The sequence below is a fragment of the Scatophagus argus genome, unplaced genomic scaffold (genome assembly GCF_020382885.2).
Source record: "Scatophagus argus isolate fScaArg1 unplaced genomic scaffold, fScaArg1.pri scaffold_41_ctg1, whole genome shotgun sequence".
NCBI classification, from domain to species: domain Eukaryota; kingdom Metazoa; phylum Chordata; class Actinopteri; family Scatophagidae; genus Scatophagus; species Scatophagus argus.
This window is the reverse complement of record NW_025421239.1, coordinates 1-52,876: the sequence shown is the minus strand read 5'-3', so window position 1 is coordinate 52,876 and position 52,876 is coordinate 1. Positions and strand designations below refer to the sequence as shown.

The 52,876-nt window shown below is 44.2% G+C and overlaps 1 protein-coding gene and 1 long non-coding RNA gene across 12 annotated transcripts; both read left to right on the top strand.

The window, feature by feature from the left end:
• The first annotated feature begins 5,465 nt into the window (after positions 1 to 5,465).
• LOC124055978 lies at positions 5,466 to 11,802 on the top strand. 10 transcript variants are annotated; one of them, XR_006842929.1, is made up of 9 exons: positions 5,466 to 5,658; positions 6,196 to 7,149; positions 7,312 to 7,476; positions 8,493 to 8,644; positions 8,956 to 9,021; positions 9,243 to 9,488; positions 9,650 to 10,457; positions 10,686 to 11,579; positions 11,662 to 11,802. XR_006842929.1 is itself a non-coding variant. In XM_046382987.1 (9 exons), exons 2-8 carry the CDS (start codon positions 7,119 to 7,121, stop codon positions 10,453 to 10,455), a joined length of 513 nt encoding a protein of 170 aa, XP_046238943.1. In that variant the 5' UTR covers positions 5,466 to 5,658; positions 6,196 to 7,118; the 3' UTR covers positions 10,456 to 10,457; positions 10,686 to 10,827. The 10 variants fall into 10 exon arrangements, 3 of the variants coding, with proteins under 3 accessions (XP_046238943.1, XP_046238944.1, XP_046238942.1); XR_006842927.1 differs by having other exon boundaries at positions 7,312 to 8,644; positions 9,650 to 10,216; positions 10,390 to 10,457; XR_006842926.1 differs by having other exon boundaries at positions 7,312 to 8,644; positions 10,686 to 11,352; positions 11,466 to 11,579.
• A 17,583-nt stretch (positions 11,803 to 29,385) lies between these two features.
• On the top strand, positions 29,386 to 31,528 carry LOC124055977. Of its 2 annotated transcripts, XR_006842922.1 has the most exons (6): positions 29,386 to 29,577; positions 30,407 to 30,541; positions 30,663 to 30,731; positions 30,953 to 31,002; positions 31,124 to 31,225; positions 31,363 to 31,528. It is a non-coding gene; the product is annotated as an uncharacterized LOC124055977 (long non-coding RNA). The 2 variants fall into 2 exon arrangements; XR_006842921.1 differs by lacking the exon at positions 29,386 to 29,577 and having other exon boundaries at positions 30,092 to 30,541.
• Positions 31,529 to 52,876: the final 21,348 nt, after the last annotated feature.

Here is a 52,876-nt window from a genome sequence, read left to right as displayed (position 1 = left end):
GATGGGTTTTTGGAACGCAGATCATGTTTCTGTAATTGGATCCTTTTGGAATGGAAACCACATTTTTGGACTACAGACAGCCTTTTTGGAATAGAGATGCCTTTTTGGAACATAGACCATGTTTGGAACAGGATCACATTTTTGGAATACAGAGAGCCTTTTTGGAATACAGATAGCCTTTTTGGAATACAGATCGTGTTTTTGGAATAGAGATGCCTTTTTTGGAACATAGACCATGTTCCTGGAACAGGATCGCATTTTTGGAATACAGAGCCTTTTTGGAATACAGATAGCCTTTTTGGAATACAGATCGCGTTTTTGGAATAGAGATGCCTTTTTTGGAACATAGACCATGTTCCTGGAACAGGATCACATTTTTGGAAGACAGAGAGCCTTTTTGGAATACAGATAGCCTTTTTGGAATACAGATCGTGTTTTTGGAATAGAGATGCCTTTTTTGGAACATAGACCATGTTCCTGGAACAGGATCGCATTTTTGGAATACGGAGAGCCTTTTTGGAATACAGATAGCCTTTTTGGAATACAGATCGTGTTTTTGGAATAGAGATGCCTTTTTTGGAACATAGACCATGTTCCTGGAACAGGATCGCATTTTTGGAATACGGAGAGCCTTTTTGGAATACAGATAGCCTTTTTGGAATACAGATCGTGTTTTTGGAATAGAGATGCCTTTTTTGGAACATAGACCATGTTCCTGGAACAGGATTGCATTTTTGGAATACGGAGAGCTTTTTTGGAATACAGATAGCCTTTTTGGAATACAGATCGTGTTTTTGGAATAGAGATGCCTTTTTTGGAACATAGACCATGTTCCTGGAACAGGATCGCATTTTTGGAATACAGAGAGCCTTTTTGGAATACAGATAGCCTTTTTGGAATACAGATCGTGTTTTTGGAATAGAGATGCCTTTTTTGGAACATAGACCATGTTCCTGGAACAGGATCACATTTTTGGAATACAGATAGCCTTTTTGGAATATAGATCATGTTTTTGGAACAGGATCGCATTTTTGGAATATGGATAGCCATTTTGGAATAAAGATTTTTTTAAAGATAGAGATGCCATTTTTGGAATGCAGATCATGTTTCTGGAATTGGATCTTTTTTGGAATAGAAATCACATTTTTTGAATACGGATGGCCATTTTGAAATACAGATCATGTTTCTAGAATGGAGATGTCTTTTTGAAAAATAGACCATGTTTCTGGAACAAGCTCACATTTTTGGAATACAGACTTTTTTGAATACAGATACCCTTTTCGAAATGCAGATCATGTTTCTGAAATTGGATCATTGTTGGAATAGAGATAAGATAAGATGAACTTTATTGATCCTACAGTTGTTATGGTTTGGCATAGTATGTTTTCTGTTGTACTTTTCTTTTTTGTGCTCTCTCTGTTTTCCTTTCTATTTCTGTTTCTTTTGCAGAGCCTGTATGTGGCATGGGGGTGTGGCTGGCTGAGGGACACCTGAGTTCTATCAGTCTTTTCACTCCTCTTTATAAGTCTGGCATTCACTCCTGCTTGCAGGGTTAGGTTTAACCCTAACCCTGCTTGCAGATTATTCCACGCTCTACCTCAGCATGCTGTTCATCAGAGTTACCTGGATTCTCCTGCCGAAGATTTCTTTGTGTCAGCCAGCTCCCTGCCTCCACAGCCTGCTTTTGTGTCTGAATTTAGTTTGTGCAGTTGATTAAAAGAACCTTTTTTCCCCTGTCACCAGTGTGTTTGTCTCTGCTTTAGGGTCCTGGTCTTAAAAGAACTCAGTAGTGGGGAAATTGACTTGTTGTGGCAGCTCACAAGAACAGAAAAGGGGTACAAAAAGCAAAAAGTGTGCAAAAACAGTAAACACAGTACAATATACAGCTATATACAAGTTCTCATAAGGGAGGAAAAGAGAACTAGACCATTGAATTAAATAGTCTAACAGCCGTGGGAATGAAGGACGCGTGGTAGTGCTCCTTCCTACACTGAGAGTGTAGCAGTCTTCCACTGAAGGAGCTGCTCAGAGCCTCCACTGTCTGATGCAGAGGGTGGGAGGTGTTGTCCATGATGGATGTCAGCTTGGCTAACGTCCTCCTCTCACCCACCTCCTCCACAGAGTCCAGTGCGCAGCCCAGGACAGAGCTGGCCCTCCTGACCAGCTTATTTAGTCTCTTTCTGTCCCAGTCCGTGGTGCCTGGTCCCCAACAGACCACAGCGTAGTGAATAGCAGAGGCTACCACAGAGTCATAAAAAGTCTTCAGGCGGGGGCCTGCACACTCCAAAGGACCTCAGTCTCCTCAGAAGGTGGAGGCGATCACATTTTTGGAGTAGAAATAGCTTTTTTGGAATACAGATCATGTTTTGGGAATAGAGATATCTTTTTGGAAAATAGACCATGTTTCTGGAACAAGATCACATTTTTGGAATATAGCCTTTTTTGACTACAGATGCCCTTTTTGGAATCCCATTTTTGGATCTCGATCCAAGATGGCGCCAAGGACGGATGCCCTGGTGTTTTGGTGCGCTCTGTTTTGTCTGTTTTTGTGTAAATATTGTGTGTCCGCATGCTCTTACACCAGAGAAGAGCATCAGATATACCACACCTGTTGACTTACCTCCAGTTTTTTTTAGCATCTTCTTTAGTCAAAGAAGTGAGGCACCGACGTAGAGGAAAGTGAGCTGGTGCACTCGTGTGCCTCCGTAGACGCGGAACGCACACACCGTTAACTGGGATCTTTCTCTCTAATGCATGCTCACTCTGCAACAGAATGGATGAGCTGGCACTGCTGATGAGAAATAACACGGACTTTCCTTCATCTTTGTGTTTTGTGTTTTCACAGAGACGGAGTGTGCAATTTTAATTTTCTGCTGCTATTTATAGGTGTGCTTAATTATGCTTGCATAATGACAATAAAAGACTCTTGTATTTTTGTGGACAGATACTGGACTGCATGCTGCAGCTGGAGGGATTAGGGTGTCTGGAGGTGTCTGTTTTTACATCAACAGTAAAGACAAGAGTCTTTATACAGGTGGGGGTTGTGCTTACAGCCCAACACCGTACAGGACATTTGGCATTTACCAGAGAACACAAAGACTGGCAAATTCGCCACTGGCGCCCTGTTCTCTTCACAGATGAAAGTAGGTTCACACTGAGCACATGTGACAGACGTGACAGAATCTGGAGATGCCATGGAGAAGGTTCTGCTGCCTGCAACAACATCCTCCAGCATGACTGGTTTGGCAGTGGGTCAGAAATGGCATGGGGTGGCATTTCTTTGGGGGCCGCACAGCCCTCCATGCACTCGCCAGAGGTAGCCTGACTGCCATTAGGTACCGAGATGAGATCCCTCAGGAGACCATCCGCCATCTCGCATGCCCAGGCATTGTAGGGAGGTCATACAGGCACGTGGAGGCCACACACTCTACTGAGCCTCATTTTGACTTGTTTTAAGAACATTACATCCAAAGTTGGATCAGTCTGATGTTATGTTAAGCCCTTTGAGACAAACTGCTTGTAAAAATGGGCTATACAAATAAAGTTGACTTGACTTGACTAGTGTGTTTTTCCACTTTAATTTTGAGTGTGACTCCAAATCTAGAACTCAGTGGGTTAATAAATTGATAAATTGATAATTGATAATTTTTGTGTGATTTTGTTGTCAGCACATCCAACTATGTAAAGAACAAAACACTTAGTAAGAATATTTCATTCATACAGATCTAGGATGTGTTATTTAAGTGTTGCCTTTATTTCTTAAGCAGTGTACATCCAATTCACTGTGTATTTTGTTTTTTTTATTTAGCCTTGTGTGTGTGTGGGTGTATGTATGTATGTGAGTTTTGCATGAAGCTGAATAGGAATGTGAATGCCTGATAAATTCACATATACTTATATTTTATACAGCACAAGTTGATGCGCCCCTCAATTTTGTTGTACTTGCACTGTGTAATGGTAATAAAGCTATTCTGTTGGGTTTATGGGAGGTCAAACAGGCCACGTCCAAAAACAGAGAAAGCAATCCAAAACTGGATAACAATTCCAAAGGGCAGAGGCACAGTTGAGAAATACAGAAACACAAACTCCATTCGAAACATGTTAGAATATTTATTCTATAAGGAAAACAAAAAACAACAAAGATGAGGACTGCAGGAAACATTATTATTCTTACTGATAGGGAAAATATTAGAAAAATGGGAACGTCAGCACATGGTGAACATATTGACAGACACATCAGAGTGTAAACAGAGCGTTAGAACATGGTAGGTACACAAAAGGTGAGTGACAAATACATATAAATAAAACCACAGGACAGACAAAGTAGGGAGTCAACCATCAAAACAAACACAAGCTAAATATAAAACATCCACATAAAATAAAATTCTAGAGAAATGTTTTTTTTAGTCCCGCCCATTCCAAACAGTGAATACAGATCTCCATAGATCCTGCTTGCTTTGGCGCCCCCTGATGTCAATCTTGACTCCGACTGGATATTCCCAACAATAGGGACATTTTTCCAAGTTAGCTATTCAGGTCAACTTCAAAGTTTCCCAAACACATGATTTCAGCTGTCTCTGAGAAATTGGCAAACTATTTTTTTTTATTATTCAATTTGGAAAATGTGATGCTGGTCTCTGATTGGCCAGGGCTATTAGATATATAGATAGAGATAGATACTTTTGTGATCCTGAGGGCAATTCAAGCATCCAGTAGCCAATTACAGCAGTGTAGGTTAGACGAAAGTAAGCAAACAAATACCCAAACAAAACCTGTTAGTGGGAAAAATATACTAAACATATTAAATAAACTAACATATGCTACATAAAGTACAATAGAGTGCAGACAAAGCAGGTCAACCAGATTGACTGTATGCATAAAACAAGAGACTAAAGAGCCACGGTGTATAGTGGAAAAAATGTCCAATAAATAAATGTATTATGTAATCTGGAGGAAGTCACCTTCAAAATTTTTGATGGTTGATACCGATGTGGGAGACCAAAACTATCAAAAATGCAAAAGAGCTGAAATAATTGGCAGTTGTCCTATGGTGTTTCCATATTGATTATGTACGAGACAAATTCCAGAAAAAGTAATGATGACACTAAAGTTAATTCCATATTGCACCTCTTGATTGACAGGTTAAGAGTTAGTAATAAATTCGGTAAATCCAAAAAGGGCATCTGTCAAAGTCCAGCACCCCCTATCTTTCTGGAGTATTGCAGAATAAAAGAACAAAAGATGCCAACTTTGAGTAATTTTATTTCAGATAACAATGCTCATTCAAGTGGAAAAAAAATATAATCTTGAAGAGCATGATGTGCTGTATCAAAGAACCCTGTCAATTGTAAAAATTTGTTTTTTTCCAATGATATATGAATTTTTAAAAATGGAAATTTAAATTCCAAGTTTGTCTTGCCATTTCGTGATCCGGGTATAAAAACAACTAAAAAGTCCTAGTTAGGGTTAGGGGGTTAGGTCTTGGGGGTATTGGATTTTAATTTTTTCCAGGTTTCTGGATTTCGGTGCACTGGCGCAGGGGTCCGGGTGATGCTGCCCACACTACATTTCTGTTACTTCTGTTCCTCCTGTGCATGATCCCTTTGACCATGGCTGCTGTCTGTGATGGATTAGATCTACAATAATCTCTACCAGTAGGTAAGTATGGGTAAAGCTGGGTCTCCTGAAAGTGTTACAATTGTAACAAAATATATGGTTCTTGATAAATTCATGATATAATAATAATAACAATAATAAGAAGTAAAAAGGCAGAATAAAAGGACAAATAAGTGCTAATCACACAGTTAACATGCATATTAAAATCAATACTGGAAAAGTCATCTTTCAGCTCCAAACAAGGTAAGTGCTATATAGAAACCCACACAAGAATATTAATGGCACACAGGGCATAGTAAATCATGCAACAATTTCATAGTTATACAATTAAAAGAATAAATAGAATAATAAAATTGATAATTTATAAATACCATAAGATAAATAATTCAGGGACTAAAATTTCATACTGCTTATACCCATCACGTCTTCCTTTATTGTTTTTAGGTGTCTGGTACTGTTAACCAGAGGTAGAGCTATTCAGCCATAAAAATATTTTTCAGATAAACAGAAGGGAGATCTGATAACAGAGTTGTGAAAGTTATTCGTTTATTTATACGTCCGCTGATTCCCCCCCACCAGAGAGAAGTCCCGCCCCCCAGGCCGAATAAAATTAATAAAATTCCCCGATAGATGCTTCAATGGACATTAAAGCCTAAGGGGATCCGAGTCTTCAGCCTGTCAATCCACCATCCCTCTCTCCACCTTCGCTGGCCTCCCGTCCACGTCGCGCAGGCTTCAAGGCACATAACGGCAAGTTGGTGTCCGGGGTGGGAGCGGAAGTGATGGACTAGTGGAGTTTGTAGTTTTTTCCCCTGCCTGATGTTATGGAAGTGTTGTGTTAGTCTAGTCTGTATTGTATTTCCTGTTTCCCCTATATACAGTAGATTACACTCCTGGCACTGTATACAATAAACTGCGTTTTTTTCTTTGAGGGAGAAATTTCCAGTCACTGAGATACCTCTGCCGCTATGCGGGTTATATAAGAATTTAACGTCTTTAAACGAGCACTGATATTGTGATCTATATTTAGTTTTTTTCTTTTCGAAGGACGCTTTAACGAGTGCGTCCTTTAAATTTTTGTTTCTTCTCAGTGCTGAAATTATTCTGCAGTCTTTTAGAGTCGGATGGTCTATCATGATGCGCCGGAAGTTATTCTTCAATATCTGATGTAGCGCCGTATATTGATTGGAGAAAGTGGTGATTAGAGGTATTACTACACCTGTGTCCTTATTAATTATCAGCGTCTGCCGATTGCCATTTTGTAGTGGAATACCCGTTTGGACTGCATTTGTCCTAGGATGGAGGGATGCCAGCGTATTACTTTTAATGCTCCGGAGAAACCGTTTGGAATATCCCCGTCGTCTCAAGCTAGCAAACAACACAGAGATCGCCTTATCCCGGTCTGTCGGATATGAGGATATACGGTGAAATCTAATGATTTGGGATTTAATTATTCCCTTAAAGGTATGCTTAGGGTGAAAGCTAGCTTTATGTAATAACGCATGGGTATCAGTCGGCTTAAAATACACCTTGGTAAGTAGTTTCTTACTCTTTTCATTAATCACCTCAAAATAGACCGTAGTATCCAGGAAATTAATTTCTTTGTGATCCAGACTATGTTTAACTTTAATTGAGGGGTGATGATGATTAAGTATATTTATAAATTGTAAAAACTTATCCTCCCCGTGTTCCCAGGCTCCTATAATATCGTCTAAAAAGCGGAGATAAAAGGAGGGTTTAAAAGGACATTTTTCCAGTGCTTCCCTCTCCCATTCGCTCATATACAGGTTGGCATAGGAGGGGGCATATCTGTGTCCCATTGCCGTTCCCTGGACCTGTATATAGTGCTGCTTCCCAAAGGTAAAGTCATTACAAGTCAGACAGATTTCCAATAATTTTAATATCTCTTCATCTGGTCTGCTTTTATCCGGATACCTGTTAAAAATAGTATGGATTGTCTGTAATCCCGTACGAGTGTCTATATTTGTGTATAAACTATCTATGTCTATAGTAAATAATAGAGCCTCACTCGGTAAAATTAGCGGTTGAATTTTTTCAATGAAATGATATGTATCTTTTAGATAACTAGGATGTCTGATAGAGAGGGGGCCCAAAAATGAATCAATATATTGAGAAATATTATATGTTGCACTATTACAATCAGAGACAATTGGCCTACCCGGAGGAATCACATGTGGGACCGTCCACGTATGTGGTTCTTTGTGGATTTTTGGGAGGAGATAAAAGCGGCGTTCACGGGGATTGTCAGAGCCAAAAAGAAAATCTCGCTGTTTAGCGGTAATGTATTTTTTCCGGTATAAGTTCTGAATTATTGTCCTAATTTCGTTTTGCGTTGTTTGTTGGAGGCTAGCTTGTATAGGTTTGTAATAATTTTCATTTGACAATTGTCTATTGGCCTCCAACGCATATTGCTGTTTGTCCATAATGACGATTTTAGACCCCTTATCTGCCGGTTTTATAATAATATGGGGGTTGTTCTGGAGAGACCTGATGGTTTTCTCTTCTCCTTGGTGAGATGAAATATTATTTGTTTGTTTAATTAATGGAATATAACGGTTGAGACTACGAACGTCTTGTTGAATTAACCTTTTTACCCTATCATCCAAGTAGTCCCACGCGGGTTCCCAGTTGGAGGGGGAGGTAAATGGCGTTTTGTCCGTTTTGGCATTTTGAAAATAGTCCAGTAATTTTATTTTTCTGTGATACTGGTATACGTCTCTGCGCAGTTCCTCCGTGTCAAAAAAACGTGGAGTTGGAATAAAAGTAAGACCCCTCTCTAGCAGATTAATCTGAGCTTGATCGGGCTGAAATAATGTAGATAAATTTAAGATGTTTGATTCTGACTCCCAGATGAGCTCTGTCGCAGCGGCAGCAGTCCGATTGTGCGTAACTGGCCGTCGGCGGGCCGGGTGCGTCACAGCGGTAGGGAGAAATACAGAAGAAACGAGCGATTCCCCGGAAGAGCAGGAAAAGTTGTTCTCTCTTCCGAGTGCCTGCATCGGCTCAGGTAAATCTAAAAATTTATCTGTAGTTCTGTGCACCAGTGTTTAAAAATAGTTTCAGCTGTAATTGTAGTCCAATGGATATTATCCGGGCCCGTAGCAAACCTGTTCTCTGAGATTGGACTGAGAAAAGGGAGATGGAGAGAAATGCAATGATTAATCGCTGCCAGATTATTTTTCTGTTCCTGTGGGAGAAGGGGAGAATAATTAAGGGAATAAAAGTACCAGCATTAGGAAAGACGGTTTGTGCTCTCTTAAACAACATCCTTAATTGTTTGTTTGTGGTTTTGTGTGGGTCCTGCTTTCTATTATTTAGGCCCACAGACAGCACCACCACCTTCGTGTGTGGATGAGGAGGGGTCTTTTCCAACAGTTTCCAAAGGTGATATGTCGACGCTCCTGGATAGCTATCTATCTGGATTTGTTGGTTATCATAGGTTGGAATCCGATTTAGGTTGGAGTCTCCTATGAACCAGATAGGTTTAGTACCTTGGAGGCTCCAGTCTATTGATTTGGCTCCTTGTCTAGCTTTATGATATACAGGTAAGTTTATTTTTGGATTTGAATAATGATTGCCCTGTACTGTGTTTTGTTCCCCCACAGGTGTCGCATGCCGCCGTACCGAGGGATTCTGGAGACCCCGCTCACCAGAGGCAAGTATAGTTTTTGTGGTGGGGGGATCAGAGAGGTTGTTTGTGCTTAGGTCGTCTGCATTATTATGCTTATCAGACCCGCATCTCATCATATGTTTCCTCCCCACCTCTATTTGGGTAGGTAACGTCACCACTGCCTCTGGCTGGGGGTCCAGGTCCAGTCCCGATGTCATTGTGGGTCCTGTGGAGGAAACAGGTGAGTCAGGAGTTAAGGTTACAATGGCCGGGCCCTCCTCTAGAACGGCTACATTAGATAAGGTGATTTTAGCTAGAGAGGATTGGTTCTTAGGTTGACTTTTTTGTTTCTGTTTAGAGTCCATATTAAATTGGACCCTCTTCCTTCTCTTATCCTTCCAGGGTTTCCCTTTTCTGTAGGGGCTGACGAAGTCCTCCTCTGAGGCTGATTGATTTGAGTTAGTGTGTTTTTCTGACAGAACAATCTCTCCCTCCCGATTACTGGTTGGACTAAAGGGAGGGGGGCCATATGGAGGACAGGGGAGAGGGGAAGTGAGCGCAGTGAGAGGAAGGGAAGCAGGAGTCACCCTCAAAAGATGAGGGTGGGTCTGAGATGCTCCCTGGACTGTCTCTGCCGTTCTAAGTTTTTTGAGGAGGACAATAGGAGACAGTGGTATTAAAGGGGGCTTCCTGGTCTCCTGGTCCGGGGGGATTTTTAACATACGCTCTGACACCTTCGGCGTAGATTGTTCCTGGGGGGGAGGGAGGCTCACTAGGTTCTCCTCACAACCATTTAGGACATGATCCACTAGGGCGGGTTTTGGTCCTAGATAGAGGGATTTCTGATAGGTAGTCGGCCTATTAGGTATAGGGAGGGGTGGAAATTCCCGGATGTCCCCCAGATTCAGTCCCCTGGGCTCCGCATCATTTGCCGGTGACTGTATAGATGATGGAGGTAAAGTATTACAGGTAAGTGGTACATTACTGTGGGACTGTAGTAGAGCCTGTGCTTTTTCTACCGTCTGAGGGCTCAATTTAGTTTTGTAGCGTTTTTGGGCCCACTTTACTGCAACCTGGAATGCTACCTCATTAAAAGAGTTGCTGTTGCTCATAAGAATTATTCTGTTGTAATGTTCTTGCAGGATGAGGAGGTTCTTAGTCATCCAGGCCTCAGTATTGTTAGCTATGGCCTGTTTAACTACATCTGAAGGTGAGGAGGGTTTGATAAATGCTGTCAGTTTCTGCACTTGCTTATACATGCCCCGTGGTGGGCTCTGAGTAGCGATTGCAAGGTCTATAATGTCTTTGTGATGTATAGCCTGTATAATCTTGAAAAAGGCTTTAGCCGTCTGCCTGGTTGTAGTGTCTAAGGCTGATTGTGGTGGAGCTAATGTAGCTAAAGATTCTCTATTCTCCCTATGTGCTCTGTGTCTGTTAGTGTTCTCATTCCTATTGGGTCCTCTGCTTACCACTGGATGGCTGGAACGGACCGCCTTGGACCTGTGGGCAAAAGCCATTGTTAGAGTGAGGCCTACCTGAGCCTGGGCCCGATGGCTCCCCAGGCCAAAGTCCTGTGGCAGCAGATCTCAGGAGCAGTTGCTTGTATTCCACACTCTCCAGGATCTGTAAAAGCAGAGTCTGCAAGCCGGTAGGTGGAGAGCAGGTTAAATTCTTAGCAACAGTTCAAGTTGTTTGCTTGTCTTCCTGTAGTCGATGTTAGTGCTGCAATCCAGGAGGTGGTGATAGAAAAAGTTTGTTGTAAGAGGTGGCTCACTCTGAACTGTTAAAAAAGTAATTTTATTTAATTAAGAAGTTAAAAAAATTATTATAAAACCCACTGCAGAATACCTGCCAGTGGAATAATAAAACCCAGTAAAATCTGGTTAAAAAGAGGTCCTTGGTTGGGTCCTATGCAGCCAATTTCCCTAACGTTTCGCAGTGTCAACTGCTTCTTCAGAGGGATCTTCAGTAGTGAGAGGCCCAGCCATTTTGAAGAGTTGTGGGAGGGAAAAGTTCATCCCTCCCACAAGCTTCAATGGCTTTCCTGATTGGTCAGCTTTGGGATGTACCTGACCGGCCTTCTTAAAGGAGCAAAGACCACTAAGGTAAGTAAAACTAATAGAGAATAACACTAAAAAAGCAGCCAGAAGGACCGCCGAAAGAATGCTGTGCTGTGTGATAGTCATCCTCTCTCTATCTTTGTTTGTTGCTATTCTAGTATATATGTAGGGGGAGGAACATTCACCCGGAGTGGGTGAGCTTCATCAACTATTGAGAATAGTAAATACTGAGTCCCATAACCCTGGGATCTAAAGGAGCTGTTTGATAGGGGGTAAGTATCTATGAGAAAGTACAATAATGTCCATCATAATAATTTATTTAAATAGGATGCCTGTTTCTTCTTCTCATCTTAGAAGACAGCTGACTGGTACTCGATGGTGTCCCCTGGTGGTAAGTAGGTGTCTTCATAAGCAAGCCCTCAAATCTGTTAAGATAAAAAGGATAAAATAGGTGGTGATGCTGTCTGCGGGATCCAACGCGGAAGAGAGGCCAGACTCTGTGAGCTGCAGATGGAATAAAAATTTCATAAAACATGTTAAGCTCAAGATGGGTTGAAAATGGGGGTTAAGGTTAGGCTTAGGATTGGAAAAAGGTTAAGGTTAGGTTTGAGGGTTGGGAGGGTTAGGTTAGGGAAACAATAGTCTCATTTTTTTCCGGGATTGTGACTTGTAGTGCACTGGCACAGGGATTCAGGTAAGACCGTTCATTTTTTTTTTTTTCCACAATCGTGTGTATATATATATGTGTGTTTCTTTTTTCAGGGTCTACAGGGAGTCTGCGGCCAGTTTAATGGTTCCAGGATCTACAGGAGCTGTTCAAAAAGGTAAGTGGTTGAATCATAATTTAATGTAAAAAAATGTTCTTTTTGTGTATGTCCTGTCTCCTCTACTCCTCTCAGGGGAACGTTGAGCCGATGTCTGGTGCTGTCTCCCAGTGGACCGGGGATGTCCTCACCAAATGGACTCAACCAATCCCAGGTCCGGCAATGGATACTGTCCGTGGGGCCCGACGCGGAGGAGAGGCCAAAAACCAAACACCGGGGCTGGAGAGGGAATCCCCTAAGAGAGGCAAGGAGATGTGGGACTGGAAAAGGATGGAGGTTAAGGTAAATAAAGGGACAACAAAGGGGTTGGGGTTAGGCATGGGGGTTAAGGTAAGTAAAAGGGGAAAACAAACTGGTTGGGGTTAGGTATGGGGGTTTAAAGTTGGATCAAGACCTGGAGTGGGGACAGAGGTTGGGGTTAGGAGTGGGGGGTAGTAGTGGTTAGGGTTAGGGATTAACACCTGGAAGGGGTCAGGGGTTGGGATTAGGGATAGGGATGGGGGTCTATTAAGAAGTGCGGTTATGGTTAAGGTCAGGGCCGTGGCAGGTTAAGGTCAGAAACAACGGTACTGGTGGTGGGCAGGAAAAAAAACACAGGAGCAGTGATGTATGCTGGAAGTTGTTCAGGCCTACAGGAGAAAAGAATTGGAGAATCATTATTAAAAGAATGGATGAGCGAGGATGGAGGAGTGGCAGGCTAAATCCACAATTGTGGTCCAGCAGGAGGAGAGGAGGAGGAGAAGAAGAGGAAGAGAAGAGCAAGACAACAATCTCCGCCATGGTAGATCCCTTGTGTGGGTAAAAAATAAAAAATATAAAAAAAGAGGAAACTGTATTTTGTGTCCCCTATTAAGGTGTCTATCTGTACAGGTACAGCTTCATCCCATGTAATTTTTTATGGATATTAAAATGTTCTACATGGGGTTCAGGAATGTCCTGTTAAGTGATGTTCTTGCCTGGGTCAGTCTTCCTGATGAGCAAAGCATGTGTCGGGTCCCCCTAGTGGGTAAGTATAAGTAGAGCAGGTCTCTTAGTAAGTGCTAAGATAGGTTAAAAATAAATAGTCAATAAATTAGTAAATAAATACAAGAATTCATGAGTAGACAATAAAAGTTAAAAGGTGGGCAATAAATAGGAATAAAATAAGTGCTGTTCACGGCAAATCATGCGTGTTCAATAAATTATTTCATACTACACAAAGTTATTTCATTCACAATATGTCAGTTCATGCTTAATAGGGTTAATTCATTATATACACACAATAAAATCCAATGTAACAACAAGGTATTCAAGCATTACAAATTCATGCAATAATGCCCAATAATAAGAACTTTAGTAAGAGGGAACAGTTAAAAAAGAAGAGTATAATATGGTAATTTTATTAAGAGACCATAATATTACTACCCATAGAACAACAGAATTCTGTTTTGTTTTTCTACTGTCGAGGTTTTCAGCAAACGACAAGTTGTCATCAATAAAAGCAACGAGATCCAATGTTCAGGTAAGACAATGATTTATTTATTTATTTCTACAGGTCGTACTTATTCCTGTTAAAAAAGCAAAAATGGCATGGATTGTGTCCTCTTCCCTCTCCCCTCCCCCTCTCCCCCCATACAGTAAGATTACTAAGTCACATTAAGACCCAGAGGGATCCGAGTCTTCAGCCTGTCAATCCAGCACCTCTCCCTCCATCTTCTTTGGCCTCCCGTCCACGTCGGGCAAGTCTCCAGACCCATAACAATTAACTGTTGTGTAGTAGAGTGGGAACGGAAGTGGTTGACCAGTGGAGTTTGTCGTCTACCTTCCCTAATGTTATAAAGGTGTTGTTTCAACCTGGCCAGGATTGTGTTTCCTGTCTCTCCTATGTATAATAGATTGCATACTGGACATTGTAAACAATAGACCACATTTTTCTCTCTAATGGAAAAATTTCCATTCACTGAGATTCCTCTGCCACTGTGGGGATTGTATAGGAATTTCCTATGTTTAAAAATCCACTGATCCTGTGGCTTCTCCTTCATATTTTTCCCAAAGGAGGCCTTAACCAATACATCTTTTAAATTTTTATTTTTCCTAAATGCAGAGATTATCCTATAATTTTTTAAGAGTGAGTGGTCCATCATAAAATGCTGAAAATTATTCTTCAATATATTCTGTAGCCCTGTATAGTGATTGGAGAAGGTGGTAATTAGTGGCACTACTGCGTCTGCGCAATTATTAATATTGCGTACTTGGCCGTCGCCATTTTGTGATGAGGTGCTTAAATTAGTAGCACCTGTGGTGGTCCGCAGAGATGCCAATGTATTGCTTTTTACAGAACGGAGGAAGCGTTTGGAGTAGCCCCGTCGTCTCAGACTGGTAAACAGAGTTGAAACAGCGTCTTCCAAATCCATCGGACATGAACAAATACGGTAAAATCTAATAATTTGAGATTTAACTATTCCTCTGAACGTGTGTTTAGGGTGAAAGCTGCTTTTGTGCAGCAGCGCGTGGGTATCTGTTGGTTTAAAATAAACCTTGGTGCATAATTTTTTACTTTGTTTATTAATATGTTGAAAGTAGACCGTAGTGTCCAGGAAATTGACCTCCTTCGAGTCCAGGTGATGTTTCACTTTGATGGAGGGGTGATGGTGATTTAAAATATGGATGAATTGTAAAAAATTCTCCTCTCCATGTTCCCAGGCTCCTATGATGTCATCCAAGAATCGAAAATAAAAAGATGGCTGGAAGGGACATTTTTGAAGTGCGCTCCGCTCCCATTCACTCATATAGAGGTTTGCGTAGGAGGGGGCGTACCTGTGTCCCATAGCTGTTCCCTGGACCTGAACATAATATTGTTTGTCGAAAGTAAAATCATTACAGGTTAGGCAGATTTCTAATAGCTGTAATATTTCTTCATCCGGTCTATTTCTATCTGGGTATCTGTTAAATATAGTGCGAATAGCTTGTAGTCCCACGCGAGTATCTATATTAGTATATAAGCTGTCTATATCGATGGTAAATAGGACAGCTTCACTCGGTAGAGTTAACGAACGGATTTTGTCAATAAAATGGTAAGTATCCTTTAAATAACTCGGATGTCTAGTGGAGAGGGAGCCTAAGAAGAAGTCGATGTATTGAGAAATGTTGTATGTCACACTGCTACAGTCTGAGACGATCGGTCTGCCAGGAGGGATCGTATGCGGAACCGTCCATGTATGTGGTTCCTTATGGATCTTCGGCAGCAGGTAAAAACGCCGTTCACGAGGATTATCAGGGCCAAATAGAAAATCCCGTTGTTTAGCTGATATATATTTCTTCTGATATAAATTTTGGATTATTAAGCGGATTCTATTTTGTGTTATATGTTGGAGGCTCGACTGTACAGGTTTATAATAAGTCGTGTTTGACAGCTGTCTTTTAGCCTCCAGAGCATATTGTTGCTTGTCCATTATAACTATTTTTGATCCCTTATCTGCCGGCTTTATTACTATATGGGGATTATTCTGAAGAGACCTGATAACTTCTTCCGGTGAAGACGTATTATTTTTTTGTATTGTGGGTGGGATATAGTTATTAAGACTACGTACGTCTTGCCGAATTAATTCTTTTACTTTATCGTCCACATATTCCCACGCAGGTTCCCAATTAGAAGGAAAAGTGAACGGCATTTTATTTGATTCTGCATTCCGAAAATAATCCAAAAGCTTTATTTTTCTGTGATATTGATATAGATCCCTGCGCAATTCCTCTGTGTCGAAAGTGCGTGGGGGCGGAATAAAGGTGAGTCCCTTCTCCAACAGATTAATTTGGGCTTGATTGGGTCGGAATAGTGTTGCTAAATTTAGAATATTCGATTCCGAGCCCCAGGTGAATTCCGGAGCGACGGTAACGGTCCGGTCCTGCGTAAACGGTCGTAAATTAATCGAGCGTGCTACAGTTGGGGCGGGGCGAGGCGGTGATTCGGAGGGGAGAAGAAGAGCGTTATTCTCTCCTCCGGGTGCCTGTATCGGCTGAGGTAAATCTACAAATTTAACTGCAATTCCAGACACCAATGTTTAAATATTGTTTCTGCAGTGGTGGGTGTCCAGTGGATGCTATCTGCAGTTGTGACAAACTGATTTTCAGGAATTGGACTGAGAAAGGGGAGATGGAGGGAAATACAGTGATTAATAGCTGCCAGGTTACTTCTCTGCTCCTGTGGGAGACTAGGTGAGTAATTAATCAGGGGCACAAAAATGCCAGCATTAGGGAAGGCAGTTTGTGCTCTCTTGAACAGCATTCTCATTTGCTTATTGGTGGTTTTACGTGGGTCTTGGTTTCTGTTGTTTAGCCCCACGGACAGCACCACCACCTTCACGTGTGGATGGGGAGAAGTTTTTTCCAAGAGTCTCCAAAAATGGTAAGTTGAAGCTCCTGGGTAGCTGTCTATTTGTATTTGTTTGTTATTGTAAGCTGGGATGCGGTTTAAGTTGGAGTCTCCTATAAACCAGATTGGTTTTGTGCCTTGAAAGCTCCAATCTATTAGTTTAGCTCCTGGTCTAGCTTTATGACATACTGGTAAGGTTATTTTAGAGTTTGAATTGCGATTGTTCTGTTCCAAGTTGGTTTGTTGTTTTGCAGGTACCATGCATGGCAGGGCCAGGTGGCTGTGTGGATCCCCCTCGCCAGAGGTAGGTACAGTTTTTGAGGTGGGGGGGTCAGAGAGGTTATTTCTGTTCGGGTCGTCAGCATTGTTATGCTTATCAGACCCACGTCTCATCATGTGTTTCCTCCCCACCTTTGTTTGGGTAGACAAAGTCACCACCCTCTGTGGTTGGGGGTCCAGGTGCAGGCCCGATGTTATTGCCGGTCCTACAGGGGAAGCAGACGGATCAGGAGTTAAAACTGTAATAGGTGAGTCTTCCTCTAGGACAGCTACATTTGACAATATAAGCCCAGTTAGAGGTGGCTGATTACTAGACTGGTTGTTGTGCTTATACTTAAAATGACTTTTGCCACAGGCTCTCTTTTTCCCTCTTTTTTCTTTCCAGGGTTTTCCTGTTCTACGGGGGCTGATAAAGTCTTCTCCAGAAGCTGATCGGTCCGAGCCAGTGAAATTATCCCTCGAAGGAGTCTCACCATCCCGAGCGCTGTTCCGGGAGGGAGCACGGCGTGGAAGGGGAGAGGGATGGGGGACAGGGGGAAGAGGAGCAGGCACCGGAGGAGCAGAGGAGTCAGGAGCTGTTCTGGAGGGGTGGGGGTGAATCTGGGACACTAGTTTTGCTGTTTCCACTGCTGTGAGTTTTTTAATACAGACAATGGGGGAAAGTGGCACTAGAGGAAGTTTCCTTGTATTCTGAGCCAAAAGGGAGCCGGATGTACGTTCCACCACCTTAGGTGTGGACTGCTCCTGAGGAGGAGGGAGGTCTATTAGTCCTTCCTCATGGCTATTTAAGATATGGTCAATTAACCTTGGTTTTGGCCCCAAGTGAAGAGACTTCTGATAGGCTGCCTGTTTTTTAGGTTTGGGAAGGGGCGGAAATTCCTGCCTGTCTCCCAGATTTAGCCCCTTGGGGTCCATACCATCCATCAGTGGTTCTGTAGGTGGTTGAGATGGGGCGCTACAGGTAAGTGGTGAATTTATATGGGGTTGTAATGCAGCCTGTGCGTTCTGCACAGTCTGAGAGCTCAATTTTGCTCTGTAGCGTTTTCTGGCCCAGTTAACTGCAATCTGAAATGCTGTCTCATTAAAGGAAGTACTGCTGATTGTGTTGATTATTGTCTGATAATGCTCTTGTAGAATGGAAAGGTTTCTGCTCATCCAGGCCTCAGTGTTACTGGCTACAGCCTGTCTGACCGTATCTGAAGGTGAGGAGGGCTTAATAAAAGCTGTCAGTTTTTTGATCTGTTTGTACATGCCCTGTGGTGGGCTCTGAGTAGCAATAGCATGATCTATGATTTCTTTATGATGTACAGCCTGCAACAATTTAAAGAAGGCTTTAGCTGACTGCCTAGTAGCTACATCCAGAGCTAATGGTAGCGGGGCTACTATGGCTGCTTGTTCCCTGTCTGCCCTGTGTGTGTCAGTCTTCTGTATGTTTGGGTCTTTGTTCCTGTAGGGTCCTCTATTACTCACTGGAAGGCTGGATCGGGCTGCCTGGGACCTGTGGATAAACACCATCGTTAGAGTGAGACCTACCTGTGCCTGGGCCCGATGGCTCACCAGGCCGGAGTTCTGTAGCAGCAGTCCCCAGGAGCAGTTGCTGGTAATCCACCTCTTTCTGTATCTGTAAAACAGAGTCTGTAGACTTGTTGGTGGAAAACAGGTCAGATGTCCATTAGCAACACAGTTTGTTGTTTAGTCCTCCTGTAGGTGATGTAAAAGCTGCTTTCCAGTTATTGGTGGTGATAAAAAAAATTCCAAGTGGCAGGTGGCTCACTCTAACTGTTAAAAAGTAACTTTATTATTAAGAAAAATAAAAGGTACAATAAAAACCACACACTGCAGAAAAACTGACAGTGGGGTGTTAAAACCATAAAATTATGGTTAAAAAGGTCCTTGGTTTGGCCCGATGCAGTCAGATTCCCTAACGTTTCGCAGATTTTTCCTGCTTCTTCAGAGGGATTTGCAGTGAGAAGAGGCCCAGCCATATTTGAAGAGTTGTAGGAGGGAAAACAGGTTCCCTCCCACAAGCTTCAGTGGCTTCCTCTGATTGGTTAGTAGAGGGGTGTACCTGGCTAAGGTTTAAAGGAACAGGGACCACTAAGGTAAGTAAGATAAGTAAAAGAAAAATGTTTATAAAATAATACAATAAAAATATATATAAAAGGGATTAAAAAAGAAAGAGTGTGGATGGATGGAACCCCCCCTCCCTTTAAAGAGTAAAGTGTGATGGGGGTGTGGGAACACAGCAAATCCAAATCCCTGGCAACTGGCTAGGTTAGGTTAGGGAAACAATAGTCTCATTTTTTTCCGGGATTGTGACTTGTAGTGCACTGGCACAGGGATTCAGGTAAGACCGTTCATTTTTTTTTTTTTCCACAATCGTGTGTATATATATATGTGTGTTTCTTTTTTCAGGGTCTACAGGGAGTCTGCGGCCAGTTTAATGGTTCCAGGATCTACAGGAGCTGTTCAAAAAGGTAAGTGGTTGAATCATAATTTAATGTAAAAAAATGTTCTTTTTGTGTATGTCCTGTCTCCTCTACTCCTCTCAGGGGAACGTTGAGCCGATGTCTGGTGCTGTCTCCCAGTGGACCGGGGATGTCCTCACCAAATGGACTCAACCAATCCCAGGTCCGGCAATGGATACTGTCCGTGGGGCCCGACGCGGAGGAGAGGCCAAAAACCAAACACCGGGGCTGGAGAGGGAATCCCCTAAGAGAGGCAAGGAGATGTGGGACTGGAAAAGGATGGAGGTTAAGGTAAATAAAGGGACAACAAAGGGGTTGGGGTTAGGCATGGGGGTTAAGGTAAATAAAAGGAGAAAACAAACTGGTTGGGGTTAGGTATGGGGGTTTAAAGTTGGATCAAGACCTGGAGTGGGGACAGAGGTTGGGGTTAGGAGTGGGGGGTAGTAGTGGTTAGGGTCAGGGATTAACACCTGGAAGGGGTCAGGGGTTGGGATTAGGGATAGGGATAGGGATGGGGGTCTATTAAAAAGTGCGGTTATGGTTAAGGTCAGGGCCGTGGCAGGTTAAGGTTAGGAACAACGGTACCGGTGGTGGGCGGGAAAAAAAACCACAGGAACAGTGATATATACTGGAAGTTGTTCAGGCCTACAGGAGAAAAGAATTGGAGAATCATTATTGAAAGAATGGATGAGCGAGGATGGAGGAGTGGCAGGCTAAATCCACAATTGTGGTCCAGCAGGAGGAGAGGAGGAGGAGAAGAAGAGGAAGAGAAGAACAAGACAACAATCCCGGCCATGGTAGATCCCTTGTGTGGGTAAAAAATAAAAAAATATATAAAAAAAGAGGAAACTGTATTTTGTATCCCCTATTAAGGTGTCTATCTGTATAGGTACAGCTTCATCCCATGTAATTTTTTATGGATATTAAAATGTTCTACATGGGGTTCAGGAGTGTCCTGTTAAGTGATGTTCTTGCCTGGGTCAGTCTTCCTGATGAACAAAGCATGTGTCGGGTCCCTCTAGTGGGTAAGTATAAGTAGAGCAGGTCTCTTAGTAAGTGCAAAAATAGGTTAAAAATAAATAGTCAATAAATTAGTAAATAAATACAAGAATTCATGGATGGACAATAAAAGTTAAAATGTGGGCAATAAATAGGAATAAAATAAGTGCTGTTCACGGCAAATCATGCGTTTTCAATAAATTATTTCATACTACACAAGGTTATTTCATTCACAAATTGTCAGTCAGTTCATGCTTAATAGGGTTAATTCATTATATACACACAATAAAATCCAATGTAACAACAAGGTATTCAAGCCTTACAAGTTCATGCAGTAATGCCCAATAATAAGAACTTTAGTAAGAGGGAACAGTTAAAAAAGAAGAGTATAATATGGTAATTTTATTAAGAGACCATAATATTACTACCCATAGAACAACAGAATTTTGTTTTGTTTTTCTACTGTCGAGGTTTTCAGCAAACGACAAGTTGTCATCAATAAAAGCAACGAGACCCAATGTCCAGGTAAGACAATGATTTATTTATTTATTTCTACAGGTCGTACTTATTCCTGTTAAAAAAGCAAAAATGGCATGGATTGTGTCCTCTTCCCTCTCCCCTCCCCCTCTCCCCCCATACAGTAAGATTACTAAGTCACATTAAGACCCAGAGGGATCCGAGTCTTCAGCCTGTCAATCCAGCACCTCTCCCTCCATCTTCTTTGGCCTCCCGTCCACGTCGGGCAAGTCTCCAGACCCATAACAATTAACTGTTGTGTAGTAGAGTGGGAACGGAAGTGGTTGACCAGTGGAGTTTGTCGTCTACCTTCCCTAATGTTATAAAGGTGTTGTTTCAACCTGGCCAGGATTGTGTTTCCTGTCTCTCCTATGTATAATAGATTGCATACTGGACATTGTAAACAATAGACCACATTTTTCTCTCTAATGGAAAAATTTCCATTCACTGAGATTCCTCTGCCACTGTGGGGATTGTATAGGAATTTCCTATGTTTAAAAATCCACTGATCCTGTGGCTTCTCCTTCATATTTTTCCCAAAGGAGGCCTTAACCAATACATCTTTTAAATTTTTATTTTTCCTAAATGCAGAGATTATCCTATAATTTTTTAAGAGTGAGTGGTCCATCATAAAATGCTGAAAATTATTCTTCAATATATTCTGTAGCCCTGTATAGTGATTGGAGAAGGTGGTAATTAGTGGCACTACTGCGTCTGCGCAATTATTAATATTGCGTACTTGGCCGTCGCCATTTTGTGATGAGGTGCTTAAATTAGTAGCACCTGTGGTGGTCCGCAGAGATGCCAATGTATTGCTTTTTACAGAACGGAGGAAGCGTTTGGAGTAGCCCCGTCGTCTCAGACTGGTAAACAGAGTTGAAACAGCGTCTTCCAAATCCATCGGACATGAACAAATACGGTAAAATCTAATAATTTGAGATTTAACTATTCCTCTGAACGTGTGTTTAGGGTGAAAGCTGCTTTTGTGCAGCAGCGCGTGGGTATCTGTTGGTTTAAAATAAACCTTGGTGCATAATTTTTTACTTTGTTTATTAATATGTTGAAAGTAGACCGTAGTGTCCAGGAAATTGACCTCCTTCGAGTCCAGGTGATGTTTCACTTTGATGGAGGGGTGATGGTGATTTAAAATATGGATGAATTGTAAAAAATTCTCCTCTCCATGTTCCCAGGCTCCTATGATGTCATCCAAGAATCGAAAATAAAAAGATGGCTGGAAGGGACATTTTTGAAGTGCGCTCCGCTCCCATTCACTCATATAGAGGTTTGCGTAGGAGGGGGCGTACCTGTGTCCCATAGCTGTTCCCTGGACCTGAACATAATATTGTTTGTCGAAAGTAAAATCATTACAGGTTAGGCAGATTTCTAATAGCTGTAATATTTCTTCATCCGGTCTATTTCTATCTGGGTATCTGTTAAATATAGTGCGAATAGCTTGTAGTCCCACGCGAGTATCTATATTAGTATATAAGCTGTCTATATCGATGGTAAATAGGACAGCTTCACTCGGTAGAGTTAACGAACGGATTTTGTCAATAAAATGGTAAGTATCCTTTAAATAACTCGGATGTCTAGTGGAGAGGGGGCCTAAGAAGAAGTCGATGTATTGAGAAATGTTGTATGTCACACTGCTACAGTCTGAGACGATCGGTCTGCCAGGAGGGATCGTATGCGGAACCGTCCATGTATGTGGTTCCTTATGGATCTTCGGCAGCAGGTAAAAACGCCGTTCACGAGGATTATCAGGGCCAAATAGAAAATCCCGTTGTTTAGCTGATATATATTTCTTCTGATATAAGTTTTGAATTATTAAGCGGATTCTATTTTGTGTTATATGTTGGAGGCTCGACTGTACAGGTTTATAATAAGTCGTGTTTGACAGCTGTCTTTTAGCCTCCAGAGCATATTGTTGCTTATCCATTATAACTATTTTTGATCCCTTATCTGCCGGCTTTATTACTATATGGGGATTATTCTGAAGAGACCTGATAACTTCTTCCGGTGAAGACGTATTATTTTTTTGTATTGTGGGTGGGATATAGTTATTAAGACTACGTACGTCTTGCCGAATTAATTCTTTTACTTTATCGTCCACATATTCCCACGCAGGTTCCCAATTAGAAGGAAAAGTGAACGGCATTTTATTTGATTCTGCATTCCGAAAATAATCCAAAAGCTTTATTTTTCTGTGATATTGATATAGATCCCTGCGCAATTCCTCTGTGTCGAAAGTGCGTGGGGGCGGAATAAAGGTGAGTCCCTTCTCCAACAGATTAATTTGGGCTTGATTGGGTCGGAATAGTGTTGCTAAATTTAGAATATTCGATTCCGAGCCCCAGGTGAATTCCGGAGCGACGGTAACGGTCCGGTCCTGCGTAAACGGTCGTAAATTAATCGAGCGTGCTACAGTTGGGGCGGGGCGAGGCGGTGATTCGGAGGGGAGAAGAAGAGCGTTATTCTCTCCTCCGGGTGCCCGTGTCGGCTGAGGTGAGTCTAAAAATTTAACTGCAATTCCAGACACCAATGTTTAAATATTGTTTCTGCAGTGGTGGGTGTCCAGTGGATGCTATCTGCAGTTGTGACAAACTGATTTTCAGGAATTGGGCTGAGGAAAGGAAGGTGAAGGGAGATACAGTGATTAATTGCTGCCAGGTTGTTCTTCTGCTCCTGCGGGAGAGTAGGTGAGTAATTAATCAGAGGAAAAAAAATACCAGCGTTAGGAAATGCTGTCTGTGCTCTCTTGAACAGTATTCTCAGTTGTTTATTGGTTGTTTTATGTGGGTCCTGGTTTCTGTTATTCAGTCCCACGGACAGCACCACCACCTTCACATGTGGATGAGGGAGAGTTTTTTCCAGGAGTCTCCACAGATGGTAAGTGGATGCTCCTGGATAGCTGTCAATTTGTATTTGGCTGTTATTATAGGCTGGAATACGGTTCAGATTGGAGTCCCCTATGAGCCAAATAGGTTTTGTGCCTCGGAGACTCCAGTCTATTAGTTTTGATCCTGGTCTAGCCTTATGACATACAGGTAAGGTTATTTTAGAGTTTGAATTGCGATTGTTCTGTTCCAAGTTGGTTTGTTGTTTTGCAGGTACCATGCATGGCAGGGCCAGGTGGCTGTGTGGATCCCCCTCGCCAGAGGTAGGTACAGTTTTTGAGGTGGGGGGATCAGAGAAGTTGTTTCTATTTTGGTCGTCAGCAGTTTTATGCTTATCAGACCCACATCTCATCATGTTTTTCCTCACCACCTCTGTTGGGATAGACAAAGTCACCACCCTCTCTGGCTGGGGGTCCAAGGACAGGCCCGATGTTATTGCCGGTCCTACAGGGGAAGCAGACGGATCAGGAGTTAAAACTGTAATAGGTGAGTCTTCCTCTAGGACAGCTACATTTGACAATATAAGCCCAGTTAGAGGTGGCTGATTACTAGACTGGTTGTTGTGCTTATACTTAAAGTGACTTTTGCCACAGGCTCTCTTTTTCCCTCTTTTTTCTTTCCAGGGTTTTCCTGTTCTACGGGGGCTGATAAAGTCTTCTCCAGAAGCTGATCGGTCCGAGCCAGTGAAATTATCCCTCGAAGGAGTCTCACCATCCCGAGCGCTGTTCCGGGAGGGAGCACGGCGTGGAAGGGGAGAGGGATGGGGGACAGGGGGAAGAGGAGCAGGCACCGGAGGAGCAGAGGAGTCAGGAGCTGTTCTGGAGGGGTGGGGGTGAATCTGGGACACTAGTTTTGCTGTTTCCACTGCTGTGAGTTTTTTAATACAGACAATGGGGGAAAGTGGCACTAGAGGAAGTTTCCTTGTATTCTGAGCCAAAAGGGAGCCGGATGTACGTTCCACCACCTTAGGTGTGGACTGCTCCTGAGGAGGAGGGAGGTCTATTAGTCCTTCCTCATGGCTATTTAAGATATGGTCAATTAACCTTGGTTTTGGCCCCAAGTGAAGAGACTTCTGATAGGCTGCCTGTTTTTTAGGTTTGGGAAGGGGCGGAAATTCCTGCCTGTCTCCCAGATTTAGCCCCTTGGGGTCCATACCATCCGCCAGTGGTTCTGTAGGTGGTTGAGATGGGGCGCTACAGGTAAGTGGTGAATTTATATGGGGTTGTATTGCAGCCTGTGCGTTCTGCACAGTCTGAGAGCTCAATTTTGCTCTGTAGCGTTTTCTGGCCCAGTTAACTGCAATCTGAAATGCTGTCTCATTAAAGGAAGTACTGCTGATTGTGTTGATTATTGTCTGATAATGCTCTTGTAGAATGGAAAGGTTTCTGTTCATCCAGGCCTCAGTGTTACTGGCTACAGCCTGTCTGACCGTGTCTGAAGGTGAGGAGGGTTTAATAAAAGCTGTCAATTTTTTAATCTGTTTGTACATGCCCTGTGGTGGGCTCTGAGTAGCAATAGCATGATCTATGATTTCTTTATGATGTACAGCCTGCAACAATTTAAAGAAGGCTTTAGCTGACTGCCTAGTAGCTACATCCAGAGCTAATGGTAGCGGGGCTACTATGGCTGCTTGTGCCCTGTCTGCCCTGTGTGTGTCAGTCTTCTGTATGTTTGGGTCTTTGTTCCTGTAGGGTCCTCTATTACTCACTGGAAGGCTGGATCGGGCTGCCTGGGACCTGTGGATAAACACCATCGTTAGAGTGAGACCTACCTGTGCCTGGGCCCGATGGCTCACCAGGCCGGAGTTCTGTAGCAGCAGTCCCCAGGAGCAGTTGCTGGTAATCCACCTCTTTCTGTATCTGTAAAACAGAGTCTGTAGACTTGTTGGTGGAAAACAGGTCAGATGTCCATTAGCAACACAGTTTGTTGTTCAGTCCTCCTGTAGGTGATGTAAAAGCTGCTTTCCAGATATTGGTGGTGATAAAAAAATTCCAAGTGGCAGGTGGCTCACTCTAACTGTTAAAAAGTAACTTTATTATTAAGAAAAATAAAAGGTACAATAAAAACCACACACTGCAGAAAAACTGACAGTGGGGTGTTAAAACCATAAAATTATGGTTAAAAAGGTCCTTGGTTTGGCCCGATGCAGTCAGATTCCCTAACGTTTCGCAGATTTTTCCTGCTTCTTCAGAGGGATTTGCAGTGAGAAGAGGCCCAGCCATATTTGAAGAGTTGTAGGAGGGAAAACAGGTTCCCTCCCACAAGCTTCAGTGGCTTCCTCTGATTGGTTAGTAGAGGGGTGTACCTGGCTAAGTTTTAAAGGAACAGGGACCACTAAGGTAAGTAAGATAAGTAAAAGAAAAAATGTTTATAAGATAATACAATAAAAAAATATATAAAAGGGATTAAAAAAGAAGGAATGTGGATGGATGGAACCCCCCCCCTCCCTTTAAAGAGTAAAGTGTGATGGGGGTGTGGGAACACAGCATATCCAGATCCCTGGCAACTGGCTAGGTTAGGTTAGGGAAACAATAGTCTCATTTTTTTCAGATTGTGACTTGTAATGCACTGGCACAGGGATTCCAGGTAAGGCCGTTCATTTTTCTTCCCACCATCATGTGTATATGTATGTGTGTTTCTTTTCAGGGTCTACAGGGAGTCTGCGGCCAGTTTAATGGTTCCAGGATCTACAGGAGCTGTTCAAAAAGGTAAGTGGTTGAATCATAATTTAATATAAAAAAGTGTTCTTTTTATGTATGTCCTGTTTCCTCTACTCCTCTCAGGGGAACGTTGAGCTGATGTCTGGTGCTGTCTCCCAGTGGACCGGGGATGTCCTCACCAAATGGACTCAACCAGTCCCAGGTCCGGCAATGGATGCTGTCCGTGGGGCCCGACGCGGAGGAGAGGCCAAAAACCAAACACCGGGGCTGGAGAGGGAATCCCCTAAGAGAGGCAAGGAGATGTGGGACTGGAAAAGGATGGAGGTTAAGGTAAATAAAGGGACAACAAAGGGGTTGGGGTTAGGCATGGGGGTTAAGGTAAGTAAAAGGAGAAAACAAACTGGTTGGGGTTAGGTATGGGGGTTTAAAGTTGGATCAAGACCTGGAGTGGGGACAGAGGTTGGGGTTAGGAGTGGGGGGTAGTAGTGGTTAGGGTTAGGGATTAACACCTGGAAGGGGTCAGGGGTTGGGATTAGGGATAGGGATGGGGGTCTATTAAAAAGTGCGGTTATGGTTAAGGTCAGGGCCATGGCAGGTTAAGGTCAGAAACAACGGTACTGGTGGTGGGCAGGAAAAAAAACACAGGAGCAGTGATGTATGCTGGAAGTTGTTCAGGCCTACAGGAGAAAAGAATTGGAGAATCATTATTAAAAGAATGGATGAGCGAGGATGGAGGAGTGGCAGGCTAAATCCACAATTGTGGTCCAGCAGGAGGAGAGGAGGAGGAGAAGAAGAGGAAGAGAAGAACAAGACAACAATCTCCGCCATGGTAGATCCCTTGTGTGGGTAAAAAATAAAAAATATAAAAAAAGAGGAAACTGTATTTTGTGTCCCCTATTAAGGTGTCTATCTGTACAGGTACAGCTTCATCCCATGTAATTTTTTATGGATATTAAAATGTTCTACATGGGGTTCAGGAATGTCCTGTTAAGTGATGTTCTTGCCTGGGTCAGTCTTCCTGATGAGCAAAGCATGTGTCGGGTCCCTCTAGTGGGTAAGTATAAGTAGAGCAGGTCTCTTAGTAAGTGCTAAAATAGGTTAAAAATAAATAGTCAATAAATTAGTAAATAAATACAAGAATTCATGAGTAGACAATAAAAGTTAAAAGGTGGGCAATAAATAGGAATAAAATAAGTGCTGTTCACGGCAAATCATGCGTGTTCAATAAATTATTTCATACTACACAAGGTTATTTCATTCACAAATTGTCAGTCAGTTCATGCTTAATAGGGTTAATTCATTATATACACACAATAAAATCCAATGTAACAACAAGGTATTCAAGCCTTACAAATTCATGCAATAATGCCCAATAATAAGAACTTTAGTAAGAGGGAACAGTTAAAAAAGAAAAGTATAATATGGTAATTTTATTAAGAGACCATAATATTACTACCCATAGAACAACAGAATTCTGTTTTGTTTTTCTACTGTCGAGGTTTTCAGCAAACGACAAGTTGTCATCAATAAAAGCAACGAGATCCAATGTTCAGGTAAGACAATGATTTATTTATTTATTTCTACAGGTCGTACTTATTCCTGTTAAAAAAGCAAAAATGGCATGGATTGTGTCCTCTTCCCTCTCCCCTCCCCCTCTCCCCCCACACAGTAAGATTACTAAGTCACATTAAGACCCAGAGGGATCCGAGTCTTCAGCCTGTCAATCCAGCACCTCTCCCTCCATCTTCGTTGGCCTCCCGTCCACGTCGGGCAAGTCTCCAGACCCATAACAATTAACTGTTGTGTGGTAGAGTGGGAACGGAAGTGGTTGACCAGTGGAGTTTGTCGTCTACCTTCCCTAATGTTATAAAGGTGTTGTTTCAACCTGGCCAGGATTGTGTTTCCTGTCTCTCCTATGTATAATAGATTGCATACTGGACATTGTAAACAATAGACCACATTTTTCTCTCTAATGGAAAAGTTTCCATTCACTGAGATTCCTCTGCCACTGTGGGGATTGTATAGGAATTTCCTATGTTTAAAAATCCACTGATCCTGTGGCTTCTCCTTCATATTTTTCCCAAAGGAGGCCTTAACCAATACATCTTTTAAATTTTTATTTTTCCTAAATGCAGAGATTATCCTATAATTTTTTAAGAGTGAGTGGTCCATCATAAAGTGCTGAAAATTATTCTTCAATATATTCTGTAGCCCTGTATAGTGATTGGAGAAGGTGGTAATTAGTGGCACTACTGCGTCTGCGCAATTATTAATATTGCGTACTTGGCCGTCGCCATTTTGTGATGAGGTGCTTAAATTAGTAGCACCTGTGGTGGTCCGCAGAGATGCCAATGTATTGCTTTTTACAGAACGGAGGAAGCGTTTGGAGTAGCCCCGTCGTCTCAGACTGGTAAACAGAGTTGAAACAGCGTCTTCCAAATCCATCGGACATGAACAAATACGGTAAAATCTAATAATTTGAGATTTAACTATTCCTCTGAACGTGTGTTTAGGGTGAAAGCTGCTTTTGTGCAGCAGCGCGTGGGTATCTGTTGGTTTAAAGTAAACCTTGGTGCATAATTTTTTACTTTGTTTATTAATATGTTGAAAGTAGACCGTAGTGTCCAGGAAATTGACCTCCTTCGAGTCCAGGTGATGTTTCACTTTGATGGAGGGGTGATGGTGATTTAAAATATGGATGAATTGTAAAAAATTCTCCTCTCCATGTTCCCAGGCTCCTATGATGTCATCCAAGAATCGAAAATAAAAAGATGGCTGGAAGGGACATTTTTGAAGTGCGCTCCGCTCCCATTCACTCATATAGAGGTTCGCGTAGGAGAGGGCGTACCTGTGTCCCATAGCTGTTCCCTGGACCTGAACATAATATTGTTTGTCGAAAGTAAAATCATTACAGGTTAGGCAGATTTCTAATAGCTGTAATATTTCTTCATCCGGTCTATTTCTATCTGGGTATCTGTTAAATATAGTGCGAATAGCTTGTAGTCCCACGCGAGTATCTATATTAGTATATAAGCTGTCTATATCGATGGTAAATAGGACAGCTTCACTCGGTAGAATTAGCGAACGGATTTTGTCAATAAAATGGTAAGTATCCTTTAAATAACTCGGATGTCTAGTGGAGAGGGGGCCTAAGAAGAAGTCGATGTATTGAGAAATGTTGTATGTCACACTGCTACAGTCTGAGACGATCGGTCTGCCAGGAGGGATCGTATGCGGAACCGTCCATGTATGTGGTTCCTTATGGATCTTCGGCAGCAGGTAAAAACGCCGTTCACGAGGATTATCAGGGCCAAATAGAAAATCCCGTTGTTTAGCTGATATATATTTCTTCTGATATAAGTTTTGAATTATTAAGCGGATTCTATTTTGTGTTATATGTTGGAGGCTCGACTGTACAGGTTTATAATAAGTCGTGTTTGACAGCTGTCTTTTAGCCTCCAGAGCATATTGTTGCTTGTCCATTATAACTATTTTTGATCCCTTATCTGCCGGCTTTATTACTATATGGGGATTATTCTGAAGAGACCTGATAACTTCTTCCGGTGAAGACGTATTATTTTTTTGTATTGTGGGTGGGATATAGTTATTAAGACTACGTACGTCTTGCCGAATTAATTCTTTTACTTTATCGTCCACATATTCCCACGCAGGTTCCCAATTAGAAGGAAAAGTGAACGGCATTTTATTTGATTCTGCATTCCGAAAATAATCCAAAAGCTTTATTTTTCTGTGATATTGATATAGATCCCTGCGCAATTCCTCTGTATCGAAAGTGCGTGGGGGCGGAATAAAGGTGAGTCCCTTCTCCAACAGATTAATTTGGGCTTGATTGGGTCGGAATAGTGTTGCTAAATTTAGAATATTCGATTCCGAGCCCCAGGTGAATTCCGGAGCGACGGTAACGGTCCGGTCCTGCGTAAACGGTCGTAAATTAATCGAGCGTGCTACAGTTGGGGCGGGGCGAGGCGGTGATTCGGAGGGGAGAAGAAGAGCGTTATTCTCTCCTCCGGGTGCCCGTGTCGGCTGAGGTGAGTCTAAAAATTTAACTGCAATTCCAGACACCAATGTTTAAATATTGTTTCTGCAGTGGTGGGTGTCCAGTGGATGCTATCTGCAGTTGTGACAAACTGATTTTCAGGAATTGGGCTGAGGAAAGGAAGGTGAAGGGAGATACAGTGATTAATTGCTGCCAGGTTGTTCTTCTGCTCCTGCGGGAGAGTAGGTGAGTAATTAATCAGAGGAAAAAAAATACCAGCATTAGGAAATGCTGTCTGTGCTCTCTTGAACAGTATTCTCAGTTGTTTATTGGTTGTTTTATGTGGGTCCTGGTTTCTATTATTCAGTCCCACGGACAGCACCACCACCTTCACATGTGGATGAGGGAGAGTTTTTTCCAGGAGTCTCCACAGATGGTAAGTGGATGCTCCTGGATAGCTGTCAATTTGTATTTGGCTGTTATTATAGGCTGGGATACGGTTCAGATTGGAGTCCCCTATGAGCCAAATAGGTTTTGTGCCTCGGAGACTCCAGTCTATTAGTTTTGATCCTGGTCTAGCCTTATGACATACAGGTAAGGTTATTTTAGAGTTTGAATTGCAATTGTTCTGTTCCAAGTTGGTTTGTTGTTTTGCAGGTACCATGCATGGCAGGGCCAGGTGGCTGTGTGGATCCCCCTCGCCAGAGGTAGGTACAGTTTTTGAGGTGGGGGGATCAGAGAAGTTGTTTCTATTTTGGTCGTCAGCAGTTTTATGCTTATCAGACCCACATCTCATCATGTTTTTCCTCACCACCTCTGTTGGGATAGACAAAGTCACCACCCTCTCTGGCTGGGGGTCCAAGGACAGGCCCGATGTTATTGCCGGTCCTACAGGGGAAGCAGACGGATCAGGAGTTAAAACTGTAATAGGTGAGTCTTCCTCTAGGACAGCTACATTTGACAATATAAGCCCAGTTAGAGGTGGCTGATTACTAGACTGGTTGTTGTGCTTGTACTTAAGATGACTTTTGCCACAGGCTCTCTTTTTCCCTCTTTTTTCTTTCCAGGGTTTTCCTGTTCTACGGGGGCTGATAAAGTCTTCTCCAGAAGCTGATCGGTCCGAGCCAGTGAAATTATCCCTCGAAGGAGTCTCACCATCCCGAGCGCTGTTCCGGGAGGGAGCACGGCGTGGAAGGGGAGAGGGATGGGGGACAGGGGGAAGAGGAGCAGGCACCGGAGGAGCAGAGGAGCCAGGAGCTGTTCTGGAGGGGTGGGGGTGAATCTGGGATACTAGTTTTGCTGTTTCCACTGCTGTGAGTTTTTTAATACAGACAATGGGGGAAAGTGGCACTAGAGGAAGTTTCCTTGTATTCTGAGCCAAAAGGGAGCCGGATGTACGTTCCACCACCTTAGGTGTGGACTGCTCCTGAGGAGGAGGGAGGTCTATTAGTCCTTCCTCATGGCTATTTAAGATATGGTCAATTAGCCTTGGTTTTGGCCCCAAGTGAAGAGACTTCTGATAGGCTGCCTGTTTTTTAGGTTTGGGAAGGGGTGGAAATTCCTGCCTATCTCCCAGATTTAGCCCCTTGGGGTCCATACCATCCGCCAGTGGTTCTGTAGGTGGTTGAGATGGGGCGCTACAGGTAAGTGGTGAATTTATATGGGGTTGTATTGCAGCCTGTGCGTTCTGCACAGTCTGAGAGCTCAATTTTGCTCTGTAGCGTTTTCTGGCCCAGTTAACTGCAATCTGAAATGCTGTCTCATTAAAGGAAGTACTGCTGATTGTGTTGATTATTGTCTGATAATGCTCTTGTAGAATGGAAAGGTTTCTGCTCATCCAGGCCTCAGTGTTACTGGCTACAGCCTGTCTGACCGTGTCTGAAGGTGAGGAGGGTTTAATAAAAGCTGTCAATTTTTTGATCTGTTTGTACATGCCCTGTGGTGGGCTCTGAGTAGCAATAGCATGATCTATGATTTCTTTATGATGTACAGCCTGCAACAATTTAAAGAAGGCTTTAGCTGACTGCCTAGTAGCTACATCCAGAGCTAATGGTAGCGGGGCTACTATGGCTGCTTGTTCCCTGTCTGCCCTGTGTGTGTCAGTCTTCTGTATGTTTGGGTCTTTGTTCCTGTAGGGTCCTCTATTACTCACTGAAAGGCTGGATCGGGCTGCCTGGGACCTGTGGATAAACACCATCGTTAGAGTGAGACCTACCTGTGCCTGGGCCCGATGGCTCACCAGGCCGGAGTTCTGTAGCAGCAGTCCCCAGAAGCAGTTGCTGGTAATCCACCTCTTTCTGTATCTGTAAAACAGAGTCTGTAGACTTGTTGGTGGAAAACAGGTCAGATGTCCATTAGCAACACAGTTTGTTGTTCAGTCCTCCTGTAGGTGATGTAAAAGCTGCTTTCCAGTTATTGGTGGTGATAAAAAAATTCCAAGTGGCAGGTGGCTCACTCTAACTGTTAAAAAGTAACTTTATTATTAAGAAAAATAAAAGGTACAATAAAAACCACACACTGCAGAAAAACTGACAGTGGGGTGTTAAAACCATAAAATTATGGTTAAAAAGGTCCTTGGTTTGGCCCGATGCAGTCAGATTCCCTAACGTTTCGCAGATTTTTCCTGCTTCTTCAGAGGGATTTGCAGTGAGAAGAGGCCCAGCCATATTTGAAGAGTTGTAGGAGGGAAAACAGGTTCCCTCCCACAAGCTTCAGTGGCTTCCTCTGATTGGTTAGTAGAGGGGTGTACCTGGCTAAGGTTTAAAGGAACAGGCACCACTAAGGTAAGTAAGATAAGTAAAAGAAAAATGTTTATAAAATAATGCAATAAAAATATATATAAAAGGGATTAAAAAAGAAGGAGTGTGGATGGATGGAACCCCCCCTCCCTTTAAAGAGTAAAGTGTGATGGGGGTGTGGGAACACAGCAAATCCAGATCCCTGGCAACTGGCTAGGTTAGGTTAGGGAAACAATAGTCTCATTTTTTTCCAGATTGTGACTTGTAATGCACTGGCACAGGGATTCAGGTAAGACCGTTCATTTTTCTTCCCACAATCATGTGTATATATATGTGTGTTTCTTTTTCAGAGTCTACAGGGAGTCTGCGGCCAGTTTAATGGTTCCAGGATCTACAGGAGCTGTTCAAAAAGGTAAGTGGTTGAATCATAATTTAATGTAAAAAATGTTCTTTTTATGTATGTCCTGTCTCCTCTACTCCTCTCAGGGGAACGTTGAGCCGACGTCTGGTGCTGTCCCCCAGTGGACCGGGGATGTCCTCACCAAATGGACTCAACCAGTCCCAGGTCCGGCAATGGATGCTGTCCGTGGGGCCCGACGCGGAGGAGAGGCCAAAAACCAAACACCGGGACTGGAGAGGGAATCCCCTAAGAGAGGCAAGGAGATGTGGAACTGGAAAAGGATGGAGGTTAAGGTAAATAAAGGGACAACAAAGGGGTTGGGGTTAGGCATGGGGGTTAAGGTAAGTAAAAGGAGAAAACAAACTGGTTGGGGTTAGGTATGGGGGTTTAAAGTTGGATCAAGACCTGGAGTGGGGACAGAGGTTGGGGTTAGGAGTGGGGGGTAGTAGTGGTTAGGGTTAGGGATTAACACCTGGAAGGGGTCAGGGGTTGGGATTAGGGATAGGGATGGGGGTCTATTAAAAAGTGCGGTTATGGTTAAGGTCAGGGCCGTGGCAGGTTAAGGTTAGGAACAACGGTACCGGTGGTGGGCGGGAAAAAAAACCACAGGAACAGTGATATATACTGGAAGTTGTTCAGGCCTACAGGAGAAAAGAATTGGAGAATCATTATTGAAAGAATGGATGAGCGAGGATGGAGGAGTGGCAGGCTAAATCCACAATTGTGGTCCAGCAGGAGGAGAGGAGGAGGAGAAGAAGAGGAAGAGAAGAACAAGACAACAATCCCGGCCATGGTAGATCCCTTGTGTGGGTAAAAAATAAAAAAATATATAAAAAAAGAAACTGTATTTTGTATCCCCTATTAAGGTGTCTATCTGTATAGGTACAGCTTCATCCCATGTAATTTTTTATGGATATTAAAATGTTCTACATGGGGTTCAGGAGTGTCCTGTTAAGTGATGTTCTTGCCTGGGTCAGTCTTCCTGATGAACAAAGCATGTGTCGGGTCCCTCTAGTGGGTAAGTATAAGTAGAGCAGGTCTCTTAGTAAGTGCAAAAATAGGTTAAAAATAAATAGTCAATAAATTAGTAAATAAATACAAGAATTCATGAGTAGACAATAAAAGTTAAAAGGTGGGCAATAAATAGGAATAAAATAAGTGCTGTTCACGGCAAATCATGCGTTTTCAATAAATTATTTCATACTACACAAAGTTATTTCATTCACAATATGTCAGTTCATGCTTAATAGGGTTAATTCATTATATACACACAATAAAATCCAATGTAACAACAAGGTATTCAAGCCTTACAAGTTCATGCAGTAATGCCCAATAATAAGAACTTTAGTAAGAGGGAACAGTTAAAAAAGAAGAGTATAATATGGTAATTTTATTAAGAGACCATAATATTACTACCCATAGAACAACAGAATTTTGTTTTGTTTTTCTACTGTCGAGGTTTTCAGCAAACGACAAGTTGTCATCAATAAAAGCAACGAGACCCAATGTCCAGGTAAGACAATGATTTATTTATTTATTTCTACAGGTCGTACTTATTCCTGTTAAAAAAGCAAAAATGGCATGGATTGTGTCCTCTTCCCTCTCCCCTCCCCCTCCCCCCCCACACACAGTAAGATTACTAAGTCACATTAAGACCCAGAGGGATCCGAGTCTTCAGCCTGTCAATCCAGCACCTCTCCCTCCATCTTCTTTGGCCTCCCGTCCACGTCGGGCAAGTCTCCAGACCCATAACAATTAACTGTTGTGTAGTAGAGTGGGAACGGAAGTGGTTGACCAGTGGAGTTTGTCGTCTACCTTCCCTAATGTTATAAAGGTGTTGTTTCAACCTGGCCAGGATTGTGTTTCCTGTCTCTCCTATGTATAATAGATTGCATACTGGACATTGTAAACAATAGACCACATTTTTCTCTCTAATGGAAAAGTTTCCATTCACTGAGATTCCTCTGCCACTGTGGGGATTGTATAGGAATTTCCTATGTTTAAAAATCCACTGATCCTGTGGCTTCTCCTTCATATTTTTCCCAAAGGAGGCCTTAACCAATACATCTTTTAAATTTTTATTTTTCCTAAATGCAGAGATTATCCTATAATTTTTTAAGAGTGAGTGGTCCATCATAAAATGCTGAAAATTATTCTTCAATATATTCTGTAGCCCTGTATAGTGATTGGAGAAGGTGGTAATTAGTGGCACTACTGCGTCTGCGCAATTATTAATATTGCGTACTTGGCCGTCGCCATTTTGTGATGAGGTGCTTAAATTAGTAGCACCTGTGGTGGTCCGCAGAGATGCCAATGTATTGCTTTTTACAGAACGGAGGAAGCGTTTGGAGTAGCCCCGTCGTCTCAGACTGGTAAACAGAGTTGAAACAGCGTCTTCCAAATCCATCGGACATGAACAAATACGGTAAAATCTAATAATTTGAGATTTAACTATTCCTCTGAACGTGTGTTTAGGGTGAAAGCTGCTTTTGTGCAGCAGCGCGTGGGTATCTGTTGGTTTAAAATAAACCTTGGTGCATAATTTTTTACTTTGTTTATTAATATGTTGAAAGTAGACCGTAGTGTCCAGGAAATTGACCTCCTTCGAGTCCAGGTGATGTTTCACTTTGATGGAGGGGTGGTGGTGATTTAAAATTTGTATGAACTGCAGAAACTTCTCCTCTCCATGGTCCCAGGCTCCTATGATATCATCCAAGAAGCGGAAATAAAAAGATGGCTGGAAGGGACACTTTTGAAGTGCGCTCCTCTCCCACTCGCTCATATACAGATTCGCGTAGGACGGAGCGTACCTGTGTCCCATCGCTGTTCCCTGGACCTGAACATAATATTGTTTGTCGAAAGTAAAATCATTACAGGTTAGGCAGATTTCCAATAACTGTAATATATCTTCATCTGGTCTGTTTCTATCTGGGTATCTGTTAAATATAGTGCGAATAGCTTGTAGTCCCACGCGAGTATCTATATTAGTATATAAGCTGTCTATATCGATGGTAAATAGGACAGCTTCACTCGGTAGAGTTAACGAACGGATTTTTTCAATAAAATGGTAAGTATCTTTTAAATAACTAGGGTGTTTGGTGGACAGGGGACCTAGGAATGAATCAATATACTGAGAGATGTTATACGTTGCACTGTTACAGTCTGAGACGATCGGTCTGCCCGGAGGGATCGTATAAGGAACCGTCCACGTCTGTGGTTCCTTGTGGATTTTTGGAAGCAGGTAAAAACGCCGTTCCCGGGGATTGTCGGGACCAAATAAAAAATCACGTTGTTTGGCTGATATGTATTTTCTCTGATATAAATTTTGGGTTATTGTACGGATTTTGTTTTGTGTAGTATGTTGGAGGCTCGACTGTATAGATTTATAATAAGTCGTGTTTGACAGCTGTCTTCTAGCCTCCAGAGCATACTGTTGTCTGTCCATTATAACAATTTTGGATCCTTTATCAGCCGGCTTTATTACTATATGGGGATTATTCTGAAGAGACCTGATAACTTCTTCCGGTGAAGACGTATTATTTTTTTGTATTGTGGGTGGGATATAGTTATTAAGACTACGTACGTCTTGCCGAATTAATTCTTTTACTTTATCGTCCACATATTCCCACGCAGGTTCCCAATTAGAAGGAAAAGTAAACGGCGTTTTATTTGATTCTGCATTCCGAAAATAATCCAAAAGCTTTATTTTTCTGTGATATTGATATAGATCCCTGCGCAATTCCTCTGTGTCGAAAGTGCGTGGGGGCGGAATAAAGGTGAGTCCCTTCTCCAACAGATTAATTTGGGCTTGATTGGGTCGGAATAGTGTTGCTAAATTTAGAATATTCGATTCCGAGCCCCAGGTGAATTCCGGAGCGACGGTAACGGTCCGGTCCTGCGTAAACGGTCGTAAATTAATCGAGCGTGCTACAGTTGGGGCGGGGCGAGGCGGTGATTCGGAGGGGAGAAGAAGAGCGTTATTCTCTCCTCCGGGTGCCCGTGTCGGCTGAGGTGAGTCTAAAAATTTAACTGCAATTCCAGACACCAATGTTTAAATATTGTTTCTGCAGTGGTGGGTGTCCAGTGGATGCTATCTGCAGTTGTGACAAACTGATTTTCAGGAATTGGGCTGAGGAAAGGAAGGTGAAGGGAGATACAGTGATTAATTGCTGCCAGGTTGTTCTTCTGCTCCTGCGGGAGAGTAGGTGAGTAATTAATCAGAGGAAAAAAAATACCAGCATTAGGAAATGCTGTCTGTGCTCTCTTGAACAGTATTCTCATTTGCTTATTGGTGGTTTTACGTGGGTCTTGGTTTCTGTTGTTTAGCCCCACGGACAGCACCACCACCTTCACGTGTGGATGGGGAGAAGTTTTTTCCAAGAGTCTCCAAAAATGGTAAGTTGAAGCTCCTGGGTAGCTGTCTATTTGTATTTGTTTGTTATTGTAAGCTGGGATGCGGTTTAAGTTGGAGTCTCCTATAAACCAGATTGGTTTTGTGCCTTGAAAGCTCCAATCTATTAGTTTAGCTCCTGGTCTAGCTTTATGACATACAGGTAAGGTTATTTTAGAGTTTGAATTGCGATTGTTCTGTTCCAAGTTGGTTTGTTGTTTTGCAGGTACCATGCATGGCAGGGCCAGGTGGCTGTGTGGATCCCCCTCGCCAGAGGTAGGTACAGTTTTTGAGGTGGGGGGGTCAGAGAGGTTATTTCTGTTCGGGTCGTCAGCATTGTTATGCTTATCAGACCCACGTCTCATCATGTGTTTCCTCCCCACCTTTGTTGGGATAGACAAAGTCACCACCCTCTGTGGTTGGGGGTCCAGGTGCAGGCCCGATGTTATTGCCGGTCCTACAGGGGAAGCAGACGGATCAGGAGTTAAAACTGTAATAGGTGAGTCTTCCTCTAGGACAGCTACATTTGACAATATAAGCCCAGTTAGAGGTGGCTGATTACTAGACTGGTTGTTGTGCTTATACTTAAAATGACTTTTGCCACAGGCTCTCTTTTTCCCTCTTTTCTCTTTCCACGGTTTCCCTGTTCTTCGGGGGCTGATAAAGTCTTCTCCAGAAGCTGATCGGTCCGAGCCAGTGAAATTATCCCTCGAAGGAGTCTCACCATCCCGAGCGCTGTTCCGGGAGGGAGCACGGCGTGGAAGGGGAGAGGGATGGGGGACAGGGGGAAGAGGAGCAGGCACCGGAGGAGCAGAGGAGTCAGGAGCTGTTCTGGAGGGGTGGGGGTGAATCTGGGACACTAGTTTTGCTGTTTCCACTGCTGTGAGTTTTTTAATACAGACAATGGGGGAAAGTGGCACTAGAGGAAGTTTCCTTGTATTCTGAGCCAAAAGGGAGCCGGATGTACGTTCCACCACCTTAGGTGTGGACTGCTCCTGAGGAGGAGGGAGGTCTATTAGTCCTTCCTCATGGCTATTTAAGATATGGTCAATTAACCTTGGTTTTGGCCCCAAGTGAAGAGACTTCTGATAGGCTGCCTGTTTTTTAGGTTTGGGAAGGGGCGGAAATTCCTGCCTGTCTCCCAGATTTAGCCCCTTGGGGTCCATACCATCCATCAGTGGTTCTGTAGGTGGTTGAGATGGGGCGCTACAGGTAAGTGGTGAATTTATATGGGGTTGTAATGCAGCCTGTGCGTTCTGCACAGTCTGAGAGCTCAATTTTGCTCTGTAGCGTTTTCTGGCCCAGTTAACTGCAATCTGAAATGCTGTCTCATTAAAGGAAGTACTGCTGATTGTGTTGATTATTGTCTGATAATGCTCTTGTAGAATGGAAAGGTTTCTGCTCATCCAGGCCTCAGTGTTACTGGCTACAGCCTGTCTGACCGTATCTGAAGGTGAGGAGGGCTTAATAAAAGCTGTCAGTTTTTTCACCTGTTTATACATGCCCTGTGGTGGGCTCTGAGTAGCAATAGCATGATCTATGATTTCTTTATGATGTACAGCCTGCAACAATTTAAAGAAGGCTTTAGCTGACTGCCTAGTAGCTACATCCAGAGCTAATGGTAGCGGGGCTACTATGGCTGCTTGTTCCCTGTCTGCCCTGTGTGTGTCAGTCTTCTGTATGTTTGGGTCTTTGTTCCTGTAGGGTCCTCTATTACTCACTGGAAGGCTGGATCGGGCTGCCTGGGACCTGTGGATAAACACCATCGTTAGAGTGAGACCTACCTGTGCCTGGGCCCGATGGCTCACCAGGCCGGAGTTCTGTAGCAGCAGTCCCCAGGAGCAGTTGCTGGTAATCCACCTCTTTCTGTATAGGGTTAGGGTTAGGGTTAGGGTTAGGGTTAGGATTAAGGGGATAAAAGCAGGATGGCAAATTTTGCCATCTTACTTTTACTGGAATAACTTGGGCTAGGAAGGTGGTAGAGAGATGAAACCAAGTCCTACCCCCCCAAATGTGGCCACGCCCTTTCCAACGGTACCACCCCCGAGTTTGTACGACATACGATTCCGGAGATACGGCAAATTCCAAATCGTGGTTTGTTTCTATGGCTGAGTGTGTGTGTGTGTGTGTGTGTGTGTGTGTCTGCGTATGTGTGTGTGTGTGTGTATGAGAGTGTGTGTCTGTGCGTCTGTGTGTGTGTGTGAGTATATGTTTCTATGTGAGTGTGCGTCTCTGTGTGTGTGTGTGTCTGTGTCTGTGTGTGTCTGTGCGTCTGTGTGTGTGTGTGTGAGTATATGTCTCTGTGTGAGTGTGCGTCTCTGTGTGTGTGTGTGTGTGTGTCTGTGTGTGTGTGTGTGTGAGTGTACGTCTCTGTGTGTGTGTGTGAGTATATGTCTGTGTGAGTGTGCGTCTCTGTGTGTGTGTGTGTCTCTTTGTGAGTGTGCGTCTTTGTGTGTGTGTGTGTGAGTCTGTGTGCGTCTGTGTGTGTGTTAGGGTTAGGGTTAGCATGCTGTTTTGCACTTGGTTCTTAGAGGATGCTCCATTAGGGTTAGTGTTAGTGCGGGTGAAAATATGCCACTTAGGGTTAGGGTTGTGTGTGTGTGCATCTGTGGGTTAGGGTTAGGGTTAGGGTAGATTAAGGGGATAAAAGCAGGATGGCAAATTTTGCCATCTTACTTTTACTGGAATAACTTGGGCTAGGAAGGTGGTAGAGAGATGAAACCAAGTCCTACCCCCCCAAATGTGGCCACGCCCTTTCCAACGGTACCACCCCCGAGTTTGTACGACATACGGTTCCGGAGATACGGCAAATTCCAAATCGTGGTTTGTTTCTATGGCTGAGTGTGTGTGTGTGTGTGTGTGTGTGTGTGTCTGCGTATGTGTGTGTAGGGTTAGGGTTAGGGTTAGGGTTAGGGTTAGATTAAGGGGATAAAAGCAGGATGGCAAGGTTAGGGTTAGATTAAGGGGATAAAAGCAGGATGGCAAATTTTGCCATCTTACTTTTACTGGAATAACTTGGGCTAGGAAGGTGGTAGAGAGATGAAACCAAGTCCTACCCCCCCAAATGTGGCCACGCCCTTTCCAACGGTACCACCCCCGAGTTTGTACGACATACGATTCCGGAGATACGGCAAATTCCAAATCGTGGTTTGTTTCTATGGCTGAGTGTGTGTGTGTGTGTGTGTGTGTGTGTGTCTGCGTATGTGTGTGTAGGGTTAGGGTTAGGGTTAGGGTTAGGGTTAGATTAAGGGGATAAAAGCAGGATGGCGGGGTTAGGGTTAGGGTTAGATTAAGGGGATAAAAGCAGGATGGCAAAATTTGCCATCTGACTTTTACTGGAATAACTTGGGCTAGGAAGGTGGTAGAGAGATGAAACCAAGTCCTACCCCCCCAAATGTGGCCACGCCCTTTCCAACGGTACCACCCCCGAGTTTGTACGACATACGATTCCGGAGATACGGCAAATTCCAAATCGTGGTTTGTTTCTATGGCTGAGTGTGTGTGTGTGTGTGTGTGTGTGTGTGTGTCTGCGTATGTGTGTGTAGGGTTAGGGTTAGGGTTAGGGTTAGGGTTAGATTAAGGGGATAAAAGCAGGATGGCAAGGTTAGGGTTAGATTAAGGGGATAAAAGCAGGATGTCAAATTTTGCCATCTTACTTTTACTGGAATAACTTGGGCTAGGAAGGTGGTAGAGAGATGAAACCAAGTCCTACCCCCCCAAATGTGGCCACGCCCTTTCCAACGGTACCACCCCCGAGTTTGTACGACATACGATTCCGGAGATACGGCAAATTCCAAATCGTGGTTTGTTTCTATGGCTGAGTGTGTGTGTGTGTGTGTGTGTGTGTGTGTCTGCGTATGTGTGTGTAGGGTTAGGGTTAGGGTTAGGGTTAGGGTTAGATTAAGGGGATAAAAGCAGGATGGCAAGGTTAGGGTTAGATTAAGGGGATAAAAGCAGGATGGCAAATTTTGCCATCTTACTTTTACTGGAATAACTTGGGCTAGGAAGGTGGTAGAGAGATGAAACCAAGTCCTACCCCCCCAAATGTGGCCACGCCCTTTCCAACGGTACCACCCCCGAGTTTGTACGACATACGATTCCGGAGATACGGCAAATTCCAAATCGTGGTTTGTTTCTATGGCTGAGTGTGTGTGTGTGTGTGTGTGTGTGTGTGTCTGCGTATGTGTGTGTAGGGTTAGGGTTAGGGTTAGGGTTAGGGTTAGATTAAGGGGATAAAAGCAGGATGGCAAGGTTAGGGTTAGATTAAGGGGATAAAAGCAGGATGGCAAATTTTGCCATCTTACTTTTACTGGAATAACTTGGGCTAGGAAGGTGGTAGAGAGATGAAACCAAGTCCTACCCCCCCAAATGTGGCCACGCCCTTTCCAACGGTACCACCCCCGAGTTTGTACGACATACGATTCCGGAGATACGGCAAATTCCAAATCGTGGTTTGTTTCTATGGCTGAGTGTGTGTGTGTGTGTGTGTGTGTGTGTGTCTGCGTATGTGTGTGTAGGGTTAGGGTTAGGGTTAGGGTTAGGGTTAGATTAAGGGGATAAAAGCAGGATGGCAGGGTTAGGGTTAGATTAAGGGGATAAAAGCAGGATGGCAAATTTTGCCATCTTACTTTTACTGGAATAACTTGGGCTAGGAAGGTGGTAGAGAGATGAAACCAAGTCCTACCCCCCCAAATGTGGCCACGCCCTTTCCAACGGTACCACCCCCGAGTTTGTACGACATACGATTCCGGAGATACGGCAAATTCCAAATCGTGGTTTGTTTCTATGGCTGAGTGTGTGTGTGTGTGTGTGTGTGTGTGTGTCTGCGTATGTGTGTGTAGGGTTAGGGTTAGGGTTAGGGTTAGGGTTAGATTAAGGGGATAAAAGCAGGATGGCAAGGTTAGGGTTAGATTAAGGGGATAAAAGCAGGATGGCAAATTTTGCCATCTTACTTTTACTGGAATAACTTGGGCTAGGAAGGTGGTAGAGAGATGAAACCAAGTCCTACCCCCCCAAATGTGGCCACGCCCTTTCCAACGGTACCACCCCCGAGTTTGTACGACATACGATTCCGGAGATACGGCAAATTCCAAATCGTGGTTTGTTTCTATGGCTGAGTGTGTGTGTGTGTGTGTGTGTGTGTGTGTCTGCGTATGTGTGTGTAGGGTTAGGGTTAGGGTTAGGGTTAGGGTTAGATTAAGGGGATAAAAGCAGGATGGCAAGGTTAGGGTTAGATTAAGGGGATAAAAGCAGGATGGCAAATTTTGCCATCTTACTTTTACTGGAATAACTTGGGCTAGGAAGGTGGTAGAGAGATGAAACCAAGTCCTACCCCCCCAAATGTGGCCACGCCCTTTCCAACGGTACCACCCCCGAGTTTGTACGACATACGATTCCGGAGATACGGCAAATTCCAAATCGTGGTTTGTTTCTATGGCTGAGTGTGTGTGTGTGTGTGTGTGTGTGTGTGTCTGCGTATGTGTGTGTAGGGTTAGGGTTAGGGTTAGGGTTAGGGTTAGACTAAGGGGATAAAAGCAGGATGGCAAGGTTAGGGTTAGATTAAGGGGATAAAAGCAGGATTGCAAATTTTGCCATCTTACTTTTACTGGAATAACTTGGGCTAGGAAGGTGGTAGAGAGATGAAACCAAGTCCTACCCCCCCAAATGTGGCCACGCCCTTTCCAACGGTACCACCCCCGAGTTTGTACGACATACGATTCCGGAGATACGGCAAATTCCAAATCGTGGTTTGTTTCTATGGCTGAGTGTGTGTGTGTGTGTGTGTGTGTGTGTGTGTGTGTGTATGTGTGTGTAGGGTTAGGGTTAGGGTTAGGGTTAGGGTTAGATTAAGGGGATAAAAGCAGGATGGCAAGGTTAGGGTTAGATTAAGGGGATAAAAGCAGGATGGCAAATTTTGCCATCTTACTTTTACTGGAATAACTTGGGCTAGGAAGGTGGTAGAGAGATGAAACCAAGTCCTACCCCCCCAAATGTGGCCACGCCCTTTCCAACGGTACCACCCCCGAGTTTGTACGACATACGATTCCGGAGATACGGCAAATTCCAAATCGTGGTTTGTTTCTATGGCTGAGTGTGTGTGTGTGTGTGTGTGTGTGTGTGTCTGCGTATGTGTGTGTAGGGTTAGGGTTAGGGTTAGGGTTAGGGTTAGATTAAGGGGATAAAAGCAGGATGGCAAGGTTAGGGTTAGATTAAGGGGATAAAAGCAGGATGGCAAATTTTGCCATCTTACTTTTACTGGAATAACTTGGGCTAGGAAGGTGGTAGAGAGATGAAACCAAGTCCTACCCCCCCAAATGTGGCCACGCCCTTTCCAACGGTACCACCCCCGAGTTTGTACGACATACGATTCCGGAGATACGGCAAATTCCAAATCGTGGTTTGTTTCTATGGCTGAGTGTGTGTGTGTGTGTGTGTGTGTGTGTGTCTGCGTATGTGTGTGTAGGGTTAGGGTTAGGGTTAGGGTTAGGGTTAGATTAAGGGGATAAAAGCAGGATGGCAAGGTTAGGGTTAGATTAAGGGGATAAAAGCAGGATGGCAAATTTTGCCATCTTACTTTTACTGGAATAACTTGGGCTAGGAAGGTGGTAGAGAGATGAAACCAAGTCCTACCCCCCCAAATGTGGCCACGCCCTTTCCAACGGTACCACCCCCGAGTTTGTACGACATACGATTCCGGAGATACGGCAAATTCCAAATCGTGGTTTGTTTCTATGGCTGAGTGTGTGTGTGTGTGTGTGTGTGTGTGTGTCTGCGTATGTGTGTGTAGGGTTAGGGTTAGGGTTAGGGTTAGGGTTAGATTAAGGGGATAAAAGCAGGATGGCAAGGTTAGGGTTAGATTAAGGGGATAAAAGCAGGATGGCAAATTTTGCCATCTTACTTTTACTGGAATAACTTGGGCTAGGAAGGTGGTAGAGAGATGAAACCAAGTCCTACCCCCCCAAATGTGGCCACGCCCTTTCCAACGGTACCACCCCCGAGTTTGTACGACATACGATTCCGGAGATACGGCAAATTCCAAATCGTGGTTTGTTTCTATGGCTGAGTGTGTGTGTGTGTGTGTGTGTGTGTGTGTCTGCGTATGTGTGTGTAGGGTTAGGGTTAGGGTTAGGGTTAGGGTTAGATTAAGGGGATAAAAGCAGGATGGCAAGGTTAGGGTTAGATTAAGGGGATAAAAGCAGGATGGCAAATTTTGCCATCTTACTTTTACTGGAATAACTTGGGCTAGGAAGGTGGTAGAGAGATGAAACCAAGTCCTACCCCCCCAAATGTGGCCACGCCCTTTCCAACGGTACCACCCCCGAGTTTGTACGACATACGATTCCGGAGATACGGCAAATTCCAAATCGTGGTTTGTTTCTATGGCTGAGTGTGTGTGTGTGTGTGTGTGTGTGTGTGTCTGCGTATGTGTGTGTAGGGTTAGGGTTAGGGTTAGGGGTAGGGTTCTGCCATTGACGATGAATAGGATTACCTTAATTTCCATAATTCCAAGACCAATTTGTATCTATCCGACGCAAATCCGGCATTGACGACTTGGAAATTGGAAGTGACTACTTGGAATTACTTCCAAGTCGTCGCCGTCAGTAGATGGCGCTCTAACACAATTTTTCAAACTTCCAAGTCCTTGTCCAAGTAATCTTCCAAGTACTATTGTAATCCTGCAAGTCATCTTGGGATTACTATTGTAATCCTCCAAGTTCCATAAATGTATCTGCTCTATTACAAAAATTCCAAGGGAGTGTAATTTGCTGTTTTCAGTCATTTTAAATCCAAATTAAGTGGGATTTTTAATGATAGTTTCTCTCTATCCATGGGGTACCTTCCTAACTCTTCTTGGGGCCCTTCCTGGGGGGGCACAGGCACACGAATTGACTCAACCTATCAGGGGGACGTCTGCTTTCATTTGGGGAGTAAAGCCTCAACGGAGGCAGCTACGGAAAGGTCTCGGTGCCCCGATTATGGACGCGGTGGAACGGATGCTCGGGTTCCTTCACGCCCACAGTTAGGGGGCGCCAAAGTTGAAAAATTTCCACCTTGTTACGTGTCATATCTCAGCAAAGGAAAGTCCCAGACGCACGCTACAGACATGTTCGGAAAGTGCTGAAAGAGATCTATCACATATGTCAGCCCCAGACAGCTGGCCATCTCCTGGACCAAACTTGCCAGGGGAAGCTGCCACAGACTAGGCGAGCACAGCTCCCGAAACGGCGCGGAAGGCTTACCCAGTTCCTGTGGGCGCCGTACCATTAGCGCCACTTTTGTGCCAAAAGGTTGCCCAAATGCCCCACCGGGCACATGGTCTAGTACGCAGTGCTTTGATGAGCACAATTGTCTTGGAACGGTCTGTCTGTGTTGTCCTCTTCCAGAGAAATGTGCACTTAAACTTTTGAAAAATATAATTGAAAAGATACACAGTGGGAGTTTTGGCAGGTTGACTTGGCAGGGGGTCTAGAGGGTGTAGCGAGGGTCTGTGATTTTCTGGGACCCCCAAATTTTAAATTTGGGCATGTCTCAGTGACCTCTACAACATATGTCAGACATGGCAGGCTATCTCAACTTTGAGAAATAGGTGGAATACAGCCTCAAAGGGCAGAAATGTTGATCTGAGGGCTTCGGCTGGCTGGAAAGCTGTGGTGGGGGATGGGCAGATTCTGAATTTCATATGCTTAGACATAGAGAGGAAAGCGAGATGTCTACGGAAAGGTCTCGGTGCCCCGATTATGGACGCGGTGGAACGGACGCTCGGGTTCCTTCACGCCCACAGTTAGGGGGCGCCAAATTTGAAAAATTTCCACCTCGTTAAGTGTCATATGTCAGCAAAGGAAAGTCCCAGACGCACGCTACAGACATGTACGGAAAGTGCTTAAAGAGATCTATCACATATGTCAGCCCCAGACAGCTGGCCATCTCCTGGACCAAACTTGCCAGGGGAAGCTGCCACAGACTAGGCGAGCACAGCTCCCGAAACGGCGCGGAAGGCTTACCCAGTTCCTGTGGGCGCCGTACCATTAGCGCCACTTTTGTGCCAAAAGGTTGCCCAAATGCCCCACTGGGCACATGGTCTAGTACGCAGTGCTTTGATGAGCACAATTGTCTTGGAACGGTCTGTCTGTGTTGTCCTCTTCCAGAGAAATGTGCACTTAAACTTTGGAAAAATATAATTGAAAAGATACATAGTGGGAAATTTGGCAGGTTGACTTGGCAGGGGGTCTAGAGGGTGTAGCGAGGGTTTGTGATTTTCTGGGACCCCCAAATTTTAAATTTGGGCATGTCTCAGTGACTTCTACAACATATGTCAGACATGGCAGGCTATCTCAACTTTGAGAAATAGGTGGAATACAGCCTCAAAGGGCAGAAATGTTGATCTGAGGGCTTCGGCTGGCTGGAAAGCTGTGGTGGGGGATGGGCAGATTCTGAATTTCATATGCTTAGAGATAGAGAGGAAAGCGAGATGTCTACGGAAAGGTCTCGGTGCCCCGATTATGGACGCGGTGGAACGGACGCCCGGGTTCCTTCACGCCCACAGTTAGGGGGCGCCAAAGTTGAAAAATTTCCACCTCGTTAAGTGTCATATGTCAGCAAAGGAAGGTCCCAGACGCACGCTACAGACATGTACGGAAAGTGCTTAAAGAGATCTATCACATATGTCAGCCCCAGACAGCTGGCCATCTCCTGGACCAAACTTGCCAGGGGAAGCCGCCACAGACTAGGCGAGCACAGCCCCCGAAACGGCGCGGAAGGCTTACCCAGTTCCTGTGGGCGCCGTACCATTAGCGCCACGTTTGTGCCAAAAGCTTGCCCAAATGCCCCACCGGGCACATGGTCTAATACGCGCTGCTTTGCTGAGCACAGCTGTCTTGGGACGGTCTGTCTGTGTTGCACTGTCCCAGAGAAATGTGCCATTATAAACTTAGAAATATATGCCATAGCTGTGAATGTTGAGTCTTCCGCATTTAGGTCTACCAGGTTCCAAAATCATGCTTAATAGATGTCAAAATGGAAATTTCCATATTTACATCTATGACCATTCAAGCTCTTCCACATTTGTATCTATTAGACGCGAACTTGGAAGCCATAGATGTAAATTTGGAAATTTCCATTTTTGTGTCTATTAGACGCGAATTTGGAAGCCATAGATGTGAATGTGGAAATTTCCATTTTTGTATCTACTAGACACCAATTTGGAAGCCCACAGATGTACATGTGGAATTTCCATGTCCTTATCTGTATACCCATTTATGACTATACAGGCGACCTTGGAGAGTTTGGGGCCTTCTTTGGAGCCCTTCCTGGGGGGCCACAGGCACAAAAATTGACTCAGGCCATCGGGGGGATGCCTGCTCTCGGTCTGAGGTGGTTGCAGGTCTCTAGCACATTGTATGGCTGAGCAGGCACCCAAAACCCTGCCCGTAAAACCTCAAGTCATTTTCATTGGTGACCTCTTGACCCCTGGAATTTTAATGGCCATAACTTGGGAACGCAATGGGCTAGAGACATAGGTCCAACTGCGTCTGAAAGCTCTCAAAGGGTCCTACCACATATGTCAGAGCCGGATCTGCACATCCTTGCTTTGGGTCACTTCACTAAAGAGACCTAAAATTGGCAAAGGGCATGAGGAGGCATAGAGACCAAGACCTTCTTGAATTTTGGACCTAGGGTTGGCATCTTGCCCATTTTGGGGAGTACAGTCTCAACAGAGGGGTCTACGGAAAGGTCTCGGTGCCCCGAGTACGGGCGTGGTGGAACGGACGCTCGGGTTCCTTCACGCCCACAGTTAGGGGGCGCCAAAGTTGAAAATTTTCCACCTCGTTAAGTGTCATATGTCAGCAAAGGAAAGTCCCAGACGCACGCTACAGACATGTACGGAAAGTGCTTGAAGAGATCTATCACATATGTCAGCCCCAGGTAGCTGGCCATCTCCTGGACCAAACTTGCCAGGGGAAGCCGCCACAGACTAGGCGAGCACAGCCCCCGAAACGGCGCGGAAGGCTTACCCAGTTCCTGTGGGCGCCGTACCATTAGCGCCACTTTTGTGCCAAAAGGTTGCCCAAATGCCCCACCGGGCACATGGTCTAATACACGCTGCTTTGCTGAGCACAGCTGTCTTGGGACGGTCTGTCTGTGTTGCACTGTTCCAGAGAAATGTGCCATTAAAAACTTAGAAATATATGCCATAGCTGTGAATGTTGACTCTTCCGCATTTAGGTCTACGAGGTTCCAAAATCATGCTTAATAGATGTCAAAATGGAAATTTCCATATTTACATCTATGACCATTCAAGCTCTTCCACATTTGTATCTATTAGACGCGAACTTGGAAGCCATAGATGTAAATTTGGAAATTTCCATTTTTGTGTCTATTAGACGCGAATTTGGAAGCCATAGATGTGAATGTGGAAATTTCCATTTTTGTATCTACTAGACACCAATTTGGAAGCCCACAGATGTACATGTGGAATTTCCATGTCCTTACCTGTATACCCATTTATGACTATACAGGCGACCTTGGAGAGTTTGGGGCCTTTTTTGGAGCCCTTCCTGGGGGGCCACAGGCACAAAAATTGACTCAGGCCATCGGGGGGATGCCTGCTCTCGGTCTGAGTTGGTTGCAGGTCTCTAGCACATTGTATGGCTGAGCAGGCACCCAAAACCCTGCCCGTAAAACCTCAAGTCATTTTCATTGGTGACCTCTTGACCCCTGGAATTTTAATGGCCATAACTTGGGAACGCAATGGGCTAGAGACATAGGTCCAACTGCGTCTGAAAGCTCTCAAAGGGTCCTACCACATATGTCAGAGCCGGATCTGCACATCCTTGCTTTGGGTCACTTCACTAAAGAGACCTAAAATTGGCAAAGGGCATGAGGAGGCATAGAGACCAAGACCTTCTTGAATTTTGGACCTAGGGTTGGCATCTTGCCCATTTTGGGGAGTACAGTCTCAACGGAGGGGTCTACGGAAAGGTCTCGGTGCCCCGAGTACGGGCGTGGTGGAACGGACGCTCGGGTTCCTTCACGCCCACAGTTAGGGGGCGCCAAAGTTGGAAAATTTCCACCTCGTTAAGTGTCATATGTCAGCAAAGGAAAGTCCCAGACGCACGCTACAGACATGTACGGTAAGTGCTTAAAGAGATCTATCGCATATGTCAGCCCCAGGTAGCTGGCCATCTCCTGGACCAAACTTGCCAGGGGAAGCCGCCACAGACTAGGCGAGCACAGCTCCCGAAACGGCGCGGAGGGCTTACCCAGTTCCTGTGGGCGCCGTACCATTAGCGCCACTTTTGTGCCAAAAAGTTGCCCAAATGCCCCACCGGGCACACGGTCTAGTACGCAGTGCTTTGATGAGCACAACTGTCTTGGAACGGTCTGTCTGTGTTGTCCTCTTCCAGAGAAATGTGCACTTAAACTTTGGAAAAATATAATTGAAAAGATACATAGTGGGAGTTTTGGCAGGTTGACTTGGCAGGGGGTCTAGAGGGTGTAGCGAGGGTCTGTGATTTTCTGGGACCCCCAAATTTTAAATTTGGGCATGTCTCAGTGACCTCTACAACATATGTCAGACATGGCAGGTTATCTCAACTTTGAAAAATAGGTGGAATACAGCCTCAAAGGGCAGAAATGTTGATCTGAGGGCCTTGGCTGGCTGGAAAGCTGTGGTGGGGGATGGGCAGATTCTGAATTTCATATGCTTAGACATAGAGAGGAAAGCGAGATGTCTACGGAAAGGTCTCGGTGCCCCGAGTACGGGCGTGGTGGAACGGACGCTCGGGTTCCTTCACGCCCACAGTTAGGGGGCGCCAAAGTTGAAAAATTTCCACCTCGTTAAGTGTCATATGTCAGCAAAGGAAAGTCCCAGACGCACGCTACAGACATGTACGGAAAGTACTTAAAGAGATCTATCACATATGTCAGCCCCAGGTAGCTGGCCATCTCCTGGACCAAACTTGCCAGGGGAAGCTGCCACAGACTAGGCGAGCACAGCTCCCGAAACGGCGCGGAAGGCTTACCCAGTTCCTGTGGGCGCCGTACCATTAGCGCCACGTTTGTGCCAAAAGGTTGCCCAAATGCCCCACCGGGCACATGGTCTAATACACGCTGCTTTGCTGAGCACAGCTGTCTTGGGACGGTCTGTCTGTGTTGCACTGTTCCAGAGAAATGTGCCATTAAAAACTTAGAAATATATGCCATAGCTGTGAATGTTGACTCTTCCGCATTTAGGTCTACGAGGTTCCAAAATCATGCTTAATAGATGTCAAAATGGAAATTTCCATATTTACATCTATGACCATTCAAGCTCTTCCACATTTGTATCTATTAGACGCGAACTTGGAAGCCATAGATGTAAATTTGGAAATTTCCATTTTTGTGTCTATTAGACGCGAATTTGGAAGCCATAGATGTGAATGTGGAAATTTCCATTTTTGTATCTACTAGACACCAATTTGGAAGCCCACAGATGTACATGTGGAATTTCCATGTCCTTATCTGTATACCCATTTATGACTATACAGGCGACCTTGGAGAGTTTGGGGCCTTTTTTGGAGCCCTTCCTGGGGGGCCACAGGCACAAAAATTGACTCAGGCCATCGGGGGGATGCCTGCTCTCGGTCTGAGGTGGTTGCAGGTCTCTAGCACATTGTATGGCTGAGCAGGCACCCAAAACCCTGCCCGTAAAACCTCAAGTCATTTTCATTGGTGACCTCTTGACCCCTGGAATTTTAATGGCCATAACTTGGGAACGCAATGGGCTAGAGACATAGGTCCAACTGCGTCTGAAAGCTCTCAAAGGGTCCTACCACATATGTCAGAGCCGGATCTGCACATCCTTGCTTTGGGTCACTTCACTAAAGAGACCTAAAATTGGCAAAGGGCATGAGGAGGCATAGAGACCAACACCTTCTTGAATTTTGGACCTAGGGTTGGCATCTTGCCCATTTTGGGGAGTACAGTCTCAACAGAGGGGTCTACGGAAAGGTCTCGGTGCCCCGAGTACGGGCGTGGTGGAACGGACGCTCGGGTTCCTTCATGCTCACAGTTAGGGGGCGCCAAAGTTGAAAAATTTCCACCTCGTTAAGTGTCATATGTCAGCAAAGGAAAGTCCCAGACGCACGCTATAGACATGTACGGAAAGTGCTTGAAGAGATCTATCACATATGTCAGCCCCAGGTAGCTGGCCATCTCCTGGACCAAACTTGCCAGGGGAAGCTGCCACAGACTAGACGAGCACAGCCCCCGAAACGGCGCGGAAGGCTTACCCAGTTCCTGTGGGCGCCGTACCATTAGCGCCACATTTGTGCCAAAAGCTTGCCCAAATGCCCCACCGGGCACATGGTCTAATACGCGCTGCTTTGCTGAGCACAGCTGTCTTGGGACGGTCTGTCTGTGTTGCACTGTTCCAGAGAAATGTGCCATTAAAAACTTAGAAATATATGCCATAGCTGTGAATGTTGACTCTTCCGCATTTAGGTCTACGAGGTTCCAAAATCATGCTTAATAGATGTCAAAATGGAAATTTCCATATTTACATCTATGACCATTCAAGCTCTTCCACATTTGTGTCTATTAGACGCGAATTTGGAAGCCCACAGATGTACATGTGGAATTTCCATGTCCTTATCTGTATACCCATTTATGACTATACAGGCGACCTTGGAGAGTTTGGGGCCTTTTTTGGAGCCCTTCCTGGGGGGCCACAGGCACAAAAATTGACTCAGGCCATCGGGGGGATGCCTGCTCTCGGTCTGAGGTGGTTGCAGGTCTCTAGCACATTGTATGGCTGAGCAGGCACCCAAAAACCCTGCCCGTAAAACCTCAAGTCATTTTCATTGGTGACCTCTTGACCCTGGAATTTTAATGGCCATAACTTGGGAACGCAATGGGCTAGAGAACATAGGTCCAACTGCGTCTGAAAGCTCTCAAAAGGGTCTACCACATATGTCAGAGCCGGATCTGCACATCCTTGCTTTGGGTCACTTCACTAAAGAGACCTAAAATTGGCAAAGGGCATGAGGAGGCATAGAGACCAAGACCTTCTTGAA

Coding starts and splice junctions, on each gene's coding strand:
- LOC124055978 (XM_046382986.1), top strand. CDS start 7,119: ATGGGTATCAGTCGGCTTAAAATACACCTTG. Junction 7,150..7,403: donor TCGGCTTAAAATACACCTTG/GTAAGTAGTTTC, acceptor GCTCATATACAG/GTTGGCATAGGAGGGGGCAT. Junction 9,022..9,242: donor TTTTCCAACAGTTTCCAAAG/GTGATATGTCGA, acceptor GTTCCCCCACAG/GTGTCGCATGCCGCCGTACC.